At 38.3% G+C, this 72089-nt stretch overlaps 2 protein-coding genes and 1 non-coding gene across 3 annotated transcripts; 2 read left to right on the forward strand and 1 right to left on the reverse strand.

Moving 5' to 3' along the window:
* Positions 1-18895: 18895 nt before the first annotated feature.
* Positions 18896-19954, reverse strand: LOC149004811 (F-box/kelch-repeat protein At1g57790-like). The gene has a single exon (XM_089135721.1). It carries the CDS (start codon positions 19952-19954, stop codon positions 18896-18898), a length of 1059 nt encoding a protein of 352 aa, XP_088991847.1.
* Positions 19955-24544: 4590 nt separating this feature from the next.
* On the forward strand, positions 24545-24679 carry LOC149004812 (small nucleolar RNA snoR98). Its single transcript, XR_016170035.1, has one exon. It is a non-coding gene; the product is annotated as a small nucleolar RNA snoR98 (small nucleolar RNA).
* Positions 24680-65606: 40927 nt separating this feature from the next.
* Positions 65607-66691, forward strand: LOC149004813 (uncharacterized). The gene is made up of 4 exons (XM_089135722.1): positions 65607-65707; positions 65809-65921; positions 66003-66289; positions 66446-66691. The coding sequence occupies exons 1-4, from the start codon at positions 65607-65609 to the stop codon at positions 66689-66691; spliced, it is 747 nt and encodes a 248-aa protein (XP_088991848.1).
* Positions 66692-72089: the final 5398 nt, after the last annotated feature.

The raw sequence follows: 72089 nt of genomic DNA on the forward strand, positions 1-72089 counted from the left end.
GAGGTATGCTTTAATGGTAGGGCGCATTCCTTTAAAGAACTTCTTCGCTTTGGCGATGTCAAGCTTCAAGGAGTCTAGAGCAAAGAAATGAAGCTCCTCAAACTTTTGTTGGTACTCCAACACAAACAAGGATCCCTATGTAAGAGCCATAAATTCAACCTCTTTCGCATCTTTCACCGCTTCCGGGAAGTAGTTCATGCAGAAAGCTTCTTTGAACAAATCCCACGTTACAACACCCGCATGCAGACCTTCCAAAACAGGCCGAGTGGAGGTCCACCAAGCGTCAGCTTCATGTTGCAACTTCTGCTCAGCAAACATAATCTTTTGGGCTTCAAAAATTGCAGATGTTGAAAAGCCTTCTCCAACTCACGAAGCCACTTGTTAGGAAACAAGGCGTCTTTAGACACTCCAGTGAAGATGGGCACTTGTAGTTTCAGAAACTCTCCATCAGACATGTATGAGGAGTTCCGGCCAACCTTTCAGCATTCGGGGCTACAGCATGGGGATATCCGTTAGCACTAGCATGAATCTCATTATGTAGAGTCATGAAACCCGCCAGCATCTGATTGAACTGGGCTACTTGCTGCTGCATCATATTGCCCATGATGTTGGCAATATCGTGGAAACTACCGACGTTCAGGGCATTGGGTATGTCTTGGGTACCCTGTTCGTCAATGTTGGTCTGCTGCTCAAAACCACCATTGGGTATCTCACCATGACCGTTGCTACTGGATCCACAACGTCCACTTCTCAGAGTAACCATTCTGCAAAAACCGAAAACATAAAAAACACCGAATTTCGAAGTTTCATCATAATCCACAAGTCCAAATGATTTGAAAATTTAAATCATGCTTAAATACATCCATTTAGTCATCAAACAATAATCCATAGGACAAAAATCACATTTTCCAAAAATTCAACAGAAAATGAGGTCACCGGGTCCATTGGTCGATTGATTGGTCGACTGGCCCAGTCGATCAATGAGTCGACCAATGCTCACTGAATATGAAAATTCTTATTTTAGGCCTCATTTCCTCATTCCAACTTCATTCTAAACACTTCAAAAATGTGAGGAAGCTCTGGGGAATAACTTCAAAGGTTCTTCTAAGTGTTCAAGGAGTGAATTAGTGCTTCAACAACTACACCACATCACACACTCATCTCATACAAGGTAAATCCATCATCTCTTCTTCCAAATACAATCTCTCATGCATGCATTTCCATATAAATCATGTTTTACTTGTATCCATTGATAGAAATCATGTTTAGGAATACTTAGAAACATATTCCCTAGGTTTTAAACATAGTGTCATGTATAGACAACAAGTTCTAACACATTCTTGCACTTTCACAATGTTTTCGTACCGAAATCGTAACTTTAGAAAAAAAATTCGATTTCTCACAAACCGCTTGGAGTTTTCGCACGAAATCAAATGCTACATGCTCGCAATGATATTGTAGATATGTCCATGTAGTTTGATTTGACCAATTCAAACTTTTCAAAAATTCAATTTTGCCCTAATTTGCAAAAATCCCCAAATTTCTTCTTGCTGAATGTTCAACTTTTAACCAAGTTTTCGATCAATTTTTTTTCAAATAAACGGCATGATCATGCAATTTCAAGTATTGTGCACATACTAGTATCTTCAAATTGAATTTTCCCCAAATTTGAAAATTTCCAAAAAATTACGAAAATGCCCCTTTTTGGCTGAAATCTTGAAATGGCACTAACTAGCAATGTATTTTGTCTTTCCATAGACATACACTATGCAGAGAAGACGGCGAGAACGAGGACTAGGTCGTATGGTAGGGGCAGTCAGAGGTAGAGGTACCTTCACAGCCTAGGCAGGAGGTTCGACGGCCAAACAGATTTGATACTCCATAGGCTGAGTTTCTATAAGAGGCCTACTTCGGTTATTGCAGTATCGAGTTTGGACATCTACTTCACCTACGACAGCTCAAGGTGTTTAGGATACGACAGCGATTTGACACTTGGAGTGGACTCATCTCTTCACTGAGGATTTGCCAGTGTATCCAAAGCTAGTGAGGTTGTTCTTTAGCAACCTTACATCTACAGAGGAGTCTAGGGGTCCAGGACATCCTCTTCGATTAGTCCTCAGGAGCAGGGTCCTTCAGACACGGATCCGCTTCTCCACGATGGCATTGGCTGAGATCCTATGGGTATCTTACTATCCACAGCAGTGCATGTGGATCCTTGCGGGAGCAGGGATAGACAGCTACTTGATGCCGTACAAGCTGCACAAGATATGCTCCACTCTATGGGATGATCGATGGTGCTATACTCCGCGGAACAGCAGGCAGATGATAGATTCGGCACGGATCATCGGTCGCATTATCGGCTGAAATATCATGCCGAAGGCCGGTCATCACCATTGGGTCACATAGATGGAGGCCTTGGTCATCTACCGCATTTACATGGGCTTCCAAATAGACTTGTCTTACATCATTCAGCAGGTCATGCTAGATCTCGTACTGCGTCGTAGTATGCGGAACCTTTGCTATGGGAGGCTTCTGACTTGATCTTTCGGCACTTCAGAGTGAGTCTTGAGGATACACGGGTGGACACTGGTGCACTGGGGTATACGATCGGGACTAGGACCATCCGAAAGATGAGGCTGAAACAGACAGAGAGATCTCCTAGTCCAGAGAGTGAGGATGACGAGACAGAGGAGAGGGATGAGTCTGATGATGGAGGGGAGGATGTCGGTCCTGATAGTGATGATCAGATCGGAGATGACACAGAGATGCACGAGGCTGAGCCAGAGCAGCACGAGATTCCTCCTTCATCACACTTTGAGGTAGGTGGCCCGTCTCATGCAGTTCCAGAGACTTCAGATCTAGGTGCACAGACGAGATCGATGACTTCCATGTTGAAGAGGATGGGAGTCAGACAGGAGGAGATGTTCAGCACCATAGAGATGAGGCAGGAGAGGATAGAGCATCAGGTGACTCAGCTATCAGAGGAGTTCGGGGCTTTCAGAGACCAAAGCAGATCACCTAGATAGATTGTACTTTAGGATTTCCATTTATGCATTATTAGATATAATCGTTGTAAAAACCTTTTGAAATTAATGAAGTTCACTTTGTTTCACTTTATTATTGTGTATTATGCACTTTTATTTTATTTTATTAAGTGACATTTGTTTAAGTATAATTATGCTATGTTATTCCAAAAAGTTCAGTTATGTTTTATTGGTTAAGTTTCCAATCCAAGTGTCCTATTATTCACTTCTAATCTAAGTGACTCAGGAATGTTCCGTTATTGTTTTCTGTGGTTAGGATTTCCCTTGAACTTTGGGCTTTGATACCACTCTGTCACATCCACCAAGCCGGTACCCTACCTGGCAAACCCGAGTGTGTGATCCACAACCCCGAAGATCAAGTATCGAGGTAATCAACCTCCCACATAGACAATAACATAATCATGAACATAAACAATTAATGTGCAAAGTATAAATGAGAGATCCAAATAAGGAAGGAATAAAGTCATATATCATTAACAAAATGTCAAGATCATAAATTAAAGTGAGGCGGAAATCTCACTCTACCAACAGCGGAAAAGTAGTTCCAAAAAGAAAAGGAAAAGAGATCAAACTAATCCCAATAACAAGTACAATGAGTAACTAAATCGTTCTCAATCTTATAGAGAACATCTCTACAAGTATAAATCTCAAAAATGGCACAAGGGCGATTCCACTCTATTGACGGACTAAGCATTGTGTGCATCATGACCACCCACGGAATCTTCAATGTAATCATCGTAACCGCAATCACCTTCTTGGAGATATGTCTCCTCTCCCTGCGATTCTTCATACAAGCAGTCATAATACTTTGAGCCTGTAGAGAAAATCTAACAATACATAGCACAATAGGAGTGAGTTTCAAAAGAAACCCAGTAAGGCAGTTAAATCCATAATAACATAAATGGCAGGATTTCAACGCAAAGTATGATGCAATATGACATGAAACATATGATGCATTATGATTCTAACTCTATGTATGCTAGTCCCTATTGGTAGACATGCTTTAAGTCATAGCACCGTACTTCTTTGGGATTGTCTCATCACACAACGCCATTTGGTAGTGGGTCTGGCATCCCTCAGGACATTCCATGGCTGGGGTTTTGGTCACCGCTCTCTCACACCACCATTGGTCTAAGTACTGGCGCATGTCAGGGTTAAAGCCTAGTCAAATGCGAGTCTTCTACTTAGTTACATCAACTCAGATCCGGATACGTCCATTCCTCACCCCTGGCGATCCTTTCCGGCATCCTTCACACTAGAGTCCTCATAGTCCCTGACTACGGACTCATCAACCTATTAGTTATCCACATATGGTAAACGGGAAGCTCTCATGTCCCCTCACGGGTTGGTTACCAGTCTTGAGCGCCCATGAGCCCAAAAGTCTATCCATATGCAACACTACCAATGAATGGCCTCTTTCGAGTATCCACAATGTGATCCATGTCCTCTCACGGATTGGTTACCGGTCTTGAGCGCCCACGAGTCCCCATTGCTACTACAGGTCGTTCGGTCTCAATACCCTTCCGACTAGGGTCTGATATAACGGGACATCCTAGCCAAACACTTCTAGAAAGCCCTAGGTATGACAACCAACAATTTAGGAAGGTGTCAAAGGGCATCTCCGGAAACATCCCATAATATTCCCGTTAATGTCCAAGGACAGAAGTGTCAAAAGGACACCTCCCCTTTCCAAACCATACCTAATCATTCACAACCATGAATCAATCATATCACAAATATAGTTACTCCCCATATGGAAAGAAATCAATAACATGATCCAACTTGTATATAATTGGCAAGTAAATCATACATGAACTAATTAACATAAACAAGTAATGCTAATGTAATTACAGTAGTTGCATAAGTAGAAAATCAATATAAGATTCTATTTATGGAAACATATCAGAGATTCAAATATGGAAACTAAATCATGCAACCTATGTAACTAAAGAAATAACTATCCTTACCTTAAATAACTTGCAAAGAATCTTGGGGATCAAGGAAGATCTTGTCCAAACTTGGAAAGGAATCCTAGATAGTGTACATACCTTATTAGGGAAGATCTCCAGAAGATAGGAATCAAATCAACCAAAAATCAACCAAAACAGAGGTTACTATCTTCATTGGTCAATTGATTGGTCTACTGACTCAGTCGACCAACAGAGTCAGTGACAGACAAAATCAGAGATTTTTTATTCAAAATCTGAATTTTGTGATTCAAAAGGACACCAAACAATAGGGAATATACAATGATAGTGCAATGCGGTCAAGCGGAGGCCCCCTGGGGGGCCCCGGCAAACCCGTGGGGCTGGGGGCGGGGTGCCTCTCAAAAAAAAAAATATCTGTAGTGTATTGGTCTATAGAGGACTTCAAAACCCTAATAACATCAAGTCACAAAATAGGAAACAAAAACTTACCATAAATAAGTTAATCAAGGTTCTTGGAGAAATAATGGCAAATTCATGGACGAGAAACTATAGAATGATGGATTACTAAACTGATAACGAATTCATGAAAAGCATGTATAGATCTTCTAGAAAAATAGATCTAAGATTGAAGAACATTAAATCTAAAAAGGGAAAGAAGATGAAGACATGGTTTCCTTCAAAAGCAAGTGATGATCTTGATGAAGATCATCCATCAAGCTTTAAATCCTTAGGAAAAGAGAGAAGATGAGTACAGTGATGGTTGCAAAAGAGATGCAACATCAACTCTACTGTTCTCAAACAGAAAAGAAAAGAAAAACAAAGAATCAAAGATAGAGAAGAGAAGAGGATGATCACATACCTTGTGATGCAAAAGCAAGAGATTTGACGAAGATCCGACAAGAAAACCACCAAGGATGCAGAGGAGATGACTTAAGGAGAGCTCTAGTTAGTTCCAGGAAGTTTGGAGGCACAAAAGACGAATTAGACTCGAAGTTGGACTTAAATAGAGAAGCCAAGACCTAATTCAACAAAACAAATCCCATTGGTTGATTGATTGGTCGACTAGCCCAGTCGACGGCCCAATCGACCAATCAGGACAGCAAGTCCAAAATAGGGATTTGAAGGCTCAGATCAAATCCAAACATGAAGGGGTTTTGCACACACACCAAGTGGCTTACCTAGTATGTAGAAATGCCTTCGAACCAAGTTAAAGAGTACTCCAAGTCCATCAACTAATTCCATCTTCATCAGGGTGCAGTTTCCTTTTAAGTCTTGGACAAGTTTCCATAAATGGAACACTGTCATCAACTCTCATGGATTCTAAGCCAAACACCAAGTCTTCCACTAAGATGGCCCATAGTTGACTTCCTGCTCTACTTTGGGTTGTCGGACCTACAAACAACAGGGTTTCCGGGTTAAGGTTAGGGTTGGGTTTCACAAAACCAGAGTTCTTCAATTTTTCAACCTCACATCGAACGACTTCATGCTTTTCTGTGGATAAATTTCTCCTCTTTTAAATTACTGGTTTTACCTTTGGATTTATCCAAAGTTTATGCTCTGCAACTTGCCGATCAATTCCCGGGATATCCTCTGCAGACCACGCGAACACGTCGCTGTTTTGCTGAAGAAAAGACTTAAGTTCCTTCTTGAATTCCTCCAGCTGCTCAGACCCGATATAAGTAATTCTTTTTTCATTATTGGGATACAGCTGGATTTGTTCCAACTTCTCGACTGGCTTGGGTCTTTGCATCTCTGCTTCGTCCCGATCGTCTCGTATTTCTATTGGTAACGCAGTTACCTTCCTCGGGCCCTCCTTATCCTTCAAATATGCTACGTAGCACTGTCGAGAGATTCTTTGGTCAGAAGAAACCTGACCAATTCCCATTTCCGTCGGGAATTTTGTCTTCAGGTGCTTTGTTGAAACTATAGCACCTAACTTCGATAAGGATGGCCTTCTAAGAATGACGTTGTAAGCCGGAAGTTCTCGAACCACCAAGAAGTTTACCCGAACAGTAGCCTCTTTAGGGAAGCTTCCAATTGACAAATCTAGTTGTATTGATCCTTCTGCTATTGCAAAGATCCCGCAAAGCCATATAGGTGCGTGGATGATGGCTCCATCAAGTCTTCATCCACTTTAAGCTTTTGATAAGCTGCATAAGATAAAAGGTATGCAGCAGACCCGGTGTCAACTAACACTCTGTGTACTTCTCGGCATGCGATTTCTACCTTGATGACTATGGCATCATCATGAGGTAAACAGACGCCTCTTTCATCTTCTTCATTGAAGGTGATCGAACCCTCACCATTCGGCCTTTTCCGCTATCGTGTTTCTCCGGTTCCAATAAACTTTGATTTGGCTTTTAGCTTCCGGAGTGACTCAGGTTCGGGACCTCCAAATATTGTTAATATGGGTGACCGAGTGGCATCGATCACTTCCTTACCTTTCTTAGATTTAGGAGCTTCTGTCGATCATTCTGGACTAACCAAACATTCCCTCTTGTTACCTATGTCTCGCGGTTCCATTCGTCTTCGTCTAACGAAATTGGACAAGTGTCTTTGAGATATCAATCTTTCAATATCGGCCTTTAAGTGCCGGCAGTCATTGGTATAGTGATCGTAATCCTTGTGGAAACGACAATACCTCTCTCTATCTTGCTCCCCAGGCTTCGTGGGAAGCTTTGGTGGCCATTTCAAGATATTGTCTCTTGATAATGTTTAAGATATCAGCCCGAGGAGTATTTAATGGAGTATACTCACTTTTGCCTGGAGATCTTTGCCGCCATGCCTGGCGAGGCTTTCCAACTCGATCACGAACATTTTGCTTCAGCCTCTGCTTGTTCTCAGGGGCCTTTTTTTCTTTTGTAGAGGCTTTATTGTCCCCTGGCGTGCATCCAGGATCTTTGTCACCTCTGCCTGCTTCTGACATCTTTGCACCAGTTCAGCATAAGTGGTAGGCATGTCTTGAAGTAGTAACTCCAAGAGTCGCCGGTTAGTGAGTCTAGTGAACAAAGCAGTTTTAGCTAACTGTTCATCTAGATTCTCTATCTCCATTGTGACCCTATTAAATCTTTTCAGATATTCCCGAATCGATTCGCTTTTCCCTTGTCTGATAGTAAACAAGGTCTCCTCGGTCTTTTTAATCTGGATTCCACTTTGGAATCGTCCTATGAACTTGCGTGCCAACTCTTCAAAGTCCACGATCCTTCCCAATGGGAGATTTGAAAACCATTTTTGTGTTGCTCTAGTTAAAGATGAACCAAATACCCTGCAAAGAATTTCATCTGAATTACCCGCAACAGCCATAGTCTGCTGGTAGAAACTGATATGAGCGATGGGATCTCCCGAACCATCGAATGTGGAAAAGGTTGGCAACCAGAAATTATGAGGAAATTGATATCTAGCTATGGCCTCCGCAAACGGAGTCTTTCGAATAACCGAATAAATATCAACAGTTATTCTCCGTCTCACCAATTGTCCGAGTTTTTGATTGATATTGGCCAATTCTTGGCCGATACGTGCCGATCGGTCATCGACAACATGATCATTCTCCCGAACCGCGGGCCTGACAGTTGGTGAGTGAGTTCGCACTCCTGCACCCAACCTTGTCGTTGAATCGGTTGTGCTTCCTTGAGGTCCTTCAAACCGCTCGTCTCTCCTAGGGAGTTCTCCAGTTCTCCTAGGTTCTCCTTCTTGCCTCCGGGCGCCTTCCCGAAAATTGTGACCGACATTCTGGTCATCGATCAGTCTTTGCTCCCTTCGCGGAGAACGTCGTGGCGAGAGGGAGGCAAAACTCCCCCCCCGGGGGGGGGGGGGGGGGGGGGGGGGGGGGGGGGGGGGGGGGGGGGGGGGGGGGGGGGGGGGGTGGGGTTGGGGGGGGGGGGGCGGGGGGGGGGGGGGGGGGGGGGGGGGGGGGGGTGGGATGGGGCTGCGGTTGGGGGGTGGGTGGGGGGGGGGGGGGGAGGGGGAGGGGGGGGGGGCGGGCGCCCCCCCCCGCTTGGTGGGGCCCACATCATGTACATTCCACTAGGGCACGTGACAGCTCCTCTTCGTTAACACCTCTTTATAATCAATAAAACAAAATGCTAGACAAAACATTCTCAAAAACAAACAACCTGGTTGACAGTTTGACCCATAAACATATATATGTACACAGTCTAAAGTCCTGTTATATTTACATTTGACCTTTCAACAGTGTCTAGATCAATACATATAGTCTCAAAGAAATATATACATTCACTGTCCAGTTATACAAACATCAAACGTAATGAAATGAATGAGATTACATCTTCAACTTTAAAGGCATTGACAGATGGCAACACCTTGCCTTTATCATGAATTTGAGTACCTGTCAACATTTACAATAATGAGCTTTGCGGCCCAGTAAGCAATAAAGACAACCATGTAAGTAAGTCAGGCAATTCATTATGCATCGATTATCACATCAAAATCATATAACATCATACATTCCAAACTTTCCTTTCTTTTCTTCTTTTCCTTTATCATTTTCCTGTTCCTTTTTCCTTTTCTTTTCCTTTTCTTTTCCTTTTCCTTTTTCCTTTTTCATTAAACTAGACCTAAGCGCTACCTGTAGAGAGAGCACCATCAGTCTAAACCACACAAGTGGCATCAGTCTCAACCACGCAAGTGGCATCAGTCTCAACCACACAAGTGGCATCAGTCAAAACCACACAAGTGGCATCAGTCTCAACCACACAAGTGGCATCAGTCTCTTGGCTCAAGGCCAGGTGTTCTCTACAGGAGGCCATCATCGGTCTAGTATATCTTTCCACTTTTCAGTCTCGCTTCATGCCCTCCCATTTGGGTACATAAGTACCAGGACTTACAGAAGCCATTACATTTTATTCCTTTCTTTATTTCTTTTATTTCCTTTCTTTTCTTTTCACTTTTCAGTCTTGCTTCATGCCCTCCCAGGACTTATAGAAGCCGCTTCATGCCCTCCCATTTGGGTACATAAGTACCAGGTCTTACAGAAGCCTTTAACATTTTATTCTTTTACTCTTTCTTATATTCACTTTCAAAATTGCCTTACCATGCTCTGCATATTTCCATGAACATTTTTTTCAATCCAGTCATCATTCAGTCTCATCTGAACACAATTCATGCAATTCAATCATGTAAATATGTGAACATGACAATTCCATATCTGATAATCATAAGCATCATTCAATCTCATCTGAACATAGTTTATGACATTTCATCATTTACATATGAGAGCATGATGATTTACATTTAACATGCATAAACATCCTTTCAAATTCACGATGACAGTTCAAGAATACTATTAGCATTCCAAGTCAAGCAGTTCAGTCAAATCATTAGGCTGTCATCCAATCCAGGCATTTTGTTCAATACACAAACACACATATATCATGTACTTTCCATATATTGCATCAATGAATAAATAAAATAGACTTTATGTCATCATGTGCACATTACATGTCTACTAAAAGGAATCACCCACTAACATTTATAGGTTGGTCAATATTACTTACCTGTTCTGTGCGTGTCCTGACCTTGGTTCCATCATAATCTGCTCTCCCTGCATCTCGATCGATCAACGGCAATTATGAAAACGCAGGAGCCAACAGGGAATTTTCCCCCTTTTTATATTATTTTCTCTCTCCTCTTCCTTTCCTCTCTCCTCCCTACGGTTTTCCTCTCTCTCTTCTCTTGTTTTATTCCACTTTCTCTCCACTCATTCTCTCTCCTCTTCTCCCCACTTCTTCTCTCTCCTTTCTCCTATTCATCTTCTCTTTCCTTCTGCAACTTCTCTTTCTCTTTCTCTTCTACGGTCTTCCCCTTCTCTCTCTTCTCCTCTCCACTTATTCTCTCTCCTCTCTTCTCCTTAATTCCTCTGCAACTTTTGTATTTCAATTCTATTTCGTTTCTCACCTCTCCTCTTATTCCTCCTCTTTCCTCTTTCCTCTCCTCCTTAAGACGTTTCTGCAAAAGCTGAAATCCATTTCTCTTCTCTCTCCTCTGTCTCTTCTTTCTCCTCCTTACTTCTTCTCTCTCTTCTCTTTCCCCTGCACAATTCTCTTCTCCTTGCCTTCGTCTCTCTCTCTGTATATATTTTTTTTTTCACTTCTCCTCTGCTCCTCTCATGGCTTCCCCTCCCTCTCTCTCTCCTCTTTAGTCGGTTCATCCCTCTTAGTCGGTCCTCTTAAGTCGGTTAATATATATTATATATTTAATTATAGGACTAATGGGCTTTGTTATGGGCTTGTGGGCCCGCTGCAATATCTTATGCAGGGCTCACTTTCAGGGGCTAATATTCATACCTCTAGGTCCAGAAATTTACGCTGATCATTTCCTTGCTTTCGGTTCAGTCTAATTCCATTGTTGTGGGACCCACAAACGATGTCTGACCTCGATCACAATGACACGTTCGCCCACAATAATAAAATAATACTAGAAAAAGATGCGGGGCATTACATCAGATGTGGCCCGACCATTGGGGTCGGGAGTCCACCTCTGAAGGCTAAGTCAGTTGATGAACTGATCATAAACGGCTCTGCTTGAGCAAAGAGGTAAAGAATGAATGATGAGAATACGATTCAGCTGTATGCATTTCTATATCCTCCCCTACTTGTGAGTAGGTGATGTCTTATATAGTGTGTACCTTCGAATTTCCTTTGTTGGATGTATTTGAGCCTTCTTTGGATAGCCATCAGATCTTAACGAATAGATCCATTTGAGGTTTGGCTAAATAGATAACTCCTTTGATAATATGATCGTTATATGGTAGTTATCCATATGATATCGATCGGTATCTTGCGCAAACGTTGCTAACCGTCTCCTTGATGATTAGTCCATTCCGAATAAAGCGGATTCGGGCGTATCTGTTGACTGAGTTAGTTTACTTCCTCCGCAAGCTACCTTTTGAACCCGGCCCACTCGGAAGCAAGTCGATTCCTTTCATCCTGACCGGAGTCGACTGTTGAACCAAGGATGAACCCGGTTCGATTATATTTTCTCCGTATCACCCAAAAACCTGGAATGCTAAGTATTGAGGTTGCTATTTAAAAAGAACATGAAGGGGTGAGTCCATATTCAGCACCTTAGAAGGTAAATGGTTAATAAAAAAAAACAAAAGTAAAAAAAGCTTCAACCCAATGCTGTTGAGGTATTTGAGTCATACCCAACTTATGTTGAGGTACTCAAGTTATACCAACTTATTGTTGAGGTATTAGAGTCATACTCAACTTATGTTCTAATATGAGCCATAAGATTAGTTACGATCTAACGGTGTAATGGGCCTTTGTAGGAGAGTCCAATTACCAATAGAACTCAGTATTTATAGAATAAATACTAGCTGGAAGCAGCGGTCTAGGAATTCCAATCTAGGTACTCAGGATGTAATGCTTTAAGCAACCTCGTGCTTAAACCAAAACCCTAATAATCTTAAAGCATTAGTTATCTTTCTAGATAAGCTTTTGTTCGATATAGTCTAAAAGATGATCGAACACTGCTCGAAATTTTCTACAATTTATAGTGAGAAATTCCTCCATACAAGTAAGTTGTTCTCAATTTTTATATTAATTTTCTTTTGAAGATTAATATAGGTTAGACAAATTTGTTGCTTCTTTGTTGGGATTAGTAAGCAAGAAAACCGACACTCAGGTTTATTGTATGATTTAGTCCAATTCATCCTGCGCTTCAAATTGGCTAGCTAGAATGGTCCTCGCTCCAAAGTTCCAATTTGAATGGAATATGTGAATGGTTATCTAATTGATCCGACGTTATCAATTAAGGAAGTCGGTTATTTTTAACGTTGGTCAAAGAGATACATTAGTGTTTTTTTTTATTAAGATTCCTTTTTGATCCCACGTTATCAATTACTTTCTTTCCCGTTAGAAGGTTATGAGGTTTTAAATCTAAAGTCATGATCAGGTTTTCTTTATTGAATTAATGCTATTATGATTGAACATTTTAAAAAAAGTAATCATTACCTTTCCTCTATGAATTGAGTTTCTTACATTAGTTCATGCGTTGAATTTGGGGAGATTATTGTTGAACTTTTGAAAAGTTTCATGGTTACTTTCAAATTCCCTGATTATTACACCGTGAATCGGTTATGGTGATGAAATAAAACCGATTTTTAACGGTTCTTGCAGCATTGACAACCTTTTTTTGAGTGTGCAATTGAATACTCAGGCTGCTGGACATATTTCCTGTCAAGACAGCGGAGAAGGACGATGAGGATGATCTTTCTAGGCGCTTGACTGAGTTGAAGTCCAGAGCTCAACTGATTGAAATCCCACCTGAAATCCACTTGCCACACAAACAAAGGCAATTGGAGCAGTTGGTGACAATTGGAATTACCAACGCTTGCGGTTGCAATGGAACTAAAGAATGTTTCTTCCGTTAAAGAGAGATGAAACCGCTGTTGAATAAAATTAAGCATCATCTTCTTTAGTTGCTGTCGGGTCCCATCACTTGCAAAGTTTGAGAATGATACCGTTTAGATAAGTTTATGAATTTTTTGAACTTTTGAATTTTCAATTTGAAAAGTAACTTTTGGGAGTTGGGTCTTTGACTTGCTAAGAAATAATCACATGCTGCTTTCCATTAGGAACTTTTCCTTCTTGAAAATTGTGATTAGTGGTATGCAGTGGTGCAATATTGGCCCCTTCATTTCCATCAAGATTTTTTTTTTTTTTTTTGAAGAAAAAAAAAGGGAGGGAAAAAGAGAGAGAACACTTGAAGGAGATATGCGTCCAATTAACCTGACCAAGTTAGAGACCTTCTTTAGGTCTAAAATCAATACAAGAAAGAGAGAACAAAATTTGGATGAAAAGAGTCTAAATTTGTTTTTTAGAATACTAATGTGTTTTTTGATTCAGTCTCTTGATTCTTGTGTCGTTGATTTCTGGTCTTGTAAATAAAAAGGACATGTCCCTAAGTTTTTTGTTTCATATCAAGTGATTCATATCGGTTTTAAATTTATGGATTCTGATAGAGTGAATGACATGGACAAAGAGTATATTAATTATAAAATCTATATGAACAAACTTGAAGGGTGTGTCATGAAAGGTTCGAACATAAAGACTATAAATTAATTTTAGTCATTTAATCTTAAATAAGCACATAAATTATGGCACAAAAATTTGACAAATAAGCAAAGAGCTTTGGGCTTCAAACAAGTAACTCTGATAAATGCCTTTATTATAAGTCTGTGTCGAATAAGGTCATAATTATTTGCTTATATGTAGACGACATGATGATTTTTTGGTTCGATCGTTCTGTAGTGAGTGACATTAAAGAAACCTTATTAGCTAAAGAATTTGACATGACGGATCTTGGTGTTGTGGACATCATTCTTGGCATGATAGTAAGTTTTTCTGGGTAGAGAATTACCCTTACCCAATCTAGTTGTATTGAAAAACTACTTTCTAGATGGGGATACAGTGGATGCAAACCAATAGAGACACCATATGATTATAATAATATGTATCGAAAGATGGTAAAGCTATGAATCAGTTAGAATATTCTAAACTGATTGCTTGTCTTATGTATGCAATGAGTTGCATCTAGGCCAGACATAGCCTATACAGTAGGCATGCTAAGTTGCTTCACATGTAATCCTAGTACAGAGCACTGGAATGCCCTCAAAAGGTTAATGAAATATCTTAATGGTACTACAAACTATGTTTTTCTTTAAATTGGACCTCCTCAAATTTTGGAAGGATAATTTTGATGCATCTTATTGCTCAGAAATAGAAACAACAATCTACTAGTGATTATTCTTACACTATGTGAAGTGGCTGTTAAAAGGAAATCCAATAGATGAACTTGTATTGTTTTGAGTTCTATCTTTTATGGAATCATAATTATATTCTCTAGCCTCAAGAGAGATAAGGTAGAGAGTAGATAAAAGATCTAATCCTAGATATTCCTATGATTAACTTGAAGTTTGTTTTGTGATAATCAAGCAACAACAATGATATCTAATACATCACTCTTAAATGGTAAGATGAGACAAATTAGGTTAATGCAGGTTATGCTGAATTATCTAATAAAACAAGAAGTGATCACTTTAGTTAATCAATATAGAATATGGTAGTTGCCCTTATAAAGGGATTGAAATACAAATCGAACATTCAAAATTGTGGGGGAGATGGGGTTAAAGACCATATAGATAGATAGTTAGGTCTTAATCCAATTATATGTTATTTTGAATTGTTCGAATTTCATCTAACCCTATTTAGCATTCATGACAATTTGCATATTTTAGATAATTTGGCAGGATTGTGGAGTGTACAGGTTTGTGAAATCATTCCACATTGATGATATAACAGCCTTTGTATGAAGCTTGATTACCTTATTATTCCATTCAAGGAATATGAAAATTGTTGATATGTTTCGATGATGTTATTGTTATCTTTATATCATTCCACATCTGATGATATTTCTTCTATAGAAACTATGTTGGACACGATAACTCTAACATTTCAAATAGAAACATGGAATGGTTCTTTGTAAAAGAAACCATTTAGATCTTGTTTTTGTATAGAAAAACTTGATGAGAATGCAAATTATGTTGAACATGGTTCCAAATTGAAACATGGAATGGTTCTTTGTAAAAGAAACCATTTAGATCTTGTTCTTGTATAGAGACTTGATGAGAATGCAAATTATGTTGAACATGATTCCAAATAGAAACATGGAATGGTTCTTTGTAAAAAAAACCATTTAGATCTCGTTCATGTGGGTTGTACTAAGTTTCTTTTGATTGAGCTAGATACTTATGCAAATAATTGAATTCCTATATTATGAAATTTATATTTTGGTAAATTTGCAATGGATGGCAAAACTGGAGGAGCGATTCCAATCCTCTGGCTTGATAGAAAGATATACTTGACAAGTAAAATCTCTCAAAATTGTCAGGATAGATCTTGATAGGAAAGGTTCACTTTAAGAGTAAATCATTCAAAGATGCAATGAACAGTTGTATTGTTCTTTGTGATAATAAGTAATTCAATCGAAGAAGAACTTCTAATTAGATTGGGTTTAGGTTTGTTCTTAGACTCATGTTTTAATTCAAAGTGTTCTTTTGGATTTTATTGAATACTATTCTCTTTTGGAAAGTTATGAATGATTCTGTATTGAATTTGAACATTATATTTCTGGGAGTAATGCTAGAGCCATATGTAGAACATAGGAGGAGATTGTTGAGGTATTTGAGTCATACCCAACTTATGTTGAGGTACTCAAGTTATACCCAACTTACTGTTGAGGTATTAGAGTCATACTCAACTTATGTCCTATTATGAGCCATCAGATTAGTTGCGATCTAACGGTGTAATGGGCCATTGTAGGAGAGTCTAATTACCAATAGAACTCAATATTTATTTTATAAATTCTAGCTGGAAGTAGCAATCTGGGAATTCTCAATCTAGATACTCAAGTTGAAATGCTTTAAGCAACCTCATGCTTAAACCAAAACCCTAACAAATACTTGAGAGGAACAAAAGAATGAAACAGTAAAGCTAAACCAGGTTCAACCAGATGTCTATGTTTATGCTCCACAATACCATTTTGTGCAGATGTCTTGGAACAAGAAACCTGATGAATAATCCCATTAGATAGAAGGTGAGTCCAAAAAGCTGTAAGAAAATTCTCCCCCACCATCACTCTAAAACACCTTAATTTTGGATTCAAACTCTCTCTCCTCCAAAGATTGAAAACGTAAGAAACACTGAAAGAAATCAGATTTTCTTCTAAGAGGGTACAACCACATAAAGCAGGAAAAATCATCTACAAACAACACATAATATTTGTAATGTTGCACACTATTAACAGGTGCTTTGCCCCACACGTCACAATGGATACGATCAAGAGGAGCACTGTTCTAGTAAAAGAAGTCACATAAGGGAGATAAGAACTTTTACTGTACTGAAAACTATTACATACATTACGAGATTTACGAGAAGATTGAATTTGCCCATTAGATTTCAGAAAATCAGAAATTCTTGAATGAGGATGGCTTAAATGTTGATGCCATCTATCCTCGGAAGCAGCAACACAACAATTGGAAAACAAAGCCACAGCACCAGAAATATTAGTAGAATCATCAAACACATAAAGTCCTCCTTTCTTACTCCTCGATCCTAGTATCTTCTGAGTTATTGAATCCTTAATAAGAAAACCCTGAAGTAGTAAACTAAAAAGAACACCTAAGAACCTCTGTTAACTTGGAAACAGAATTAAAATTTTCTTGATTGAAGGTGCCTCCAACACATCTTGAATAGGCAAAGAATTTCCAACAAATCCAGACCAATATGAGTAATAGGCAACAATTCTCCACTGCCAACCATAGGACCTGAAGAACCTTTAAACGGAATAGTGACAGAGAGATTACCTACAGAGTCTATTACATGATCGGTTGTGTTAGAATCTAGAAACCAACCGGAATCATGACTAGAATTTAGACGAAGTGCAGCCAGAGAACATCTTCAGCTTGATAAGAATGGTCAAAACGATCCCAACACTAAAGTGTACCATGTCCAGGCTTTTTTCAAATCTGACATCGAATAACTTGTTTAGCCGAGCCAGAATTAGATAAAGAAGCTGAAAGATCATGAGGATTTTCCTTCCCAGAATTGGATGAAGTCACTGATTTAGCCGTAGGAGTGAACCCACAGTGCTAAGATGAGAAGGGACGGCCACCACGTGAACTAGATCGCCCTCCACGGTTGAATTTAGCAGAAGACCCAGAGGATAGAGCACCAAAGAAAGCAAGATTTTGATTGGAAATTCAGAAAAGTGACCTCCGTTTCGCAAATCATGGCTTTGCAAGAGCGGAATAAGAGCCGCATAGCTTGGCACTGGAGGCCTAAGCATTGTTGTCGCAGATGACTCATAAGCAGGACCTAAGTTAGTCAGAGGAGAAACACTTTTCTTTGATCTGGAACTGATTTACCAATGGCAGCGAGTTGATCGCACAAGGATTTAAACTGAATTAGATAATCATTCAACGAAACATAATCTTCCTAGTCTGAGAATACTTTTGGAAAGCATACTTGTAATCCAAGCTTTTACAGAACGATCAGTTCGAAGCCACGCTTGATGGTTTGAATTAGACAAATCATCCCCAACAGCGTTCTTCACAGTTTTGGCAAGTGACAGACAATCACTGTTAACAAAACCCACAAGATCTTGGCTCTCTATTAACGTTAGAACCTGGGTTTGCCATAGCAAAAAGTTCTCGAAGGTAAGACGCAACATAACGAAATTAGTTCCATTAAGAGAACAAGGGTATGGATACAATGAAGAATCAGGGAGCGATGACAAAGAAGACGCCATTAAAGACCAAAAAACTTCACTTTGCACAAGAAAATTCTCTCACTGGAGAGGCCTGATGCCATGTGAGAAAACAGAGAGAAAGAATAATGTTTTTATTGGTTTTAATTCTGAGATACAAACGAGTTTATATAAAAATATAGAAGACATGTCTTAAGAGAAATGTCTCACTGATGTACACTTAATTCCAAACTCAAGTCCAGGTATTAAGGTATAAGCTTTCTACCTTCAAGGGAAGTACCTCAAGCAGTGAAGGACGAGCTATTTAAGAGAGCAGTAGAAGGTCTCGAGTTTGATTTTCTCTCAATTTCAGTTCAAACATGTCTTACTCCTGATGGGTGTTCATTCGATTCATACAGTTCTTGTTGATGTAAAAGAAGAAAAAAAAAGGTGTGGGTGATAAAGGGAAAGCAATGCACTGAACATGCTAAGTATTTGAACCAATATAAAGAGGGCCAACAACAAATTTTAGAAATGACAATGAACAACAAGAACAAACTTAAAACTAGGAATAGTTTTTCCTTTGAAAGATGGAAGAGAAAATAGGTACATAAAGTAAGAAGCTTCAAAAATTCCATAAGAAGAAGAGCATAAGATCTACTTGAGTTCTTCAAGCAAAAGATGGGCATTCTTGGGTGGTTTGATCCAAAGAGCCTTTGTATAATTCTCATGTCCATGAGACTGCCTTGCAGGATAGTACTTGCAATCATCAAAAGAATAAAAGTAGCTTGACTTCCCACGGCAGCGAGGCTTCGAAAGGTAGACACTGTTCTTTGATATTCTTGGGTGAAGATGCTCCTCCGCTACAGCCAATGAAGAGTGGGAGCTGACAAACAATGTAACACCATCCAGCTTCTGAATTTCAGCCCATTTCAACTCGGAAAAATCCAGTTTAAATATAATGGGTTTATCAGGATAAGATACAGAAACCAGTAAAAGATCGCCTTGGAATTCGACTATGTGATTAGCCTTCCATTCATTATAGCGTGGTAGAGGAAGTTTGGGTGCACGCACAGGAAGGACTCTCGAAATAAGTTTCTGTGTATCAAATATCCCTACCATACTATAATCTTCATTCAAACAGTAGAACGAACCATTAGAGAAAACTGGACGATGGTAACAAGAAAAAATGACACCATTAGTATTTGAGAATGAAAAAGTCCTCCACCTATCATCAAATGGACGAGTAAGTAGAATAGAAACACTTCTACTATTATCAGTAACAATGCAGAAATATACAGATCGCCGGGATGTGGGTGCACCAGATAAAGCCAGTGTCCGATTAAAAGAATAAATGGTACTTGACAAAGAAATTTTTGACTGGGTGAAGGGATTGTATAAGTATCTGGCGCCAGTAATTGTAGAATAAAACACCCATTCATCCTTGCCGTAGTGAATAAATACATCATCTGCATCTGGGATTTTAGATGCATAGAACTTCCCCTGTGAAGGATCAAAGAACTTCATTTTTCCATTTTTTACTTTGCGGAACAAAAGCCATGGTGATTGATTTACTGAAGGTGAAAGTTTTACCCATTCCTTACAAACACAGGACATGCGAACATTATCTTCAGTGCACAGAAGGGAGGCAATTGGCTCAACGAGATCCATCGGAAGCTCAGACCAATAACTCTCAGAGACGAACCTACGTACCATTGCATGAGCAACAAACAATTTTAATTCAAAGGAGTTCACAATGACACAAGATGCTTCGGTCTATAACAAAATATTAAAAGAAAATTGGAAGAAGAAGAAAGAAAAAAATGCAGAAAGCTTCCTTCATTAAAGCTCTCCTGTAGTATATCTAGTTAAACAATCTTCAGAGCAAATCTGAAGCAGCGCTCCAATAGTCTGCTGCCCAGATTTGATTTTGGATTTAGAGCAAATTTCGGCTCCAAATTGGATCTAGACCAGCAATGCTGGGAGCAGCACTACTCCCAACCATGATCCTCTTCTCTGAGCGTGGGAAAATGAACTCCTAGGTGTCCATTGAATGGTTTTTCACACACCCCAAAAATTTTAAAAAAGAAAAAAAGAAAAAGAGCGAAGGAAATCGCTTTATAGATTCTACAAAAATAAGTAAACACTGAAGAACCTAAATTATGAGATTGCATTTCAAACTATAAATAATTCAAGATGAGATCCTGAGACAGATTAAGCAACAAAGAAATGAACAACAACAACCCACTAGAAGAACTTACGGATTCTCTATCTCTGTTGCCCTTTTTCTTTCCGTCATGTTGAAAAACCTAAGTATAGTTTGATCTCAGTTAATGGTGTGGAGAAGAAGTAGAGTGTTGCTTCAAAAGTTCAAAATCTAGGTTTAATTGAATAAGAAGGTAGTAGCGGCCGGGGCGGCCTTATTAATTATTCGCAGGAAGTTTAGAATTTCAATCACTACATAATCATAACCGATGAATTCTTTTCTCACTTAACTAATTAATTGTATGAACCACAAATACATTTAGTAACAAATAAAGAAAGAATAGAAAGCCAAAAGCAAATCCATCCAATACATCGAAAATGTAAAAGAAAAATCCCTAGATTTGTGGGATTAATTGAATATTTTTGGCATGGAATAAAAGAATTTGTGGGATTAATTGAATATTTTTGGCATGGAATAAAAGAACGAAATTTTTAGAGACACACCAAAATATATGGCATAAAGCATAAGAGGGGCATAGACACTCCGAAAGTGTGCCAAATTGGCACTGGGCACCTTGTTTCAAATATTTGAATTTGAATTATAATTTGTATACAATCAAACTCTACAACTGGTTGATACTTTAACTATAATTCAAACTCTTCTTGATCAGTTGAAGATAAGATCATTAATGGATGATAGAGTTAGTTACGGTAAATTTGAATTTGAACTTAAATTCCTAGACTTATCCTTTACATACCCAATGTATTATCTAAAATTGCACAATAGTACATCTGTTAACAATTTGTTAAAGAATAACCTTCTTTAATTGTTCTAGCGATTGGTTAAGTGTCAGTAAAGAAAGTCAAGTTGGGATAGGAGAGTGGGAAGTTCAAGTGGGCAAATGTGCAGGAGCAAAGGCACGCCAGGCCATGTAGCGAGGTGCCGCCATACGACGGGTTCGGTTCAAGGGTGCGGCTGGCGTGGACGATTGCAATGGCGGGACATCTCTTTCATTTCTAAATCCATTGAGTCCTGTAGCTCGCAGCTTTCTAACCTTCGGAGAGGCCTGTTTCGGGAAGTACCGTAAAATTTCAGAATTCTTAAAGTGTCATTATCCTTATGTATCTTTACCATCTTATGCCCTTTGTAAAATACAAAAAGACATTAACCCAACCCGTTCTCTTCTTATGTTTGTTCTTTGTTTTTTTGAAGGAAAAATTAAATCTCTTTTTTGGTCACAAGCCGGAAAAAAATTATTGGAAGAGTTCTAGAGAAACTGTACTAGATGAAATTACATTAGAATGCAAAGAAGAAAAAGAGAAAAAAAGGGGGGGGGGGGGGTTTAACCATTAAGTGTTGGATATTTAGCTTGTGAGCACCCGATTTCAAGAAATCTGTAACAAGGTTAGTGCTCCTCTTGATAAAAAGAAGGGGTAATTTTCACTTGGACACCCTGAGGTTTGTCTTAGGTCAAATTTAGTCTAAAAAAAGCCATACTTTGCATATGCCTCCCCTGTGGTATTCAAAAACGTCAGTTAAGGACGGATAATCACTTTTGTGACTCAAATACCCTTACATCATTTAACTGTTAAGATTGAGCCACACATGCAACAAAAATCAATGGCTGTGAATGAACATGTGGGGTTAAAGTGAAAATATTAATATTTTAATTTACATCATGAGATCTTCTAATTTTTCAAATTTACGATTTAAAATCCAGAGTCGACCTTTCGTTCTCTCTGTCTCTTTCTTCTGTTTTACTGTTTTTAATGTCTCTCTGCAAAACCTTTATTCTTTTTCTTGTTTCATTTTGAATCTTTTGGTTTTTCAGATCTGAGATTTTCTGTCAAAAGAAAAAAATTTGAGATTTCTCCACTTTCAAATGCGCAACCTTCGAGTTATTTGCAGTGAATCGTAGGATCTTGTCCCGCTTCTTTCTTGTTCTGGAACCGTAAAGGTGGAGAATTTGTTCTTATCTCATTTTAAGGCTTCTTGTTTCTTCTTCAAATTTATGACTGTTTGTTTGGTTTGATTACTTTCAGTTTGCACACAGAGAATGCATATACAAAAGCTCCCAACTTCTTCATCGTGACAGATTCAACACTGAGAAATTGAAGAAAAGGAGATTGAATCCTCCACAAACAATACCACTCCTCCCATTTCAGTTTCCTTGTCTCACTTTCTCTGTCTCTCTTTTTATCTGGTGAGTGGTTCACAAGTTGATTTCCAAGAAAGCAAAGGAGATTGAATTCTAGAATTCAGAATTCTAAATTCACATCAAGCTATCAGATTATGGGGTCTAGATTGGAAAATACGTCATGAGATCTTCTAATTTTTCAAATTTACTTTTCAAACTCAAGAAGAAGGAAGGGTGGAATCTAAGAAATAAAGCAATGGTGAAGAAATTTTGGGAAATCAGGAAGTGGGACAAGATCCTAGGATTCATTGCAAATAGCTCGAAGGTTGCGCATCTGAAAGCCAAGAAATCTCAAATTTTTTTCTTTTGACAGAAAATCTCAGATCTGAACAACCAAAAGATTAAAGATGAAACAAGAAAAAGAATAAGGGTTTTGCAGAGAGAAATTAAAAACAATAAAACAGAAGAAAGAGACAGAGAGAACGAAAGGTCGACTCTGGGTTTGAAATCGCAAATTTGAAAAATTAGAAGATCTCATGATGTAAATTAAAATATTGATATTTGCACTTTAACCCCATATGTTCATTTACAGCCATTGGTTTTTTGTTGCATGTGTGGCGGAATCTTAACGGTTAAATGATGTAAGGGTATTTAAGTCACAAAAGTGATTATCTGTCCTTAATTGACCTTTTTGAATACTACAGGGGAGGCATATGCAAAGTATGACTTTTTTTGGACTAAATTTGACCTAAGTCAAACTTCAAGGGGTCCAAGTGAAAATTACCCTAAAAAGAAGCTACACTGCAAAAAGGAAGATGCCAGGACCCAATTTCTTCAACCACAGTTGAGGCATAATAATCCAAAAGAATTGGGGAAAAACTTCAACGCTCGAATGAGCTCTATACAATCCGAAAACAAAACAAAGATATTGTAGATTACTTGCTATGACCCAACGAAGCTCATCGCGGAGACCCTCCACCTCCATTATCGCCACCAAAACAACCTTCCAAACACACATTTGGTAACTTCAAATGACTAAGACAAGTCCCATATAATATGTTGGGTTTAGTGATGAAAATCACTTTATCTTTGTTTGAGTTTCAAATTTGAATTTGGTGGGTCCCACTTAGTGTTAAACATGGGTTAAGTGTTTAGTATCATTAAGAGGACCTTAGGAGAAGTAAATGGGGTGAGAAAAAGAGAGTTTCTAGTGAGTTTTAAAGGGGTTTTTGAGCAAAAACGGGATTGCACTTTTGTAGTCTTCTTCTGTTTGTGGTTTTGCAAGAAAAAAATGTTTCTTCTCCATTGGAACTATATTGAAGCTTGAGCTTGGATTGAAGGGTTTTCTTCAAGAGCTTGAGGTGGGAGGGTATTTTTAAGGAGGTTTGAAAGGTGGTGTAACCGGTTGAGGTAACATTGTATTATTTCAAATCTTGTACTATTTTGAATATTAAAATAGTGAAATCCTTCCCGTGGATGTAGCTAATCTCGAATATTTTGGATTAATGAACCACGTAAAATTCTTGTGTGTTGCTGAATAGTCCACAACTTCTTCAGACTAGAGCTTTGGGTACTTGGACCTACAATTTGGATTTCGGGTTAGGAATATGGGGTTATTACAAACCGAAGTTATACCTAATCTTGTGTTGAAGTGAGAGGTGTTTTAGATCAAGATTCTTCCAAACCAATGACAATAAGGTTCGAAATAAAAAAGAGAATGAAGCCAATTCCGGAACTGCGACCCCAACGGGTATGCTATAAAAAACACTTTTTGAAAAAAAAAAAAAAAAAAAAAAAAAAAACCTTTTTCACCAGTTGGAGCAACTGGTTTTTGTAGTCAGGAAGCCATGGGGTAGCACAAAGTGCTTCCCCGACGGGGAGATGATCCGAATCCGTATGGTTATATAGGGGGAGACTGCGAGAGTGAACATGGCATCTGGTCCGAGAGGGTTTCAGTCCCAATGGTAATCAAGTCAGATTGTCAAAATTGTTCTTTTCAATGTAGTCTTGTTTCTTCCCCTAAGATCAATCGAGCCAGAATGTTAATGCTTACTTTCCTCTACTTATGGTTTGTAAGTTTGGCTTTTCTGTCACATTTTCTCCGGTCTTTCAATGACGATTTTCACAAAACATCTGTTGCTGCGGTGACTCTTTACATTGCTTTTTATTCAGTTCATTGGATTTTGAGGTTTGACTGTGATATGGAGAGTTTATGATCAGACCGGGTTCATACCTGGTCCGACCCTCGACCCTGGTCGAGACGGAGAAAACCGAATCGCTCCCGAGCAAACCGGGTCCGGAAGATGGCTTGCTGAAGAAGAAAGTTTATTCGGCTGCAAGCGTGCCCTAATCTTACTTATGGATTAGGGTAAACACCCTGATGATGGCAGACTCAAACTGACGGCTGCGGATAATCATTATCAAAGGGATAACTATCGCATAACCTAACGGTTATCTCAGGAGTCCTCTACTAGCCCAAACTAGTAGAAGTCTATTGCTCAACGGATCTAATTGATGAGATCCAACGACTACCCGAAGAAGGCTCAAGTGCATCCAATGAAGGAGATTCAAAGGTACACTCTCTATAAACCTCACTACCATACAAGGTGAGGGACGGATCAATCGATCAAAAAGAATACTATCTGAGACTCAGGTTCAGATACATACTGATAGACCTAAACTATCAGCGATCTGCTATCTAGATCACCTTTCCCGTTTCTTCATTCCTTAGCATCTGTGCTTCTAGCAGAGCCGTTTGTGATTAAGTTCATCAACTGACTTAGCCTTCGGAGGTGGACTCCCGATCCCAGCGGTCGGGCCACATCTGACGCTTTCGTTTTGCAGGACATCACGTGGAGATCCAAGGGCTGAGCAGATTTTGGACGCATCATTTGGTGCCGTCTGTGGGAAACGACTTGAAAAGCCATGGTGACTAGATCAGCAGCCGCTGCACAACACAATTCCGGTGTTCAGATACATGGGGTGAATAATCCAGATATTCCCTAGGAAAGCCAAAATCCTATCGAAGTGGATGATGGCCAGGGAGGACGTAATCCTCCTCCTGATACAATCCAAGATCAATTGGATCAGGTAAAGATTCAACTCTTGGAGGTGAGCCAAGCACTCCGCGTGCTCACCAGACGAGTGGTTTTACCACAAGAGCCTGATCAACGCGATTCAGGGAGACGTGCATCGCCACGTGACCAGAGAATGGCTGAAGACCGGAATGTTGATCAGAATTTCCGTGAAGGAGAACGAGGACTTCGGAGGATCAATGATCAACCGAGGCGAGGCGATCGGTTCGACAGACCGCAAGAGAGTACAATTGATTCAAATACAAGGTTGGATACAGGGGTAAGAACTCACTCACCCACTGTCAGAAGAACCGTTTGTGATGATCGAGCAGTTCGTAACGAGAGGAACGCTCGGGAAGGACGGGCTGTTTGTGATGATCGTGTTAGCACGTGATGATCGTGTTAATCGAGGTCGTGCGATTGCTTGAAGATCACCCGACCCAGTTGGTCAAGAATTGGCCAACATCAATGAGAAGTTAGGGCAGTTGGCTAAGGGAAGAATAGCGAGGATATTTACTCAGTCATTCGGAAGACTCCTTTTGCTGAGCCAATTGCGGGATATCGGTTTCCCCATAACTTCCGTTTGCCTACCATCTCAACATTCGATGGCTCCGGAGATCCAACTGCTCACATCGGCTATTACCAACGAGACCATGGCGGTTTCGGGTAATTCGATGAAATTTTATGCAGGGTTTTTGGTTCATCTCTAACTAGAGCGGCACAAAAGTGGTTTTCTAACCTCCCCTCTGGAAGAATCGTAAACTTTGACGAATTGGCGCGCCAATTCATAGGGTGATTCCAGAGTGGGATACAAGTCAAGAAAACGGAAGAAACCTTGTTTACTGTCAAACAAGGAAAGAGCGAATCGATCAGAGAGTTTCTGAAAAGATTCAACAAAGTGACGATGGAGATAGAAAACTTGGATGAACAAGTAGCTAGAACCGCTCTATTCACAGGACTCACTAATCGGAAACTCTTGGAGTTATTACTACAGGATATACCCACGACTTATGCTGAGTTGGTACAGAGATGCCAGAAGCAAGCTGAAGTCATGGAGATTCTAGATGCGCGCCAAGGAGATAATAAAGTCTCCAATAAGGAACAAAAGGCTCCTGAGCAGAAGCAGAAGCCAAAGAAGAATGTTCGTGATCGGGTTGGAAAATCCCAGCCTTGGCGCCAAAGATCCCCCGGTAGAAGTGAGTACACTCCATTGAATGCTCCTCGGGCTGATATTTTGAATATCCTCAAAAGAAAAAATATTTTGAAGTGGCCGCCTAAAATTCTTTTGAAACCCGGAGAGCAGCAGGATCGGGAAAAGTATTGCCGATTCCACAAGGACTATGGTCATTATACTAATGATTGTCGTCATACTGAAGGCGGATATTGAGAGATTGATATCTCGGGGACATCTGTCCGGTTTGTTAGCGGGGAGAAGGGAGGAGCCACGTGGGCCACGTGCGGCTGCTCCAAAGAGGGATCGTTCGGTTAGTTCAGAACGATCGAGGGAGGCCCCGAAGTCTAAAAAAGGCAAGGAGGTGATTGAAGCTGCTCCTCGGTCACCCATCCTTACCATCTTCGGGGGACCAGAGCTCGAATCATTCCGGAGTCTGAAAACAAAATCCAAATTTGTTGGAGCCGAAGAGGCGCAGAAGCGGAAGAAGTTGAATGGTGAAGATTCTATCACCTTTAGTGAAGAAGACGAAAGAGACGTTTGTTTACCTCACGATGATGCTATAGTCATCAAGGTAGAGATTGCACGGCGGGAAGTGCATAGAGTTTTGATTGATACGGGTCTGCAGTGGTGACCTAATTTCCTACGAAGTGTATCAAAAATTGAAGGTGGATCGGGACTTGATGAAACCTTCATCTACACACCTATATGGCTTTGCAGGGTCATCTGCAGTAGCGGAAGGATCGGTTCAGTTGGATTTATCCATTGGAAGTTTTCCTAAGGAAACAACTGTCCGAATCAATTTTTTGGTAGTTCGAGAACTACCAGCCTATAATATGATTCTCGGGCGACCATCTTTATCCAAGATAGGTGCTATTGTTTCGACAAAACACCTGAAGATAAAATTCCCAACTGATATGGGAATTGGTCAAGTCTCCTCCGACCGAGAAGATCTCTCGGCGGTGTTATGTTGCCTATTTAAAAGACAAGGAGGGTCCGAGGAAGGTAACTGCCCTCCCCATAGAAGTTCGAGATGATCGGGAAGAGACAGAGATGCAAAGGCCCTAACCAGTGGAGAAACTGGAGCAAATCCAGCTGTGTACTGAAGATAAGAAAAAGATTACTTATATCGGGTTTGAACAGCTGGAAGAGTTTAAAGATGAGTTGAAGTTATTTCTTCAACAGAATAAAGATGTATTCCCATGGTCCGTTGAGGATATGCCTGGGATCGATCGGGCCATTGCAGAGCACAAACTCTGGATAGACCCTAAGGCAAAACCAGTGATACAGAAAAGAAGAAATTTCTCTATTGAAAAGTATGAAGCCGTTCGGAGCGAAGTTGAAAAACTTAAGAATTCTGGTTTTATAGAACCAATTGAGTGCCCAACTTGGTTGGCCAACGTGGTGATGGTGAAAAAGGCGAATGGGAAGTGGAGGATGTGTACAGACTACACGGATCTAAACAAAGGTTGCCCAAAAGATTGCTATCCGTTGCCTCGGACTGACCTCTTGATAGATGCGATTGCAGGATATGAAACTTTAAGTTTCATGGATGCCTACTCAGGGTATAATCAGATCCTTATGAATAAGGAGGATGAAAAGTATACGGTTTTCATGACTGATCGTGAAAGCTATTATTACAAGGTCATGCCTTTTGGCCTGAAAAATGCAGGAGCAACATATCAAAGGGCCGTCAACAAGATTTTCAAAGAGCTGATAGGAAAGAATGCTGAAGCGTATGTTGACGATATGCTAGTGAAAAGCTTTACAAAAGCAAATCACATTGCAGATTTGACTGAGGTTTTCTCGATCGAGGAAGCATCAAATGAAGTTGAACCCAGAAAAATGTGCCTTTGGAGTCTCCTCGGGCAAATTCTTGGGTTTCATGGTATCACAGAGGGGAATTGAGGCTAATCCTGCCAAAATACAAGCTCTGATTGATATGGAGGCTTCCAAAACCGTTCGGGATGTACAATGTTTGATAGGGAGAGTTCTTTGCTTTAAATCGATTTATCTCCAAGTCCGGAGAAAAATGTTTGCCTTTTTCAAGGCACTTAAAGACCTGAAAGGCGGTAAGGAAGCAAAGTGGACTGAAGAGTGCCGAGAAAGCTTTTGAGGAATTAAAAGAAGCACTTGGACAACCACCGATCCTGTCCGGTGCCAAAGAGAAGGGGGAAATGTTACAGCTATATCTAGCGACATCCCTTTCGCGCGGTCGGTGCGAGTACTTGTTCGGGAGAAAGATAAGAAACAAGTGGCCGATTTACTATGTAAGCCACGTGTTGCTAGATGCGGAGACGAGATATTCGCAGATTGAGAAGCGAGGCTCGGCTCTCATGATGGCCACCGGAAGCTAAGGCCATATTTTCGGAGCTCATCCAATTGAGGTATTTGCAACTTTTCCTCTTAATAAAGTTCTTAACAAACCTGATTTGTCCGGAAGGATGGTATCCTGGTCGGTTGAGCTCGGTGAGTTCCAAGTGAGCTTTAAGCCCAGAAGCTGCAATCAAGGCTCGGGCATTAGCCGACTTTGTAGTAGAAACTACTGCACCGGTGGAGCCCACTATTGAGGATCCCATTATACCAACCACTTGGGAGGTATATGTGGATGGTTCGAGTAATAAAGATGGAGCAGTATTGCTGAATTCTATTAAAAAGTCCAGCAAGATTTATTATTCGATATGCTTTGAGATTCGCATTTGATGCAAGTAATAACGAAGCGGAATATGAGGCCACGATAGTAGGACTTCGGTTGTCAAAAGCATTAGCTATTGCAGATGTTACTATTTATAGTGACTCTCGACTTATAGTCAACCAAGTCCAGGGGGGAGTATGGCATTAAAGAACCACGCTTGCAAAAATATCGGGAGATAGTGCGGGCATTTCAAAACCAATTTCGGAATTTGAAGATATCTCAGATTTCGAGGAATGAAAATTCAGTGGCAGATGAGCTATCCCGACTAGCCAATGCCAAGGAAAAGAATCTAGACCCTTCGGTCTACATTGAAGAAATAACTTTTCCAAGTTATCGTGAGAAAGAAATTTCTTATATTGAAGCGAACGTTCTTTGGATGGATCCAATAATCGAATATCTAAGGGATGACAAATTACCCGAAGATCCAGTAGAGGCAAGGTTGATCAAGATTCGATCAGCTAGATTTGTCATTCAGAATAGGAGACTATACAAGATATCTTATACTGGACCCCTTATGAGATGTATAGGCCCCGAAGGAGCAAAATCAGCTTTGGCTGAAGTTCATGAAGGAATTTGTGGAGCTCACATGGGTGGCAGAGCCCTGGCCCACAAAATTCTAAGACTTTGGTTATATTGGCCTAAGATCCAAGAAGCTGCTATGGACTACGTTCGTCGATGTAGTAACTGTCAAATTCATGCTACAGTATCGAAGCGCCCGGCGGAAACTATGACTTCAATTCTAAATCCCATTCCCTTTGCAATGTGGGGAATTGATATCATGGGCAAATTCACCAAGGCATCAGGCGGACGGGAATATCTTATAGTAGCAATTGATTACTTCACAAAATGGGTAGAAGCCAGTGCACTGGCGACAATTACTGAGAAAAAAGTGGAGAAATTTGTACTTGAATCAATCATATATCGCTTTGGGATTTCAAAGATTATTATCACTGACCATGGTACTCAGTTCGACTGTCCACAATTTGAGCAATTCTGTGGAACATATATGATCGAGCATCGTATGTCCTCAGTGGCATACCCCCAAAGCAATGGCCAGGTAGAGGTTACTAACCGAACGCTACTGGAAGGAATAAAGAGAAGACTCAAAGCTGACAAAGCTTCTTGGGTCGAAGAACTACATAATGTACTGTGGGCTTATAGAACTACGGTTCGAACACCTACGGGAGAAACTCCATTCAGGTTGGCATATGGATCCGAAGCATTGGCACTGTGGAGATAATGGCGGGGACGTTACGGGATCGTGAGTTCGAGGAAAAAGCAAATGAACAAGGACTGCTTGATAGTCTTGATTTGTTGGACGAAGTTCGGGCAAAGGCAATAGCACGAACTCAACATTATCAAAGAAGGATAGCGTCTCATTATAATACTCGAGTAAAGAATCGTCGGTACTTAGCCGGAGATCTGGTGTTGAGAAACACCCTAGCTTCCGACCCGTGTCACCAAAGAAAGTTGGACCCTTCCTGGGAAGGACCTTATATGGTTGTGAAACCGGTCGGTTCAGGAGCTTACAGGATGAAGAACATCGATTCCCAGAAAGAGTTGGATCGTTCGTGGAATGCTAGGCATCTCAAAAAGTTTTATCCTTGAGGATGATTTCAATTTTGTTCGCGATGTAATCATTTTCAACTCAATCAATGCAATTTTTGGCTTTCGACAAACTATCTTTTGATTGGGGGGCATCATACACCACATTCAAGAACAAGATCCAACTATAAGGCATCGGATGACAATTCGCATGGGTCCTTCAACACTTCAACACTTATGGAAATTTTTCGAACTTTCTTAAGTGGGGGCATCGGATGAAAATCCGAGTGAGTTCCTTTTGCAAGGCGTCGGTTTGAAACCCCAGTGAGTTCCTTCGAGACTTATTGAATTTTTGAATTATCCTTAAGTATAAGGCATCGGTTTAAAACCCGAGTGAGTTCCTTCTCAGACTTATTGTATTTCTCCGGAAATCCTTAAGTATAAGGCATCGGTTTAAAACCCGAGTGAGTTCCTTCTCAGACTTATTGTATTTCTCCGGAAATCCTTAAGTATAAGGCATCGGTTTAAAACCCGAGTGAGTTCCTTCTCAGACTTATTGTATTTTTCCGAAAATCCTTAAGTATAAGGCATCGGTTTAAAACCCGAGTGAGTTCCTTCTCAGACTTATTGTATTTCTCCGGAAATCCTTAAGTATAAGGCATCGGTTTAAAACCCGAGTGAGTTCCTTCTTAGACTTATTGTATTTCTCCGGAAATCCTTAAGTATAAGGCATTGTTTCAGACAACTAAGACCTAATACAACGGCGATTCAAGTGGCTAGCAAAGTTCAAGATAAAGTAATTTCTTATTTCTTCAAAAGATCCAAAGAGGACAGTATCAAAACAATTACAAGAGCTGGATACAATCTTCGATCAAAAGAAGAATGTCATTACAGGTGATTGTTAACAAGTTATACAAGATCGACGCGACTTTGCTAGAACAAACATATGAGTCAACCATTGGTGGGGATACAAGGAAAAGAAGAGAAGAAATGAGGATTACAAAAATATTTCGGTATGCAGAAAATCCTCCGCAATTTCATATTCTTTGTCCAGCTTGTCCAGGAGAAGAATGGTCCTCGACTAAACTCACATTCAGTACAAGCTCGTCATAATTGACTTCTTCCAGCGGAGAATAAACAAGAGAATCTTTCAGATATTGCATAATATCTGGATCGGAAGGTAGAGGATCAATCTTATCCTTGGTCCAGTCGGGAGGAGGAATACCCGTGTCGGTAAATACTTTAGGATGGCAAACAGACTTGTAGGGAGTCGTATCAAAATGAGGATCTTTTCTTAATATTGATTCCCATACTTTGTTCTCACCATCCCGGTACGCCTGCAAGTTATAAGCATTCAGCATATCAACAAAAGGCTTACTGTGTAAATACTTGAAGACACAGGCTCTGCGAACATCAGTTGGAAGGGATTCGGGCAAAGGAATGACAGCTTGCCTTTCGGGTAACATTTCAGATCCTTTGGCTCCTGACTTTCCAACTGTTCGCTCCAGTCGCCGGATCTTCTCCCTGGCATCATCCAAGTCCGACCGAAGACGACCAATCATCGAATTTTTTTCTCCTGCCACCTACCAAGCTAGATTCCGAAGGCGAGCAATCTCAACATCTTTAGCTTCAGAGATTTCCCGAAGCCTAGAAACTTCATTGCTCAACCTATCGAGTCTAGTAACCTGCTTCCACTTGGTTGTGGAAGTTACCAAAGCAAGACTCCTGCAAACAACTTCCGAGTTAGCGAGGAGCGAGAAAAGTAATTTTTCAGAATCGAGAGGATAATGAAGAAAAACTTACATCACCGGTGACTTTGTAAAGACTTCATCCTGGAAGTTTGGAAAGAACTACGCTCTCGGAAGTCATTCGAGCAGCGGTACACCATTCCAACGCTCTGTCAAACTCGTTTGACACTAATTCAGGCGAAGGATGAGAAGGATGAACTACACCAAGCTAGGGATGAGCTTCATCACTTGTCACCCGACGGCGCTTCCTAGTGGCAAAATCCTCCAACTCAGAAGGAGAGGAGGAGGATGCCAAACAAGCACCGGAGTTAGAAATAGGAGCAGCACACCTGCTGGGACCACACCTTCATCGAGACGCCAACATAGTTGCCTCGGATGCCCGAAGAGTCTCCTTCGGGGGTGTGCCAACAGGCTCACCAACAGGCTCACCAGCAGGAGCGCCGGCAGCACCATCGGCAACGGAGTGATCAAGATCTTCCTGGGAAAGACGAGCGATCACTTCGGGCAAAGGAGGCGCGAGGACGGCATCAACGAAGCTGCGGGAATCGACTTGAAGATTCACCACCAGCAGTCGCCTTACGCTTGGAGGATTCACTAGCTGAAACCACCGCACTGGCCCCAACCACCACCGACGGAACGCTTTTCTTGCAAGATTTAGCTCTGATAAAGTTCGGGTTGATCTTGGGAGCCACTATGCAAAATAACAAAAAACCAGCCGTATCAGTACACAAATAAACGACAGCAACAATGAGGAAACCCTAGTTTTCTAAAGCTTCTGACAAACCAACAAACTAAACCCCAAGTATAACTACTGTGCAGTTTACTCCGGGGGGAAGTGGGGAAAGAGACGAGTAATCAAAAAACTCACTTGTTCAGAAATGGATAGAGCTGTCGTTGGAGTACGAGGAATACGGAAGCAGGCCGAAGGACGAAAGGTTGCTTTGGCACTTTAGCAAATCTATCTTGCATAAGTCAGGATAAATGGAGAGTACCCACGAAGGCTTTAAATAGCCTAAGGTATAAGACGACGGTTGAAGGCTAAGGACAACCGACGACCTAGATCTAAATGACGCTTCGAAATCCGCAAAAAGAAAGATCAACGGTCGAAGGGATGCCACATGGAAACATGTGGAAGCAAGCACCTGATGCAGAGATACCTCCAATCGTCGCACTGCCATTAAAATAATGGATGTATTTCCGATTCATTGGAAACAGTGAATGGTATACAAAAGCAGGAAAACGTTTGAACTTCGTAGAAGGGAAACGTGCCGACTTTGCAATAAATGAAGTAGTGGGGAAGATTAACGCATCTTCCCGAAACGCATCTTCACAATATTTCTACAAGATTATTATTCGGCAAGGAATGAAAAGTTAAGTGATAAGTTTTATCATTAATACTTTGATATTCAAGGCAAGATTTCCGCAGGAGACGGGGAAATTTAGAGGCCAACATGAAAAAAGAAATGTCTATTCATTAAATTGAGGGTAAATCTTTACAAAAGAACAACTCCCTAAGCCTTTTCTTCATTGTTGCCCGAGGGACCCTGGTCGGGAGGACTTTTCTCAGGACCATGAGAAGAGCCTTCCTCAAGAGTGGCATCGGCTGAATTCTCTACAGCAACAACTTGAGACTCGGCTTGTGATTTCTCCTCTGGAAGAGCCGGCTCGTCATTCAGATATGCCTCATATTGAGGGTCAGCTGGAAAAGGATCATCTTCTCCCTGGGCCGAGTCCGGGAGATCCATACCAACTTTCCCGAAGACCTCTTGGTGGCATACCTCACGAAAGGGAGTAGTGTTGAAGTCAGGGATCGTTCCAAGGATCTGCTCCCAAACGTCGTTCTGCCCCATGCGATAAGCTTGAATGTTGTAGAAACCTAGCAATTCGGAGAAAGGTACGCTGTTCAGGTATTTCCGAATGCACTCCTTCCGAAGCTCTGGCTTTATATGTTCAGGCTTGCTAGGGATCGCCAACTTCAGATGTTCTTCGAGCTCCCTACTTTTGATTTCAAGGCTGTCACCAAACAACGTGGCAGCTGCCTTTTGCTTCCCCGGCCTCGCGCTCGGCGGCAGAGAGACACGAATTTTCGAAGCTTCAAGGGCTTCCTTGAGGGAGATCACTTCTTCCTCATGCTTTTTCTGCAGCTCCGCGGTAGATGCAGTCAGCTGGTCTATCTCAGAATTGGCCTTGGCCAATTTCTCTTCACAAGTTTGCAGCAAGGAGCTGGTGCGACCAACCCGGCTCAATGCTTCCATGTGTTGATAAAAGCTCAACACAGCATTCTTGGGAAAACGGAAGATATCAGAAGAAGTCATAAGAAATTATGAAAACATAAGTAAGCAAGAAGACCGGTACCTTGTAGATTGACTAACAAGGGAAGTGTCATCCAGGGCTTCGAACTCCTGGCGATTAGAAGGAGCAAGAGCGAGGGAGCTCCATGCGCAGCTTTGTCGGGATCCCGAGTAACCCTGTCGGTCATCTTCAGGGTCCACTGGGGGATGAAGACCTCCTCACCATCCGTCGAAGCTTTGGATTTTTTATTGGAGGGAGCGTCAATTGTGTCATGCCTCCTCTTGGTTCGGGCGGAGGAAGAGACATTAGCCCTCTCCACCATTGGTTTCTTCCCTTTACCCGAAGCATCAGCTACAGGCCTGGATATTCCCGATACCCCTATAAGAGGGGTCGGGGAGAGGAAGAGAAGCCTCTTGATCTACGGTCAAGACCCCGGGCGATCGTTGCTCGGCTGTCACAACGGCCCTAGCGGCCTTCACCCACGAGGCTTTCGGGATTCGTTCGGGAGGCACTTGCAAAGAAGAAGGACAAGAATCGGAATTCAAAACATATCACTTGAGTCAAATCAAAGGATGATGGTTAGAAGCTCACAATGAGCCAAGCCCCAAGATCTTGAAGGATGGAGTTATACTCCACTTCATATCCATGTATCTCTTGATACCACGGAATGGATTTGATCTTCCTGATGGCCGCCTCGTCTTCTCTGGATAAGGGAAGGCCCCGGTTACTCTCGGACGAAGAAGTAAACCTCCTCCAGGTGGTCGGGAAGTTAAGATCTGATGGAGGCGCTCGACAGAAAAAGTATCGTTCGCGCCATCTTTTGTGGTTAGAAGGGCAAGTTCCTTTGACAAGGATGCTGCCCCTCCAATCAAGTTCAGCCTTATTGCGTTTGGAAAGAAAGACCCATCCGGGAGGATGGGAGATAAAAAGAACATGAAAATGTACAAAAAGAGAAAGAGATGGCGTAATGCCAAGCTCAAAACACAAACCCAAGAAGCCGACGATGAGATGCCAGCTATTGGGGAGGAGCATTCCGGGACAAATGTTCCGGTGATTCAAAACTGCGGAGAACAAAGGATTAAAAAAGGGAAAGCGAACCCCGCTTTCCAGTGCATCTATATACAAAGAAAATTCACCCGAAAGGGATGAATCAACCCTCTCATCAGGATGGGGAGCCCTAACCTGATATGAGGAAGGAAGATCAAAATCTTGGACAGCTGAAAGAAGGGTTTCTCCATTGTAAATGGAAGGAACAGAGCCAGAGTCCACCATTGGACCCGGAGGTTTGAGGCTGCCTAGAAGACTCGACAATCTTGGAAGATCCGGACTCGAGAAGGACGGGGAGAAGTTTCGGTTTTTCTTTCAAAACATTTTTGAGAAACTTCAGCGAACTCCTGCCGGAGAGGACGGTTAGGGTTTTGTTATCACTATCCATGTGTTGGGGGAGCCGGAGAAGCAAAAGCATCCTTGCTATCACCAACATGGGGTACTAAAGCAGCCCTATCGTCCGCCATTACTCGTTTCGATAAACTACAAAAAGAAAAGACCAGTAAACTTACTGATTCGGTGAGACGGAAGCTTGAGAGCGGGAAGGCGCGAAGCGGACAACAAAGGTTCAAATTCCAGACGGGAAGAATGAAACCTACGAAGACAACGAACCGCTTTTAAAACTCCCGCACGAGTGTTTGGGAATCTGAACGATCGAGATCGATTCAAAATCAACGATCAAGATTGAAAGACGTTTTGAAAGTTTGAACTCACGAATCCGAAATAGGCGTTCGGAAACCGTCGCTTGGATGACGTGAGCCACGACAGATCAAGCGCAACGAGACATGTGGCCTTACACTCACAACGCTCGAGGAAAAGTGACCACCGCATTAAATGTGATATGACATTTAATGAAGCACGCAGAGATCATCACCTCGACGACGAACCCAGTTAAAAACCAAGCCCTCGGGATCGACCGAACGCTTGGTGCCGGGGGCTCGTGATATGGAGAGTTTATGATCAGACCGGGTTCATACCTGGTCCGACCCTCGACCCCGGTCGAGACGGAGAAAACCGAATCGCTCCCGAGCAAACCGGGTCCGGAAGATGGCTTGCTGAAGAAGAAAGTTTATTCGGCTGCAAGCGTGCCCTAATCTTACTTATGGATTAGGGTAAACACCCTGATGATGGCAGACTCAAACTGACGGCTGCGGATAATCATTATCAAAGGGATAACTATCGCATAACCTAACGGTTATCTCAGGAGTCCTCTACTAGCCCAAACTAGTAGAAGTCTATTGCTCAACGGATCTAACTGATGAGATCCAACGACTACCCGAAGAAGGCTCAAGTGCATCCAACGAAGGAGATTCGAAGGTACACTCTATATAAACCTCACTACCATACAAGGTGAGGGACGGATCAATCGATCAAAAAGAATACTATCTGAGACTCAGGTTCAGATACATACTGATAGACCTAAACTTTCAGCGATCTGCTATCTAGATCACCTTTCCCATTTCTTCATTCCTTAGCTCTGTGCTTCTAGCAGAGCCGTTTGTGATTAAGTTCATCAACTGACTTAGCCTTCGGAGGTGGACTCCCGACCCCAGCGGTTGGGCCACATCTGACGCTTTCGTTTTGCAGGATATCACGTGGAGATCCAAGGGCTGAGCAGATTTTGGACGCATCAGACTGTCCTCTTCTAAATCTTTTCCGTCATTTTTTAAACTTGAAATGGAATATTTTTTTTTGTTTATATGAGACATAATTTAATTTTAGATAGAAAAACAAGATTTCATATAATGGATGGAAGTCATGATTCTTTCCACAACCTGCTCGACTCGATGACGCAAACCTATTTTTCTCTTTTGAGAATCCAAGCTTGGAATGTGATCCATTCTTCTAAGCAATTGAAATTTCACCCTTAGATTTCTTTTCAGTACATGGATTTTCTTTAAAATGTCTTTGATTATCTGTTAGGATTATATTGACATCTTAAATGGCTTCTTATTGATAGATTGGTCAAGTTTAGCCTATCTGTCGCCTGAAGCATGACAATTTGATTCCAGATTTTTCTACGTTTCTCGAAGTTTGATAGTCCATCTTTCACAATTTAAGATAACCAATTGATTTTGCACGTCAGTGTGATCCCAAATTTTTTTTGTATTTTTTTATATCAATGTATACAAACTTTTGTGCTCTGTCCTCCAAGGGTATTCATCATCCTCAGTCTTAAGAATTTTGTAAGCTTGTAGACATTTTATATTGTGCAGTAAAATATCTTTGGTAAAGTGGAGAACTGTGGAAATATGAAACAACTTGTTAATAGACATGAGATCTAAGGGTGGTTTTGCAGCAAACAGAAATGGCGGTAGAGGAGAAGGTGCCATCTACCTCACTTGTATTAGGATCAGTTTGAGGTTAGCATCAATGCTGGAGAAAGGAGAATGTGTACATTACAGAACGAACCTTCTTAATTCTCTCTCCTAGTTCTAGGTGTTTTGGCCATATTTTTGTCCGATCTTCGACATAAAACCATAGTACTCACTTTATTCTTGACGGATATAGCATTATTCGCGATGATCAAGCGAGATTTCACACAGATCTGGGTGTTTTTCATCTGAGAGGTAAACTGTTTTTCTCTAAACTTTTTTTTTTTTTTTTAAATGCATGCCATAATATTGTTGGATGGGTATGAAATTAATATATGTTGAATACAGTAGGCCGATCTACAAACTCACGGAGTTGGAATTTTTTTTCACTACGTAATTTATTTATTTATTTTCGAGCGTCAAAAATTGTATTTTTCTACATTAATGCTTGGTTTTTGCATGATATATGTGTTGCATCGTGATTGAAAAAATATATGTGGATCTCCATGGGTCGACCTACAGACTCAAGAAGTCAGAATATTTTTCAACCTAATAAATAATTATTTGATTTTTTGAAATTTATTAAAATATGAATATAAAATATAAATAATTATGAAAAAAGAGAAAAAATTAGAAATAAATAAGGGAAATGATTTTGAAAATTAGAGAAAAATATGGAATACCGATATAATTATTTTCAAGTGCTTGTCGTGTGGTTTCATTGTCAGTTTTGATATGATAGCATTTTCTTTTGTCGAAAAAAATTAAATATTGTTTAAAATATTATATTGGTATTGTTTAATTATTTATGAAATCATTTTTGTTGCAATAGTTATCATGTCTAGTAGTGGGAGAGGAGCAGGTTCACAGGGCTAGGAACAGGGACAGACACATGGAGCGGGGCCTGCAGGGAGGGGAAGGGTTGATCCTGCATAGCAGTATTGTGTTGCATTTGATGGCAACAAAAGTAAAACAAAATGCAATTTCGGTGGTAAGGAGTTGAACTCAGGTGGCATAAGTAGGTTTAAGGCTCATATCACTGGTAGTTCAAAGGATGTGGCCACTTGCACTGAGGCGAATATGGATATCGTGAAGGCAGTTAGAGAGATGGAGAAAGACAAGGGGAAGAAGAAACAGGAGAGGAGAAGGGTAAATGATGCATTAGATGAGGCAGTGCGGGCACCATCATCTTACAGAGTTGATTCAGATTCTAATCAGGAGGTTGATCCCCTTTATTTGAGAGAGCAGGAGGAGAGGGACGTTAGACGGGCGATGGCTGAAAGTAGGGTGATGCAGTACTAGGAGGAGGAGAGGGCCAGAGTTAGAACCTCTAGGCCTATAGGGGCTAGAGCATTTGGATCTAAGGACAGGGGTGGTATACGTGGTATGTTCAGCCGATCATAGAGTCAGAGGGTCCCTTCTACGGCTGATGTACGAGGATCACGTGACTCACGTCCACGTGACTATCCATAGAGGTCGGATCCTATCCTAGAGCAGGATCTTGATATTTTCAGAAATAAGGGGGCCAAGTAGCCCAAGATCACAGGTGCATGGAAAGGGATGGCGAAGAAAGTGAAAAAAGCCAGTGTCGAAGTGGATGTACTACAATTCGGTTCCAGCACATACGGCACAGGGTCCTTATTACAGTAATATGGTTGATACTATTGCAAAGGCAGGTCGTGGATATCGTGGTCCTACCTCTAACGAGGTGTTGACCACCTTCCTGGCTAAGGAAAAGGAGGAGCTGCAGGAGTACATCAGTAGTTTGAGAATATTTTGGGAGACATATGAATGCACCATTATGTGTGATGGATGGACCGGTCCAACAAGAAAGTCTATCATCAACTTTATGGTGTATTGTGATCGGAAGACTGTGTTTCTAAAATCTGTGGATGCTACTGGGCATACAAAAGACCACAAGTATATTATGGGACTTTTGCAGGATGTGATTGATGAAGTTGGGAAGGAGAATGTGGTGCAAAATTGTCACCGACAATGGCTCAAACTTCAAGAAAGCCGGTCAGATACTAATGAATTCAGCTGGATATAACCTATATTGGACACCCTGCACAACTCATTGTATCGACCTCATGTTAAAGGACATTGGCAAGATCAATATTATCCAGAGCACAGAGGAGAGGGCCAAGCAGGTTACAAATTTCATCTACAATCATACTATTGCTTTGCATATGATGAGGCAAGCATGCGGTGGTGAGCTAGTGTGACCCAGTCCTACCAGATTCGCCACAAATATCGTCGCCCTCAGCAGTTTTCAGGAACGGAAGGCGGGCTTGAGATCCATGTTTTCATCAGAGGAGTGGTTCTCATGGGTTGGATCATAGTAAGTATTTTTTTTTCTATCTCTAGTCTCTACTATTTGATTTAACAAGTTGTTAAAATCTTATACATTTATACTATGAAATATGAAATTATGAATATCTAGTATGTAGTATTTATTACTAACTTAATGTGTTTGTGATAATTCAATACTAGTAGTGGGTGCACCGCACAGACGACAATCTTGTCTGATGAGTTTTGGAGGAATGTGAGAATTGTGCTGGAGACCTTAGATCCTATAATAAAGGTCTTACGTATGATTTATTCCTCCCTCAGGGGGCCCATTATGCCGCACATATATGTAGCCCTGGAGTGAATGAAAGTAGCAATCCAAAGAGTTAACCCCAGAGGTTGCGTTGCGTACTTGAACATTGTTGATGCTAGATGGACCGCTCATCTAATGCATCCGATGCATAGGGCAGGGTAAGTAATTAGTGTGGGTTACTACTTATTATTATATATTTGCAACTTGTAGTAAATATTAATTCATTGACTGTGAGTTTGTGAATTTTGCAGCCTATTATCTCAATACAAAATATCAGTACACTAAAAATTTGGGGTTGTGGTCAGACTTGCTCGATGCCGTTATGGAGGTTATTGCGAAGTTAGAGCCAAACACAATGGTCCAATCAAGTTGCCATATGGAAGTTAGAACTTAGAAACTTAGAACTTAGTACTTGCTTTTTATTTGTGAAAGAATTTAGCTAACCATCAATACAAATTATTGCAGATAAAATACTATAGGGATGCACTGCGGACCTTTGGTTCAATTGTTGTTAGCTGCTCAAAACCGAAAAAATTATGATCCAGGTTAGAGGCATGATTACATTTTACATATAAGTATATAATTATATATTTTTGTTAAGCATTAAAGTATTAACTTAATTTATTTGTGATAATGCAGCTGAGTGGTGGGTTCTGTATGGGGGCGATGCAAAGAACCTAAGGAAAGTGACAGTGAGGATCCTCTCCCAGACTTGCTCTGCCTCTGGGTGTGAGAGGAATTGGAGTACATTTGGGATGATTCACTCCCAGAGGAGGAATAGGTTGGGAAGTCAACACCTGAATGACCTCGTGTATTGTCACTACAACATGAGGCTGAAGTGAAAGAATACCCGTGTAAAGGCTAACACTGAGACAGACAGGGACATCCAGCTCAATGATATCTTCGAGCTCACTGCAGATGACCAACATCCACTCACTAATTGATTGTTGGACAGGGGCGAGCCAGTGTTAGACCAGCCTGGAGGTAGGCCAGACCCAGTCTTTGCTCAAGTTGCGGGAGTTGATGTAGATGAGTACATGGCATCTCGAGAGGGGCAGGTACATCAGGCGGCTGCCGCCATGGCGGATGAGGATTGGATGGTGCAGCTTGGCACGCAGGGGGATGATCCAGATGACACCCTTGCTCCCAGTCCCAATCATACTCAGAGGGATGATGATGATGATGATAGCAGTGCTGACGACGGTCTTGGTGGTGGTGGTGGAGGAGTATAGGAGCGATATCATGTTCCATTATCAGAGGCACAAGATCCCCCCCCCCAAAGATACACTAGAGAGACTCAATACACACATGCCACCCAGGATGAAGATTATGGTGGTGAGCTTTATCGTGGTCGTCCTACGAGCTCCAAATGGCCAGGGAGGGGGGAGGTTCATGGTGAGGAGCAGCAACACATGCATGGGTATGGGTAGTATGGCTTTGGTTATAGTGACAATACTCGATCGTATGGCTCATACGGCCATTTCAATCCGATGGACAGGTTGTCTGGAGTGATGGGGTCCATGACCTTGGAGGAGTCTGTAGGCTCCACACCTGCTTATGGCTATGGTGTCCCTTTTGCTTATGGACATGATGATATGTCTTCTAGGAGTTCGCACTACCATTGATATAATGATGGATCTTCCATGAGCTTGTGTTTGCAAGAAGGCAGCAAGCACGTATGGTGGTTGGGGTACTGATAGTTGCGGTTATCAGCATTAGGGTGTCCTGCTTATGCCTCCATTTGGCTCGCAGAGAACTTCTATGTTGGAGGCAACATACCGATATCCTTTCGATCATACGATATCAATTGAAGAGCTCTGTTCACGTTACCCCCCTGAGGGGAGTAGTTTTACAATCATGGATGATGAAAATTACAGAGGCTTGATTTCTTTGTATGTCAACAACCATCAGCATGACATGTCTTGGAGTGACATTGTGCATATTTATGTTAGTTTAATTGTTTAAAATAATGTTGTAGAATTACAGTTTTACCGGTGTATACAGTCGAGTATATGCCGATCAAGAACACCAATTTGGGTGAGTTTATAGGCAAAACCAGCCATTCCACTGTGTTTATTGGCATCAAATTAGGCTACCCACCAAATTTCAGCTCATTTTGACCAAAAAAACCCACCGAAACTAGGGGGCGAAATTAGCCAAACCGGGTGGCCAAATATCGCCGAGATACCGGCGATATTTCGCCATTTCGCCTTGTTCGCTGGGCCGCGAACCGGGCGAAACGAACGAAATTTCGTTCTATGGCATCTATTACCCATTAAATTTATTTTATACTAACCGCACTCATACTGTCTTATAAATGAGAGAAGTCTACATGCCCAATCAATTGGCACGATAAATCTGCACAGAAAATTGTATAGCATGGATTTGATAGACTACCAAGGGATACATTGCCATGATGAGAAGTATTTAGCATCATCATATGAGGGATGACTGGTAACTTGGAGGAAAATTTACGTTCAATCATAACTTGTAACAAGCTTACATGATCTACGGATCCACATCCCCTGTAATTAGGGAATTGTAGGAAAATGAATTACGGAGGATGTGAATCCGTGACCTACTCTCATCGACTAAGGAATTCTTGTCAGTTTACTGGGGTGGATGTTCTTTGTAAAACAATGAAGAAAAATCTGAATGCACGAGTAAACGATTCATATCATTGTGACAGTGGCATTTTATTGTTCAACAATCACAATGAAAACCAATTTAGAATCCAACTAGAGACTACTTTTAGTAACCTCGAAGGGGTTATTCAATTAGCAAAACACCAAAGCCTCATATTACGAGATCAAGAGTTTAAATCCCCTTAGGACCAAGGGAAAAACTTCACCTTATATTTAAATTATATGTAAAAAACTAAAAAAGAAAACTACCTTTAGTGAATCTTAAAAATTTTCCTGGAGTTTCAGTCATAAAATATTGTGATGATCAATCTATTGGATGTAGGTAGTCAATACATTCTTTATCTAGCCGAACTTAAGGTGTTAATTACTTTGGTTTTCAGTATTTCTATTTCTTTTAAACCCCCCCCCACCCCCACCCCCACCAAAAAAAAAGAAAAATAAAAAGAAAAACTCTATGTGATGGCTAATTCAATAAAATTTCCACAATCATTAAAGCTAATTGGAGTTAAATTATTAAAAAATAATTGGGGGTGGACTTTTTGTTTGAGTAAGGAATCGAGGGTAGACCTCAACATAGGGGTGTCAATTAGTAGCCCGGACTGTTAAAACCAAACCGCATCAGTCCATTATAGCCCAAACTGAACCTTAATGGGCTATGTTTGGGTTGAGGGTAGCAGAGCCCGGCCGCACCAACCCGAACACAAACCGCAACCATTATAAACCGTTTTACAACCTGCTTTACAGTTTTACATTAAATATTGTTTGAATCATCATATTACCACTAGGTAGTTGGAATAGACTATCAGAAAAACTGAGTATGAATTCGAAGATAAAATAGTCTTCTACTACTTATAAAAAACAATTAAAAGGATTAAGTATGAATGCCCAATTGAACGTACCAAGTTTGTTTAAATTAAGTAAATATTTATCCAATCCAAAGGTATTTCTTTGCATATCAAGCTAAATACCAACAAAAAAAAAATAGACGGATTTCATAAAAGGGGAAAAAAATCAATGTTCTCACAAAACAATAACCCAATTTCAAGGCAATCAATCATAGTACAAGTTGGAATTTAAAAGTTTTTTAGTTTGAAGGTTTGTTTATTTAGGAGGACCATCCGATGGAGCCTTAGGAATGAACTTGTAGTTTATAGGTTACTACTTATTATCTGAGTTCTTGATTTCTATAAAGTGGGTGTAATTTTTACAATGTGGAATGACTTTTCATTATTTAATGGGAATTGATTAATAACAATTTTCTTTCCATAGAATTTTGGCTCTTGTTGCAAGATACTCAACTATTTCTTTTTCTTGCATACAATAAATTGTTAGCCCAAACTATTAGTTAGGTCAAACCCAAACTGCACCAAATCGAAACCGGCCCGAAACCATTATTTTTCTAACGTGCCGTGTTTGGTTGGGTGTATTTGAGCCCAACCCGAAACTGCTCCAAACCGCACCGTTGACATCCCTACATCAACACAATAATAAACTACTACATTTTTTTCTGACATAAGGTTAGGTATTACATTGTGATCCAACAGTCATGAGTTAGAGCCAAAAAAATGGATTTAGCTTGGTTATATGGTGCCAACCATGATAGACAAACAAACAAACAAAAAAAAAATTCAAAATTTTTAGGCATAATTTCAGGAACATCCCAAGGTAATTGACAAAAAGCATAGACACCCAAATTATGCCGAATTGACAGTTGCCTCCTATTGTTGCTTAAATTGCTTTAGCGGTTCAATCGTCAGCCAAACCTTCCAATTAATTAGTTACATTGAAATTGAATCAGACTGATCTTGAAGTAAAACAAAACTTGCTAATGACCATAGACAAACATCAAAGCATGTTGATTAAGATTATCGGTAGGTTGCCTCTGTGATGCCCCACATCTCCTTATGTTATTATTTTAATATTGTGTTGGTGTGGCCAATACCGTATATTAATAATGACATTTGGACCATTGGTCTATAAATGAGTCAAAAGATATTTTCATCCGCCGGTCTCCCGTATAGTGAAATTAGACTGAACTCAATGACCATCATAATTTTATGCACCTCAAGATACTAAGAGATTAACTTCGAAGTAGACCAAATAGGTGGACCACAAGGTGGGCCCACAACTCTTTAACTAAGGCTTATTATTCTACTTATGGATTGTATTATATAAATGATATTATATGTGTGTTGACCAATGGTTTAGATGATGAGATATGACAAGAAAATAATGTGTAGGAGAGTGTTATCATGAGATTGAAATTGGAGGGCTATGGTAATTACACCTACCAAAGATAGGTGTCATCATGAAGAGAAATAGAAATTGAGGTGTCAAGAAAACAAAGAAAATAAGTTATAGGTGCCAGAAGGGAAGGAATAAGAGAGAAAAGGTGGGTAACAAATAAGTGCATAAATGTCACTCAATTATCATTAGTAAAGTAATCAAGTAATGTCAATAAAGGGTTGGTAGAGTGGTAAGATCCATACTTCTCAGTGCAGAGGTCATAGGTTCGACCCTTGCGGACGACAAAGCTCCCTATGAGGGTGTAATCAAGTTGCGCGAAAAGCTGGCCCGAATGAACATCAGACATCCAAAAAAAAAAAATCCACTTAGATGTCAACAAGAGTTAGAAGACAAAGAGAGAAAAAATAAATGAAGGACAAGTGTGGGATGAGGTGCCAAAGCTAAGAGATGAGTAATTATTGGAAAAATATAGATATAATAATAAGCAAAGATAGAAGTTTGGAGAAAAAGTAGAAATTCAAAGAAATTTGAAAAAAAATTTGTTTTTTTATTTGTATTAGTCAGTTTGCAATCCTTATAAATGGGACTAAATCTCCCTATTTGTAAGGTGTAATTTTTTTATATAGATCATAGAGTGTGGGTTTTTGCATGGAGAGAATTTGAGAAAGAAAGAGGAGCTAAGATAGAAAGGAAGAGAATATCAAAGAAAGAAGAAAATACATGAAAATGCAGGGGCTTCAAAGAAAAATCTAAGAGAGAGGAGGAACAACGAAGTTAGAGTGAACTAGAACCAAAGAAGGGATACAAAGATATTGAATCAGCACAATACTTAGATTTTGGGACCTGTTTGTACCAAGATAGACACCCAACAAGTTAAACTGATATTTCGGTGAAGAAGGGTGTCCAGTTTGAAAGACAAGATCAAACCAGCATATTTACAAACAGCCAATTCAAGAACAAGGATAAAGGCATAGTGATCCAGGAGCAGGATTGAGAGTTGAGGTGTAATAACACCCATATTCCTAACTCGAAACCCGAATTGTAGGTCCAAGTACCTGAAGGTCTATCTGGAAGAAGTTGTGGGCTATTTGGATGGAGGCCCATGTTTTGACCCCCAAGCCCATGGATCTAGATATTGTTGGTGAAGAACCTACCTTACTTGGAACCGGCAGGAGATCCAATCAAAACCCAGATGGACCAGGCAGATGGATATCCAGCGTGAGAAAAGTCGAGTTGGAAGATGTTTGCGAACAAAGTAAGACCCCTCTACATGTTGGTTAAGGTTGCAGTGCTAGGGATTGATAGGAGAGAAAAATACCCACGTACTAAAAAGTACCAGGGGCAGTTGCCTAAGGCGGTTGATTGACCAAGCGACTAGCCACCCTAGCGGTTGATTGGAAACCCTAATTTTCCCTCGACACCCTATTTAAAGCCTTCAACAACCTAATTTCAAATTATTTTATTCGTGGAGGCTGTTGTGTACTGAGAAAAGGCAGAGCACACATGGTGGGTGGAGAGGAACCTCTATTCGCGACGAATCTTCGGAATTTCCTTTAACTATTTGGATCCAAGTGGAGGTAAGTTTATCCACCCTCTTAATCTATTTTTTTTGTCTTTTAGAGAGTAGTTACTTCTTCCCTTCCTCTGTTTGTGGTGGTTTTGGTAGAGTTTATCTCTTTCCATCAATGATCTCGATTGGATCATGCCAGAAGAGTGGATTATATATCCAAATCAATCGCGGATCTTAACTAAGAAGATGGTTTAGATTTGAATTTCTCCTTGTCTGAGATATGTAGTGTAAGTGACCTCTTTGAAGTTCTAAGGACATGATTTAGACTTAGATCAACCCAAAATTAGATCAAGGATGGGTGTCAAAAGCTTGAATTGACTTGGAATTCTACCTGAGAGTGGAGCAGTCGCTTAAGGCAGTCAATCAACCAATAGAGGTTAAATTGATGTTGTTTTTATCCAGTTTGAATCTCAGACCCTAATATAATTTCATAATCTTGATCTAGGGGTTTTCTTGGATCTATTGGGGTATTTGCTTGGGAGATCTAACATGTTTTTCGGTGCTTTTTCAGCTAAGACAGGTAAGGACGCAATTCCATGTTGACTAAATTGATGTTATGATGAATTGCTTATTTTTCTATACATGTCAATAGTTTTATAGCATGCTGTAATTATTTTTATGCATGCTTACTTGTTAATGAAGTGTCATGATTGATGATTAATGCATTTTACTACTTTGCTTAGTGTATAATGATGTATTTGGTGCGACTATAATTAGGGAATACCTAACTTGGTGCTCCTAGCTTGGGATATCAAGGGTTCTGATATGGGACACTGTCCTCTGATGCCCTTAGAACTCTCATGGTTACTGTCCTACATGACTAGGAGGTCTAGATTGCATGGTTAGGTACCCCTACATGTTATTACCCTTTCGGCAGGGGTATTGAAGCTGAGTGACCCGTAATGGCAATGACGTGACTTTGTGTCATCCAAAAGAGGTAACTAATTTGTGAGGAGACTTAGTGATCTACTGTTTATCATGCAATGGTAGGGTCAAATATGTTAGGGTTGGGTTCATGGACGTCCAAAAGACGGCTTGGGTGTCGTGAGGGGACATAAGAGCATCCACCCCAACAATATGTGGATAACCATAGGGTTAAGGAATGGAATCCAATAGAGACAATCAGTCTGTGAGGATTCACATTCATAGGTGGAGAATGATACTGGACCAACAATGCACTACGTATGAAGAAAGTTATCCGGACCACATGTAGTGTGTTACAATAGGATCTTGCATTGAGTTTAAAATTCCCGATATGCGCCAGTACTCAGACCAATGGTTGTGGTGAGAGAGTGAGGACCTATACCCCAACTATAGTTGATGATGAGGACCATACCCCTTACCTGGGATCCCAATAGAGGTATTTAGTTCATGAGGGATCAGAGTGGCAAGATCTACCCAGAGGAGGGTTGGTGTTACATCTTAAAGCATGTCTACCTGAATAGAGACTCGCATTGTTAGATAACTATATGCATTTCGTAACTCTACATTTAATTATTTCATTTGCTATTCATTATGTGATTATGATTCATATATGGAATTATTGCCTTAGTGAGTTCGTTAGAACTCATACTTGCGAATTATCTCTGCTTTCTTCAGAAGTCTATATAGAAACAGGAGAAATTCCCCATGCATGGGAGAACACCTCTGAAGAGGTATTGGAGGCATCAATAGGATCTAGTCCTGATTAGCACGAAGCTTCATACAGGTGCATGGAATGCTCTATGACACCTATTGATGGGTTGTCCACCACTTAGACAAGTCCGTGAAGGAAGGTCTCATGACTCCGTGGATCGAGAAATAGGAGATAGAATACTTTAAGAAATTGCAGAACAATAATAAAGCATGATGAAACATTCTTTGGATAATTCTTGCTTCTGTTGTTACATACTTTGTTACCTACCATATATACACTCATTTGAAACAATCTTTTGATATCATTCATTGTTATTTCCTTCAATTTTGAAACCATTTATCCTTGACTTATTACTAAATTGTTATTTTCTCTTGATGATGGCATTTTGTGTAATTATTATTGATGCTATAACTGAGGATCTTGCAGTTGTGAATTACACCCACAGGTTGTCAGACAGGTCCGCTATCGGCGGGTGGGGTGCGACACGAGGTCTTTTTTGTTTATGCTAGCTATAGGGGTGTAAACGGACCGGATTCGGATTGGATAGTGGTATATCCATATCCGCATCCTATTATATTCCGACGGATTCGCATAATATCCTATCGGTTATCGGACAGTTCTGTCGGATTCAGATGATAATCGGATAGTTATTTTCTTAAGTAGATTCTTCTAAATGGGCATGAATATAGATTAAATATAAGTTTTCGACTACCTTTTTACATCTTTACCTTTTTATTTATGAGGGCTAGGTTTGAAATTTAAGAATTTAACAACTTTGGTAGTTATTTTAGTAGAAAATCTAGAAAAATAGTCACATATCATAGGTAAAATTTATAAAAATAAGAATAATCAATCTAAATAAGTAACTTAATCGGATAATTTTATCGAACGGATAATAATCGGTAAGAAAGGGGTATACCATATCCGCATCCTATTAATAATTGGACGGATTCGGATACCCCTAAACGGATGCGGATGTGAATTCGGAAGCGGATTTCGGTTTTCCAATTACACCCCTAGCTAGCTATTTGAGTTTGTAAAGGAAAATATGTTTAAGTATTTTTTTTTTCTTGGGGGGTTTGTATCAGACAGTAAGTGTTCAGTTAGTAGTTGGTGTGGTTTTTGGAATATGGATGATTTTACTTAATAGTAAATATAATCAGAGTTGTAGTTGCCATCAGATAGTCTATTCTTTTGAGTTTTTATCCTCTTGATAGATTAATCTTTCTGCTATGGCTGTTATGATTTTTTACTTGTATTTTGAAAGAATGGTTAAAGAGAAGTAATTGCCATGTCACCTTGTTAGATTTAAGTGTCATGGGTCTTACCTGACCTTGGTAAATGGAGGCGTATTAGCCTTCGAATATAAGTTTGGAAAAATGTGAAACCACAATGAGCAATGAGATAGTTCAAGGGTTTGGAGTGTGTATCCTTTCTTGGTCTTAATCTTAGCTATTTATACTCACTATTAGGGTTCAAGGTTTGGGCTAACTTGCCAAATCAGCTTTCGTTGGATGTGGCCTACCTAGCATTACTTATCACCAATTGATTGTCCAATCATATAAAGTAAATTGGATGATAAAAAGTTAAGTCCAGTTAGCAACCATGCACTGGATGTGTGACCCTAGTCAGATTTGTTGCCTATCATTGTAGTCTATGAATCGGGTGGCACCCAGGGTCTGATTAGCTGGGTTGAGCTCTTGATTAAGAGGGTCGGGACTGATTTTTTGGGTCGACCAATGGTTGGATAATATTATTATAATACCTCTTTTTCTGTTAGAATCGTGAACTAGTTAGAGGAAATAATGAGACACACATTTAGTTGTATCATTATATATTTTATAATATAAAATGATGAACGAAAGAAGAAAAAAAAACTCATGGAGGAAGAAAGAAGATGAAATTTAGGATTCTATTTTATAATGGGGACAACATGGTAATGTCACAAGAGATTAAGGGCAATATAGAAAGTACGGAATTATCTAACCATGGCTCAATGAAATTTACTAACACAATGCATTATTGTGCAAATTTAAGAGAACTTTTCCTTTTCTTTTGGGGGAGGGGGGGGGGTGAGGGTCAGGTTATGGCGTAGTTTTGGGTTGTTCATGCTTTTTGCCGATTAACATGGGGTGTCCTTGAAATTTTACCTTATTTTAACATATGGAACTGAGGTTTTTGAGTCACTTTGGGTTTTATATATGTATATCAGAGAAAGGTTCCAGCCTAGAGATTTGAACTCTTAACTTCTTATGCGTGAGGAATTGGGTTCGGCTCCTCTCTAGGGAGTGCCCTTTGAACTATTAGATTAAGCCATGTGTTGCATGTTGATCTAATGGCCAGGAAAAAGAAGGAAAAAAAAAAAGAAAATTCATTTTTACCTATCTCCCTAAAACTCCAATAGAATTCCATTCAAACTCCCTCTCTCTAGATTTGTTGATTTCTCTATGAAATCTTTTTCTTTCTTCTTCCCAATTTCTTCATTTATCAAATGCTAAAGAATTACATTTAATTACAAGTTACCCTAACTGCAGGTTATTGCATCGCCTACAGCAATCCGTCTTATTTTGTAATCCGAGAGCGAACCAGAAGCACCTGCAAGTTGGAGACTATAATCTAATTTTTCAAATGATACTAGCAATCCAAATCCTTTCCAGGAACACTGTAATTTTTTTTCCCTTACACTTTTTAGCAATATAGAACGATTTGTATCAATGTTGAGTAGTACAGAAAAGTATTAGCAATCAATGATTCTAAGTCAGGTACTTGGTTTTTAGACCCTAGTTTGCAGATCTATAAATAGACAAATCTTCTTTAACAAAAATCTTGATTTCCTAGAGAAATCAAATCTGAAAATCAGAAGATCGAGATGGAGACAGAGTTTGAACGGAACTTTACCAGAGGCTGAATCTAAAAGTTCACTGAGCACTGCCTGGGAGATTTCCTTCCCTGGAGAGGAGCTGAACCTTGAGGATTGATTTGCCTACTAAACCTAACCCTTGGGTTTAGAAGGAACCAAGTTTTATAACCATAAGGCTGCGTTTGTTTGCAGGAATAAAGGTGGGGAGGAAAATTCTTGAAAAAAGTATAGATTTTTTACTTTTCCTTTAAATCCCAAAATAGTAGATTGTTTGGTTGCTTGGGGGTGAGAAAGTGAGAGACAAGTTTCCTTTAAATCAAGGAAACTTGTCTGCTGATGTGGCAATTCAACTTTCCCACACCAAACCATTTTAAAACCCCACATATTTGGTGGGACTTTGTGGAAAAGTTGGGAAAAGTAAAAAATGGGACTCACCACTATCTTTTTTCCACAAAATCATTTCCTTTTCTTTCCTTCTCCCTCACCCCACTACACATGAGACCCACATGTTTTTTTTCCCACCCCAACTTTGCAAACAAATGCAGCCTAATGTAATCGATTTGTTTTGATTCGATAACACTATCCTGAGTCCTTAAAACCCTACCCACTCTCCCGCCCTCCCCCATCCCTTTGTACCATATATTTGGAGGGGTTTACGTTGTTAGTATTCAATGCTTGGGTCCCTTCTTGAATATGCGATAAAAGAACATCAAGATAGTAATATCTTCCATTCATATGAAATATTTTGGTATTTATATTTTACCAACTAAGCCAACCGTTGGATTAAATGGATCCAAGTTTTATAACCAAAACTCTATTGTCCCATTTTGGTTTGCTTTTTTTTATTGAGTTTTTTACGTGTGGGTCCCCTTAGTGGACCATAAACTAATGTTGGGTCCCCTTAATGTAATATATTACGTGTGGGTCCCAAGCAGACTACTTACACCGTTAATCATCGTTAAGTATATTCAAATTTCAAACTTAAAAAGAACAAAGTGCCTTGAAATTATTTAATACATTGTATAAATATATGGTTTTAAAAAGAGTAAATTGGTCAATAAGCATTAAGTATATGTTAAAAAATATATATATATCCAAAAAAGAAAAAGAAAAAAAATTATAATAGCACAATGTATTAAGTAATCAGAGGGACATTTTGGTCCCTTAATGTTTGAAATTTGAATATACTTAACGATGACTAATGGTGTTAGTCTGGTTAGAACCCACACATAATATATTGCACTACAGGGACCCAAACGTAAAAAGTTCTTTTTTATTTTTTTGGTTGGCTGATTGTGGTTGTGGTATAAGGGCACTTTTATATATATATATATATATATATATATATATATATATATGGGATGTAAAATTACATATACTATATCACATGAATATATTAATTATAATTATGAAAGTAAGAAAGACTTATATATTCGTCCTTACAAGGAGAGTCAAAAGATTCCCTATAATTACAACACACATAAACTTGAATCATTTTATGGGCTAGAAGATATCTCCTATTAATGACTATCTAGGGGAAAATTATCTTATTGAGGTGGAGAAAAATCCAGATAGATGGTATTTTGATTGGGCGATTCGACCATTTTTTCTTAAAAAAATAGTCCAATATTGAAGCCTGGAACAATATAGATATTGAGACTAGCATTCAAAAAAAACTAAGACAGGGACCGACTTTTATCAAAATAAAAGAAAAAACAAAAAAATAGTAGAGAAATGGATAAAAAAAATCTTTTTTATTTCACGATTCATGAAGAAATCAATCCATGCAAGGCAAAGTTTTTTTTTATTGGATGGTAATGAACGAAGAAATACTAAATTGTTCTGTATCGAATTTTAAAATTTGGTTCTTTCCAGAATTACTCCTACTATTTGATGTATATAAGAAGAAACCTTGCGTTATACCAATTCAATTACTTCTTTTAAATTTGAATATGTTATAAAATAAAGAGAAAATATAGAATACAAAGAAGAAAGACAATATCAGTTCAGCGTTTCTATTGAGTTAGTCATTACATATTTATAATGAAACTAGCATCTTCTCTGATATGGTAATATCAGAGTCTACAAAGAAATACAATGTATGATTATCATACACAATAAGATAATCTTGATATGGAAAGATAGATTGCCACCCAATATAGAAGGTGCATAGAATGGAAATATTGACTGCCAACATTGTGTAATGAGATGGTTGTGATCTTCACCAATATTGCATCCTGAGGTAGTTGAGATCTTCAATTGGAAGTACAATCTCTTTGGGATAATGGACATCCATAGTAAATATTATTTATAACATAGAAATAAAAGCATTAGTGAAAATAAAAACATCAACGGAAAAGAAAAATGGGATCTTTTTTATCATCTAAAAAAACTCTTGAATTGAATTGGAGAATTAAAATAAAAAAGAACTGTTGGAACAAGTAAATTTTGAATAAGTTCTGCCAAAGCAAGAAAAAGATCTTGAAGAAGATTATGCGAGATTAGACATTCAAAAAGGTAGAAAGATAAAGCAATTCAAGACAGAAGGGTGCTTAGACACTTTCTTGAATAGATATTTTCTTTTTCAATTCAGATGGAATGACCCTTTCAGTCAAAGAATTCTAAAGAATATCAAGGCATATTGTTTCCTACTTAGAATGATAAACCCCAATATTATTCTTATATCCTCTATTCAAAGCGAAGAATTGAGTTTGAATGTAATGTTGATTACGAGAAATCTGACTTTTACAGAATTGATAAAAAAAGGGGATATTAATTATCGAACTGATTCGTCTTTCTATAAAATGGGATGGAAAATTTATTATGTATCAAACCATAAGTATTTCATTATTCCATAAAAGTAAACAACAAACAAATCAAAGATCTTAAGAAAAAAGATATGTTGATAAGAATGATTTTAATGGATCCACCGCAAGATATGAAAATATAGTTGGGGTGAGAGTGAAAATTACTATGATTTGTTTGTTCTTAAAATCATTTTATCACCAAGACGTCGTAGAGAGTTGAGAATTTTAACTTGTTTCAATTTTTAAAATGGAAATACTCTAGATAGAAATATAATATTTTGGAATGAAAACAAGATAAGGAATTGTATAAATTTGGGAATGAGAACAAAGATGTTGATAGAGATAAATTCATTAACATGAAATTGAAACTCTTTCTTTGACCTAATTTTCAATTAGAAGATTTATCTTGTATGAATCCCTATTGATTTGATACCAATAATGGTAGTCGTTTCAGTATGTCAAGGATACACATGTATCAAGGATTGAAAATTAGTTTATACTTATATTATTCGTATCATATCTGATATATGAAGGTAAACAGACACCTCCAGTATTACATCACAATTTGATACAAGATTCAATGACATATCAAATTCAATCTAGGAATGAATTGATAGAACTTAATTTGATAAATTAAATAGAAAAAAATAGTACATGAATAAATTCAGATGGTTTTGTATATTTGTACACTAGATTAAAGGGTCTGGTAGTGTTATTACTGATCAGTAAAATCCACATCAGTGGAAAAGAATGAAATATAGGAGAAGAGTTCTTTATATGGTAAAAAAAATTCATTTATCTCAATTTTTTCACAAGAAAAAAAGAGAGATGAAAATAGAGAACCTGTTGAATTTCAAATTTTCAATTTCACCATTAAGATACAGAGGCTTACTTCACATTTGGAGTTGCTCAGAAAAGACTATTTATCTTAATAAGGTCTACGTAAAATTTTGGGAAAACGTCAACGGCTATTGGCTTATTTGTCAAAGAAAAATAGAGCTCATTATTAATTAGTAGTTGTATATTAGAGAAACAAAAACTCATTAATTTGAAGTTTTTTAAAAAAATTTTTTTTTATAAAAAAAAAACCCCAAAAAAAAAAAATTTCCCAATTGAATATCTCAATCACCTCAGCATACAATCTTGGTGATTCACATCCCCATCTTAATTGAAGATTACAGTGATCTCAACACACAATGTTGGCAGTCAATATTTCCATTCCATTCCATGCACCTTCTATCTTGGGCGGCAATCTATCTTTCCATATCAAGAATATCTTATTGTGTGCAAGAATCATATATTGTATTTCCATATCAGAGTAGATGCTCCTTCTACTATAAATATATAATGCACTCAACTGAATGAATGACTTCTGATTGATCTTGTTCTAATTTTCTTCTTTGTCTCTGATATATTCTCTTTATTTTATAACACGTTATCAGCATGATTCCGCTCAAAGAACGAATCCAGTCGAAATATTGCGTTTTGAGAAGAAAGACAACAGACTATGTATCTTTATATTTTCTATTCCAAAGCGAAAAGAATGATCGACCTCCTCGCACGTTTTTATAAAATGGAGTTTACCTTGTCCATCTTGAAATGTAAGTGCATCATGATAAAAAGGTATGTGTTTTACTGAATCTAAGAATCAATCAAATAATAAGATATTATGTTGCTTTAATGATTGTGGTTTTATTTATTGTATATAGTGGTTGCTAGCTTTGTACCACAAATATTGTTAAATGCACATGAAGTTGCAAGATTTGAAACTGTAAATGAATACAGTTCTACAGATGCACATGAAGTTGCAAGATTTGAAACTGTAAATAAATACAGTTTTGCAGATGCACTTGAAGTTGCAAGATTTGAAACTGTAAATGAATACAGTTCTGCAGATGCACATGAAGTTGCAAGATTTGAAACTGCAAGATTTGAAACTGTAAATAAATACAGTTCTTTAGTTTTTAAAATTTATTCTCTTTTGAAATTATGAGGAGAAAATATTATTCATGAAATTATCCCAGCAAATTTTCAAGTTTCAGATTTGTTGTTACAATAGTAATATTGTAAAATGAGTTTTAAGAAATACTCTGAATGATATCATGCCTATTTGTGGCTGAGTAAAATAATAGACTATTAATAAAAAGTCATGAAACTCGTCTTATTGGTTCTGTTCCATTTCCTGAAGTGAATGCAACAATTCATGATATGCCTGAAAGAAGGCAAAATTAAAATTATGGTCATGACTGTGGAAGAGGATGAGACAAAAGACGGAATAATTACCATCATTATTATGGAAATAAATAAGAGAATACTAAGAATTCTCAAAATAACAATTCAAGGAGTGAAGATAATATTTGTTACCGATGTGATATGAAAGCCATTAGACATGTATCTGTCATACTCCACAATATTTAATTAAGCTTTGTCAAGCCTTAATTAAAGAAATAAAAATACTGTGGAGATAAATTGGATTTTCCAAAATCATGATACTTGAGCAATTTTTGCCTATAAAGAAAATGATGATTTTAATGACTTTATAGATACTACACATCTAGATGCTGCAAACTCCTTTGAAGATAATAGTTGAAGATTTGGTTATGGTTATTTTATTTGATGACACGGAAGCCAATGTTCATACAAGAATTGTTAGTACAACATTGATTGGAAGCTCTGAAAGAACTAATCTATTATTATATGGGAGATAAAATTGGCTATGAATAATTCATTATTTTGTAGTAAATCTCAAAGAAACTTATTAAGTTTCAAAGCTATTTGCTAAGATGATTATCAAATTGAGACTACAAATAATGGTATAAGTAAATATCTATATAAAGGTATTAGATATTTTTCCCAACTTGTACTACACGAATATCGCATGGTTGAAACACATGCTTGGGTAAATCAAATGAACATTGATTTCAATAATTTTATTATTTGACATGACCGGTTGGACAATCCCGAATCAAGTATGATGCGAAAAACTATTGAAAATTCAATTGTCATCCATTGAAAAACCAGAAGATTCTTCAATTAAGTGAATTTTCTTCAATTAAGTGAATTTTCTTGAATTGCTTGTTCTCAAGAAAAATTTATTATTAAATATTCACCAACTAAAGTTGAGATTGAACATTCTATGTTTTTAAAACGTATAGAGGGTGAAATATATGGGCTCATTCACCCATCTATAAAGTGGTCATGTGTATTTCTAAATATGTGGATCATTCAGATAATATATGATTTTAGTAGATGCATCTATAAAGTGGTCATGTGTATTTCTAAAGAGAGTGGATTCCATCTATCATGTGGGTTCGAATCAGCCTCTCTGCAAAGCAGGGGTAAGGCTGCCTAGAAAGTCCCTTCCCTAGACCCCACAGTGTGGGAGCTTCGGCACTGGGTACGCCCTTTTTTATCTATAAAGTGGTCACATGTATGTTCATTATGAACTCGCAATTTGGTGTTTGCGAGATTGTTTGCTCAAAAAATGAGATTAAGAGCATAATTTATGGATTATAAGATAAAGACAGTTTGTCTTGATAATGCTGGTGAATTTACATCTCAGGCTTTATTATTATTGTATAACAACTGAGATCACAGTTGAATAGCCTGTTGTTTATTTTTATATCCAAAATGGTTTAGCAAAATCATTTACTAAATGTCTCCAATTAATAGCTAAAACATTGGTTATGAGAACAAAGTATCATTTGTACGCATCAGGCCAAAAGGCTGTCATAAATTCTCCCTATTACAATTGGCTTATGGTCAGAAGCCAAATATTTCTCATCTTAAAATTTTTGGATGTGCGGCTTACGTTCCAATTGCTCCACCACAGCGCACAAAGATGAGTCCCAAAATAAAGTTGGGAATATATGTTGGATATAAATTTCCTTATATAATTCAATATATTGATAAGGATAGGAGATTTATTTAATGCAATACTTGCTGAGTATTATTTTGATGAATTAGTTTTTCCAACATGAGGGGGAGAGAATAAACAGTTGGAAAAAGAGATTGATTGTATGCATTATCATTATCTCATTAGATCCTCTTGAGCAATCGTGAACTTGAAGTTCAAAGGATAATGCAATAAATATTATAAATCAACTGCCAGATTTGCTGACCTGCTAAGAGTTACTAAATCTCATATTCCAGCTGTAAATGCTCCAATTAGAATTGATGTCCTAGCAGGACAATCTATCAGTGCAAATGAAATTAAAACACGTTTAAAACGTGGAAGATCAATCGGTTCCAAGGATAAAATCCTAAAAAAAGAAAGAAGCAAATGATCAAGATGGTCATAAAATGGAGACAATTGATTATGAAAATCCTAAAGACATAACTTTCTATGAAATCCCATAAGAGGTTCAGGTACCTGAAAATAATGAAGAGATCTTGATTAGTTATGTCATTGCAGAAAAAAGATGGAACCGAAAATATAAAGTTGTCGACAACAATTTTGCATATAATGTTTTTGTTGAAATAATGCAATAAGACGAGGATCTTGAATATAAATTTGTTGATAAATATAAATCAAGAAATGATTGGCCAAAATGTAGAGACGTAATTCAAACAGAATTGAATTCGTTTGAAAAATAAAGTTTTTGGACATTTAGTCCAATATCTGAAGGTATAAAGCCAGTGGGGTACAATTGAATTTTCTGCGAAAAATGAAATGAGAAAAGGAAAAGCCATAAAACATGAATAAAGGGACACAAGATTTTTTGCAGATGCCTAGCATTGATTATATGGAAACATGTTCTCTTGTGGTGGATGCAATCACTTTCAGATATCTTATTAATCTGGCAGTATATGAAAATTTTGACATGCGTCAAATAGATATTATTACAGCCTATGGCTCACTCGAGTGTGAAATATATATGAAAATCCCTAAATGATTCAAAATGCCTGAAGCACATAAAAATTCCTAGGAAGTTTGTTCAATAAGGCTTCATAGATGATTATGACATATATGATATAATCTCCTTAGTGGATATTTACTAAATGAAAAGTATAAAAATGATCCAATTTATTACTGTGCCTTTATTAAGGATATGAATCTAATTTTAGTAAGTGTATATGATGATGATTTAAATATCATCGAAACTCCTGAAGAGTTTCCAAAAGCAGTAGATTATTTGAAGAAAGTTAAAATGAAAATCTTGAAAAGACAATGTTTTTGTCTTGACTTGTAAATTGAGCATTTGACGAATGAAATATTCGTTCATCAATCAACTTATATAGAGAATATTTTGAAGAGATTTTATTTAGATAAAATATATCCATTGAGTACCTCAATGGTTGTGAGATTGCGCAATATAAAGAAAGATTTATTTCGACCCCAAGAAAATAATGGAAAATTTCTTGGTCATAAAGTACCATACTTAGTGCAATTGGGGCATTAATGTATTTTGCTAATAGTATAAGACCAGATATAACATTTTCTATAAGTGTATTAGCAAGATTTATCTCTTCTCCAATGCGAAGACACTGAAATGTTATAAATCATATATTTCAGTATATTCGAGAAATTATTGACATGATATCATTTTATGAATGTGGACATCAACTTACTTGTTATGCAGATGTAATATTTTTATCTGATCCATATACAACTAGATCTCATACAGGCTATTTATTCACAAGTGAATGTTAGTTATTTTATATTTGGTTTAGACCAATGATACAACACATTCTGGAAGCATGAGTCTTCTAATAGAAAAAAGGGGTTTGAACAATATTATATGAAGATTATGCTGCATGCATAGCTCAATTGAAGCGATGATACATCAAAAGAGATGGAACGATACATATTTCACTGAAATTCTTCTTCATTCATGGTCTTCAATGAAATGGTGAAATCGATGTTCAACAAACTCGTTCAGATGATAATTTGACAGATTTATCTACTGAGAAATTGCATACTTCAAATCTTGAGAAGCTGGTAAATGATATTGGAATGTACATACTTAAAGATACTCAATGATGTTATTATCAGGGGGAGTAAAATACGTACTGCACTCTTTTTCCCTTAACCAAGGTTGTGTCCCACTGGGTTTTCCTAGTAAGGTTTTTAATGAGGCAGCTACCAATACGTATTATTTAGATATGTATACTCTTTTCCCTTCACTAAGATTTTTTCCCACAGGGTTTTTTCTTAGTAAGGTTTTAATGAGATACATTATCTATTGATGGACATCCAAGGGGGAGTGTTATAAATAATATTGATTATGGATATCCATCACCCCCCAATAGACAATACTTCCAATTGAATATCTCAACCACCTCAGCATACAATCTTGGTGATTCACATTCCCATCTTAATTGAAGATTATAGTGATCTCAACACACAACGTTGGCAGTCAATATTTCCATTCCATGCACCTTCTATCTTGGGCGGCAATCTATCTTTCCATATCAAGAATATCTTATTGTGTGCAAGAATCATATATTGTATTTCCATATCAGAGTAGATGCTCTTTCTACTATAAATATATAATGCACTCAACTGAATGAATGACTTCTGATTGATCTTGTTCTAGTTTTCTTCTTTGTCTCTGATATATTCTCTTTATTTTATAACAGAAGATTCATTTTGAATTATTTGATTTATTAGATCTTGAATTTTTATGAATTTCGTTTCGTTTTCAGCAATTGATGGAATAATGAATGGGGGAAAAAAAGATAGGACTGCACTAGCTACAAGAAAAGACCTTATGATAGTCAATATGGGTCCTCACCATCCATCAATGCATGGTGTTCTTCAACTCATCGTTACTTTAGATGGTGAAGAAGTTTTTGACTGTGAACCCATATTGGGTTATTTACATAGAGGGATGGAAAAAAATTGCAAAAATATCGAACAATTATACAATATCTGCCTTATGTAACACGTTGGGATTATTTAGCTACTATGTTCACAAAGGCAATAACAGTAAATGGACCAGAATAGTTGGGAAACATTCAAGTACCTAAAAGAGCCAGCTATATCAGAGCTGTTATGTTCGAGCTAAGTCATATAGCTTCTCATTTGTTATGGCTTGGTCCTTTTATGGTAGATATCAGTGCATAGACTCCTTTTTTCTATATTTTTAGAGAGAGAGAGAGAGAGTTGATATATGATCTATTTGAAACTGCCATGGGTATGCAAATGATGCATAATTATTTTTGTATCAAAGGAGTAGCTGCTGATTTACTACATGGCCGGATAGATAAATGTTTGGATTTCTGCAATTAGTTTTTAACAGTGGTTGCTGAATATCAAAAGCTTATAATGTGGAATCCCATTTTTTTTGGAGCGAGTTGAGGGGGAAGGCATTATTGGTGGAGAAGAAGCAATAAATTGGGGTTTATCGAGACCAATGCTATGAGCTTCTGGAACCCAATGGGATCTTCGTAAGGTTGATCATTATGAATGTTATGATGAATTTGATTGGGAAATTCAATGGCAAAAAGAAGGAGATTCTTTAGCTTGTTATTTAGTATGAATGAATGAAATGAAGAGGCTATGCAAATTTAGAAGTCCGACGCTTTGATAGAACAAAAGATTTGAATGGAATGATTTTGAATATCGATTCATTAGAAGAAAAACCTTCTCCTACTTTTGAATTGTCGAAACAAGAACGTTATGTAAGAGCCAGCTATATCAGAGCTGTTATGTTCGAGCTAAGTCATATAGCTTCTCATTTGTTATGGCTTGGTCCTTTTATGGTAGATATCAGTGCATAGACTCCTTTTTTCTATATTTTTAGAGAGAGAGAGAGTTGATATATGATCTATTTGAAACTGCCATGGGTATGCAAATGATGCATAATTATTTTTGTATCAAAGGAGTAGCTTCTGATTTACTACATGGCTGGATAGATAAATGTTTGGATTTCTGCAATTAGTTTTTAACAGTGGTTGCTGAATATCAAAAGCTTATAATGTGGAATCCCATTTTTTTTGGAGCGAGTTGAGGGGGAAGGCATTATTGGTGGAGAAGAAGCAATAAATTGGGGTTTATCGAGACCAATGCTATGAGCTTCGGAACCCAATGGGATCTTCGTAAGGTTGATCATTATGAATGTTATGATGAATTTGATTGGGAAATTCAATGGCAAAAAGAAGGAGATTCTTTAGCTTGTTATTTAGTATGAATGAATGAAATGAAGAGGCTATGCAAATTTAGAAGTCCGACGCTTTGATAGAACAAAAGATTTGAATGGAATGATTTTGAATATCGATTCATTAGAAGAAAAACCTTCTCCTACTTTTGAATTGTCGAAACAAGAACTTTATGTAAGAGTGGAGGCCCCAAAAGGAGAGCTGGGAATTTTTAGATAGGAGATCAGAGTGTTTTTCCTTGGAGATGGAAAATTCGTCCACCGGGTTTTATCAATTTGCAAATTCTTCCTCAGTTAGTTAAAAGAATGAAATTGGCTGATATTTATGACAATACTAGATAATATAGATATTATTATGGGAGAAGTTGATTGTTCAAATGATAATTGATACGACAGAAACACAAGCTGTCATTTTTTTTTTTCTAGACTGGAATCCTTAAAAGAGGCCTATGAGCCCATATGGCTGCTTGTCTCTATTTTTTCTCCTGTATCAAGAATCACTATAGGAGTATTGGTTATTGAGTGGTTAGAAAGAGAAATATCCGCCGGGATACAACAACGCATTGAACCTCAATACGCCGGTTTTGGGAATTCTTCAAGCTTAGCAGATGGAACCAAACTACTTTTCAAGGAGGATATTCTTCCATCTAGAGGGGATACTCATCTATTCAGTATTGGACCATCTATCGCGGTCATATCAATTATATGAAGTTACTTTGTAATTCCTTTTAGCTATTTTGTCTTATTCTAGCTGATCTCAATATAGGTGTTTTTTTTATGGATTGCCATTTCAAGTATTACTCCTATAGGACTTCTTATGTTAGGATATGGATCAAATAATAAATATTCTTTTTTCAGGTGGTCTATGAATTGTTGCTCAATCAATTAGTTATGACATACCATTAACTCTATGTGTGTTATCAATATCTCACGTGCGATTTGTTGGGACAAACTTTTATTTAATTTAAATTAATTAAATTTTTTACTTTAATTTAAATTTACAAATTTATTTTTTATTTCTGATTTACTAGAACTTTATTTGAACTTTGACTTTGCTTTCTAGTGCTATTAAAGAAGTTGAATGTATTGACTAGATAACTTTATCTTTTTATTAATCATTCCAATTAATGAACTTAAGCAGATAGTTATATGAGTGAAACAAAACAACTTAGAAATTCACAGTAACAAGATTGAGTCTCATTCCAAATGTACAAGATTTGGGTGGAAGAAAACATAAGTAAAGCGATTTAAACTATTTACCCAAAGATTGGATTAATCATTAGGGCTTGAAGCGGGGGCAAAAGATCAAATGTATAGAGTGTTTACTATTGTGGGTGGTTAGTAACATCAAAGTACACAAAGGATTAGTAATAGAAATAGTGTAAGTTGGGACTAAATAAAAGGAATTCCAATTGGGCTTTAAGTTGGTAGAAACGATCAATAAATACTTTCCCATGATTCCAATTCAGAGTATCCTCCTTATCCACTGATTAAAGAGATGACTATTAGGAACAAAGTAATTTTTTATTTATTTTTTGGAGTCACCAAGAATAGGAACGAAAGAAAGGCAATGCAATTGCATGCAATAGAAAAAAGGACAAATAAGAGATTGTTGTTTTTTTTTTTTTTTTCCCATATTCTATCCCTGTCCATAGTAATAGAGATAGCATTCTTATTATGATTCATGAACTAATCTAAAATCGAATTCTTTTTCGTAATCGAAAGATATGGGTCGAAATTTCTATTGATATTGATAGAACAAGTATTTTATTGAAGGATTAAGTTATTACTAAACAAAGACAATTGGAATTTGAAAGTAAAAAATAAGATCAATTCGGATGCACTTTTTTATTATAGCAGACTGAATTCTATTGGTCTAATTCAGGATTCTCCTATTTATCTTTATTCTATTTACCTTACTAAAATATCGAGATAATGCTAAACTGATCTTAGATTTATTTTTGGCCTTCGAGGAGCTGATGAAGCTGACATCTCATGTATGGTTCTATAATAGCGATGGGAATGGTGCTGTTATCACTGAGTATAATTATCTAACAGTTCGACTATTAGCGAGAGTTGAACCAAGGTTAATAAGAGATGTTGGTCATTACCAATCCAGCTGGGATGATTAAGTTAGCAGCTCTTTTTTTTTCTTCTTTTCGGTAAAGTAAGTTAGTAGATCTTGGAGGTTTACCTGGTGAGTATTGATTTTGGTTCAATTTTATGCTAGAGGACTCCAATAATATACACTGCGTATTTCTCTCTCTAACACTTTTAATTAGTGGAGGGTTTATGGAAGGTGGGTCTGTTTCAGGTTAAAACCGTTCGACTCAATAATTGAAATTCCAAAGATCTCTCTCTCTCTCAATTATTTTGTAACTCTTAACATGTTCATCATTGAGCCATTGCATGGCCAGTTTTACCATGAGACGGCGCACTAATGCACGATCTTCAAGCCATAAATTCACTTCTTTCTTCTCCTTCTCCACCATTAATGACATCTTCGTTCCTTCATTCTTTCATCAATGGACTCTCTAATCACCCTTAAATTTATTTCCTCTCCGATTTCCTACCCAGAACAGCTATTAAACCTTGATATCAGAGACTCTCAGAAAACGCCAAGACCATCTCTTTATCTCTCTAGTTTTCATTCTCAAGGTTATCCAAAAATGGAGAATCAATCCCTCCAAATCTGGTCTGGGCAAGAAACAGAATCTTTTGAAGAAGACCCATATCTCTTCTCTGCTCATCTCTCACCACTGGACTCAAGGTAGATGATCCATATATACATTTTCTTATCTTCATTCAAGTTTATGTAAACAATAGAAACCTAACTTTTTTACTCTTTGTTTCTTTTCATGTTTGTTGGAGTGGGTATTACACTCCACTGAACTGGGAATGGGACTTGGAATTTCCTTTCTCTGGGAGTCTCTTTGATTCCATGCCCACTTATCCTTCAATGAAAAGTTTACCCACTAATGGAGGTAATAATCAATAAGGCTTTTAATTTCTTTGACTTCCATGGATTATTGATCCATCCATTATTATTGTCTTCATGTTTGCAGAGAATTTCCTTTCTGAATACGGGAAAGACTTTGGAGGTTGTGATGACACTGGTGCAACTGGTAAAAATGAGATAATGAAAGAGATTGTTTTGTATGGTAATAGTAACAGCGAAGGTGGTGAGGATTTGAAGAAGGGTGAGGAAAAGAGAACAGAAAGAGATCAGCAGGCTAACGGATCCAGTGACTTGACCAGGGAAGCCATAACCAGTTACTTTTACATGCCAATAACACAAGCTGCAAAGGAACTCAATATAGGCTTGACCGTGTTGAAGAAGAGGTGCAGGGAGGTGGGCATCATGAGGTGGCCTCACCGGAAGTTGATGAGCCTCCAAACCCTAATAATGAACATTCAGGGTCTCTCTCTCTCTCTCTCTCTCTCTCTCTCTCTCTCTCTCTCTCTGTTGTTGGTAACTTAGGAACTAAAATGTTTGTTTTTCACATAGGAACTGAGAGAGGAAGGAGAAGAGAGTGAAGCACATATGAGGGAAGCAGTGGAGCTATTAGAGAAAGAGAGGAAGCTGATGGAACAGATGCCTGACTTACAGCTTGAGGAGAAGACTAAGAAGCTAAGGCAGGCATGTTTCAAGGCCAACTACAAGAAAAGAAGACTTATAGAGGGGGTGGATTTGGGTAGTTCTCAAAAGCAATCTGCAGCTTTGTGTAATACATCATCTCTGATGTTTTTCTAATGTTGATTGATGAATAAATAATCCATTTAGCAATTGCTCAATAAAATGGTTTAACACTCTTACTCGCTGAGTGACTTTTAGGCTACTCAACATCATAGAGAAAAATAACGACAAAAAAAGAGAAGATCACGGATCAGATATATCATGGTCACATTTCTTCATAAGAAGTGGTGTCTTTCACAATAGATCTTGATATATATATATAACTGTTTTTCATGTTTGACAAAATAGAGATTGTGAATTGATACAAAATCCTAAGTGTTTCATAATCTTATTTTGTTCGAAAAAATGATTCAACGACATAATAAATTACCTATCTGACGCAGCGTATAGTGTAGGACAAGAATTCTAAGAATTATAATAAACTAAAGATTATTATTCAAAATGGATTGTCTTACACAATAACAATGACCTATTTATTTCTAGAAACCCAAAATATTAGGAAAAAAAAAATAAAACATAGCAAAGACAACTAAAATTAGTAATCCAAATCTAAACAGGAACTAAAAGTTCTCCAAAAATCCACTAAACGATAGAATTCGAGAGTCGAAATGACACCTTCCGGGTAAATCTGGATAGGGACACTATAGAGCTAGTCGAGTCAAATCTTTTGATATCTTGGCAGTCCCTAACTCTTTATGGATCAAAAGTTACGTCCATTTTAAGGATTGCCGTAAAATCGCTGCATCACTATCCCGTTTATATAGATACATTTGAGATGACCAATGCTTGGAAGTTCTTTCATTCAATCTCTTTCCTTCTAATTGTTGGATATCTCATTGTACACACACTCTCTCTCTTTCTCTTCTTTTTTTTGGAGTAGAGCTTTCTCTCTCTCTCAAACCCTTCTGCAAGTCATTTTTATTGTGTGTATATATATATATATATATATATATATATATATATATATATATATATATATATATATATATATATATATAATTTTTCATATTTGTGGAAGCCTTATTGCATCAATTCAGAACTGTTAAAAACAACCAGAAAAGAAGGATCAACTATTATGTGATGCTTTTAATTTCTAGAATGAACTAATTTAGTTTTTCTAGGGATCAGATGTAGCCTATCTTTGAATTTTCACTCTTGAATTCATCAATATATGTTTTCTTTGATTGAGTTTTTTTTTGCTAAAAGGGTCATTTGTATTAAAAAGTGAAAAGAAAAATAACAAACATACTATCAAAGTGCCTTCCCTGAAACCCGCAACATTAGTTGCCCCCAACTACACCCAACCTCACTGGATCCAACTCACATAATCATAGATAATGAATCAAAATTTAAAACGAGAGCGACCAACAACCTCTAAATCAAGTTCTCTCCTTATCAATGTTATACAAGGTATATTAACATCAGTTTGCTCTAACCTTCTTATTTTTCCTTGAGCGACCATGCTTACGATGAAGAGAGCCACCCTCCACTTGATCAGGAAGAGAACATGAAGAAAGAACTACTTCCAAAAGCTGCTACTCATTCATACTGGAGTGAATGACCAAAGAAAAGCCTTCCAAACCATCCGAATTTTGTTGGGCCCCACACAATCCCACTTGATGCTTAACTAATGGATCATTATCTACAATTAATTTTTGCTAAGAGTCCACCCTACTTAAAGGAGTTGTAACCAATTTTGAATTCAATTCTTGATTCAAAAAATTTTGAATTTGAAAAGAACCCGTTAAAAATGAGAGAGAACGACCAAGAGAGGAGAGCTTACCCGAATTTTGCTGGCCCCACATGGTCCCACGTGATGCTCAACCAACTGATCATTATCTCCATTTAAATTTCATTGGGTCCTACTTGTTCCAGCAGAGCAATCCACGCTACTTGAAGGAGTTGTAACCAACTTCGAATTCAATTCCGAATTTTTCTTGGCCAACAAATCATTATCTACAACCGAAATTTGCTGGGCCCCACATGGTCCCACTTGATGCTCAACCAAGTGATCAAGATCTCCATTCAAAATTTTCTGGGCCCCACTTGTTTCAGTAGAGCAGTCCACGCTACTTGAAGGAGTTGTATCCAAATTCGAATTCAATTCCGAAAATTGTTGGGCCAACTGATCATTATCAACAACTAAATTTTGTTGGGCCCCACATGGTCCCACTTGATGCTCAACCGACTGATCATTAACTCCATTCAAATTTTGTTGGGCCCCACTTGTTCCAACAAAGAAGTCCATGCTACTTAAAGGACTTGTAACCAACTTCGAATTCAATTCCTTGTTCAAAATCTTTTGAATTTGAAAAGGATCCGTTCCAAGAGAGAGAAAGATCAGGGGAGGAACTCTTACCCGACTCAACTACCACCTCAAAAGGAACCACTCTATTGGATTTGAGTTTTGAATTCAAATTAGAAATTGAATCAACCGAATCTTTATTGGATGAATTTGTTGAATCCTCCAAACCTGCCTCCTCTAAAGCCACACGGATGGGTTGTTGAAGTGAACTAGGAGTCTGCATTCGCACACCTACATTAAGAATCCCATCCACAGTAGGAATTTCTACTGGAACGCTTGAAGGCTGCACCTGCAACTCATCCACCTTAGAAGAGAACTTACAATGAAGACCCAAATGGCCTTCCCGATTACACAAAAAACACCGCTGAATACCATCCTCAAAAATCACCTTCTGAAGAAAACTAAAAACTCGAACAATCCCTGGTTCAAGGCGCTCGATCTGAACCTCATTCGCATGAACAACATCAATCTCCAATTCAATCAAAACTCTAGCATAGTGACCAATAGATCCTTGACGAGTACATCTATCAAGAGAAACATGGCGACCCACAGACTTTGCAATCGAAAGAAGCACTTTCTCATGCCAATACTCAAGAGGTAAATCAGGGAAACGAACCAGACCAACTTACCCACAGGTTGAGGAGAATGGATATTAAAATCCGGCTGTCATCGCTGAAAATGAATGTATTGCTTACCCACATTCCAATATCCTCTGCGCCACACCTCAGTCATATTTGCCTCACTATGAAACTAAAAGATGATAAACCCTTTCCCCAAGGAATGCAAGATCACCCATTTAGACAATTTCCAAGCGCCTCTAGCAATCTCTCGCAATTCATCCATGGTTGTGATGCAGAAATTTGCTCATCCAATCAAAGAAAACCGGCATTGATTTCGTTGTAATTCGTATTCCTGTTGTGGGATTACAATTCTACGAAACTTTCCCGTCTGTATAGGAGAAGGGAGGGAATCAATCTCAGGTAACACCGAGGTCCCCACTACTCTTTCATAAGAAATTTTCCCACCTACAGTGGAACCAACACCATTGATAGGCACTTCAGGAGGCTTCAACCGCAAGAAGACAGATTCCCTAAACCCCGAAATTCCCCAGAGCTTCACTCTCCTCCATATTTCCTCGACATCAATCTTGATCTGATTTCTATCACCCTGCAGCATCTACTCCACCAACAGTTTCTTACCCTGCAATTTTTGCTCTGTAGGATGCTTGGACTTTGACAAAATGAGTCTGCAATAGTTAAAATGGTGCATGCATGCTCTATTGAGTTTTTACTTCTATTCTTAATGCTTTTGATTAATTGGCCACTAATCAACTGATTCATTAATCATAATGAACTAATAGGGGATTTATGTGTTTAGTTCATTGGAGTAAATGCCATGAATTCCATGTAGGATGGAAATATACTGACATGGTCTGTGTAGTTGTTACATGGGAATTCATATAATTTAATGATATCTTAGTTGTTTTAACCCACATAGAAATATAATGGGTTAGCAATTGAGTGAATTTTTATTAATACTCGAGAGAGACTAGTAAATAGGGAAGGGATTATTAGACATGTAAACGGATTGGATTCGGCTCGGATACACCAGTATCCGAATCCGAATCCGTATTCGGCTTAGATACACCAGTATTCGAATCCGAATCCGTATTCGGCAGAAATTTAGAGAAGGCATTCGAATCCAAAACTTTACCGGATATCCAATAATAATCTGATTCGATAAACTATCTGATTATTGATTGGTGATTGTCATTTTTTTATTTTTGAATTCCAATTTCCGATTACTGATTGCTAGTTTCCGAATCCGATTATTAGTCCCTTTTTTAGAAAAAAGTGTTTAATACTTTACTTTAACCGGATAATATTCGATTTCTAATTACCGGTATTTGAATCCGATTATCATCCATTTTCAGAGAAAAAATTGTTGAATAATTTACTCTATCTGGATAAACTTTTATCTGAATATTATCCAATCCAATAAGCAATTATCGAATCCAAATCTGGTTGCTTAGCCAACGGAAGCAATTATCCGAATATGAATCTAGTTGGTTATAGCCGACGGATCTGAATCGATTGCCTTATAGCCGACAGATCCGGATCTGATTGCTTATAGCCGACGGATACAGATATTTTCTGGTAAGAAAAATTCTGAATACGGATACTCTTAAACGAATACGAATGCAAATTCGGAGGCAGATTTCGGCTATCCATTTACAGGTCTAGGGAATCTCGATTATCAATCGGAAAAAAATATTTCTGATTATAAAGATGGATCAAAGGCTGGGAATGATTAGTAATGGTGAAATCTAACCCCTAGATTTTTAACTATTAATAGATCTCAATTTAAATTTAAATTTACATTATAGTCCAGAATAATTATCTTCCTTATTATTTGTTTGAATAAAATTGCTATAATTAATTTGGTACTTACTCTATAGTCTTCGAGGGATGATTCTTTTATCATTATATTACTTGTTACGGAAGCGTACACTTGTGTTGTTATTTTTCACAACAATATTCTTGAACGAAAATCCACATTGAACTTGTATTCGTCTCCTTTTACCATCTATAATTACTCTCTCTCAATATAAATCGTCACAAAGATTGGGAGATATGTGCCATGAATAGTGTTTTTAAACTAAGATGTTGAGGCAATATATATATATATATATAATTAATTTTAGGGGCAATATTAGAAATAAGTAAAAAACTAAGTAAGTGAGAGTAATAATGTTTGTCATAAGGGGTCTATCTAATAACTCAGAACGTGGCATTGAAAATTTCCCTGGATTTTGAGTTGAATCTTTGAATGGTAGGAAAGGTTGGAAGAAGAAAATCTTGGTTTCAAAAAGCCTAACAACCTAAAGAAGATTAGGGAGAACTCTCGAGTCTTGATTGGAACCTTCCAATCTAAATTATAGATTTAATTTCTCCCTGAAATTAATTAATATAATTATGTGATTTAATATAATGATTAATTAAACATATTTTAGAGGTGATTACCCAAATTTTTAATTTGATTTTCCTATAATGATTCTCTCCCTCTACTTCAAATCTCAAGATCCCTTTTTTTTTTTTTTTTTTTTTTTTCTTCTTCTTTTCTTTGCTAGAAGGTCATTTTATTAAATTA

Source organism: Hakea prostrata, chromosome 9 (genome assembly GCF_041222555.1).
Source record: "Hakea prostrata isolate BN-2017 chromosome 9, UWA_Hpros_2, whole genome shotgun sequence".
Lineage (NCBI taxonomy): Eukaryota > Viridiplantae > Streptophyta > Magnoliopsida > Proteales > Proteaceae > Hakea > Hakea prostrata.

Excerpts from the sequence above, each read along its gene's own strand:
- LOC149004811 (XM_089135721.1), bottom strand. The coding sequence starts at position 19,954 with ATGGTACGTAGGTTCGTCTCTGAGAGTTATTGGTCTGAGCTTCCGATG.
- LOC149004813 (XM_089135722.1), top strand. The coding sequence starts at position 65,607 with ATGGAGAATCAATCCCTCCAAATCTGGTCTGGGCAAGAAACAGAATCT. Across the intron at positions 65,708-65,808 it reads CTCTCACCACTGGACTCAAG|TGGGTATTACACTCCACTGA; the intron begins GTAGATGATCCA and ends TGTTTGTTGGAG. Across the intron at positions 66,290-66,445 it reads TGAAGAAGAGGTGCAGGGAG|GAACTGAGAGAGGAAGGAGA; the intron begins GTGGGCATCATG and ends TTTTTCACATAG.